At 43.7% G+C, this 70,849-nt stretch overlaps 2 protein-coding genes and 3 long non-coding RNA genes across 14 annotated transcripts in view; 4 read left to right on the forward strand and 1 right to left on the reverse strand.

Moving 5' to 3' along the window:
* Positions 1-2,906: 2,906 nt before the first annotated feature.
* Positions 2,907-19,421, forward strand: LOC102899192. Of its 5 annotated transcripts, XR_006592844.1 has the most exons (7): positions 3,209-3,348; positions 5,540-5,709; positions 7,762-7,820; positions 9,284-9,377; positions 11,090-11,226; positions 15,536-17,982; positions 18,110-19,421. It is a non-coding gene; the product is annotated as an uncharacterized LOC102899192 (long non-coding RNA). The 5 variants fall into 5 exon arrangements; XR_006592849.1 differs by lacking the exons at positions 15,536-17,982; positions 18,110-19,421 and adding an exon at positions 2,931-3,070 and having other exon boundaries at positions 3,243-3,348; positions 11,090-11,994; XR_006592846.1 differs by lacking the exons at positions 15,536-17,982; positions 18,110-19,421 and adding an exon at positions 2,956-3,094 and having other exon boundaries at positions 3,243-3,348; positions 11,090-11,994.
* HSPH1 (heat shock protein family H (Hsp110) member 1) lies at positions 9,598-33,672 on the reverse strand. Of its 5 annotated transcripts, none has more exons than XM_023250512.2 (18): positions 33,176-33,672; positions 30,608-30,665; positions 28,618-28,758; positions 27,796-27,918; positions 25,976-26,075; positions 24,720-24,853; positions 24,041-24,285; positions 22,989-23,217; positions 21,434-21,540; positions 21,052-21,185; positions 19,035-19,243; positions 17,278-17,409; positions 14,597-14,734; positions 13,597-13,722; positions 12,039-12,146; positions 11,840-11,959; positions 11,460-11,621; positions 9,598-10,499 (listed from the first exon to the last, which is right to left on the reverse strand). In XM_023250512.2, exons 1-18 carry the CDS (start codon positions 33,280-33,282, stop codon positions 10,293-10,295), a joined length of 2,580 nt encoding a protein of 859 aa, XP_023106280.1. In that variant the 5' UTR covers positions 33,283-33,672; the 3' UTR covers positions 9,598-10,292. The 5 variants fall into 5 exon arrangements, with proteins under 5 accessions (XP_023106280.1, XP_023106279.1, XP_044906132.1 ...); XM_023250511.1 differs by lacking the exon at positions 33,176-33,672 and adding an exon at positions 32,188-32,237; XM_045050197.1 differs by lacking the exon at positions 33,176-33,672 and adding an exon at positions 32,119-32,136.
* A 2,275-nt stretch (positions 33,673-35,947) lies between these two features.
* Positions 35,948-38,677, forward strand: LOC109497283. Its single transcript, XR_002740582.2, has 2 exons — positions 35,948-37,568; positions 37,760-38,677. It is a non-coding gene; the product is annotated as an uncharacterized LOC109497283 (long non-coding RNA).
* A 23,870-nt stretch (positions 38,678-62,547) lies between these two features.
* B3GLCT (beta 3-glucosyltransferase) overlaps positions 62,548-70,849 on the forward strand; it is a 120,073-nt gene continuing 111,771 nt past the window's right edge. Inside the window, exon 1 of one of the 2 annotated variants that reach the window (XM_045050708.1) lies at positions 62,548-62,608. In XM_045050708.1, coding sequence (XP_044906643.1) covers positions 62,563-62,608 — 46 coding nt within the window. In that variant the 5' untranslated portion in view covers positions 62,548-62,562. Of the gene's footprint in view, positions 62,609-63,522; positions 63,728-70,849 lie in introns of those variants that run through there. The other variant, XM_045050671.1, reaches the window with a different exon arrangement.
* LOC123383373 lies at positions 63,745-69,497 on the forward strand. The gene is made up of 3 exons (XR_006593063.1): positions 63,745-66,471; positions 66,989-67,066; positions 69,023-69,497. It is a non-coding gene; the product is annotated as an uncharacterized LOC123383373 (long non-coding RNA).

The following is a 70,849-nucleotide window of genomic DNA, read 5'->3' on the forward strand; positions in this document are numbered from 1 at the left end:
CCACCTGTTTCCTACTTGGGACCTTCCTGAATCTCAACGGCAGCCGAGCATTGACTCTTTTCCCTTTCCCGTGCTATCCAGAGTTTTAGCCAAGAGTGGATTTCAAACCCCATTCCTCACAGAAACTGTAAAGTTGTATGACAAAGACCTCTTCGGGATAACAGGGTTGGAAGTGGAAATCCACACGTGGCCAGTCCTGGCTTTGCTTTGTTTCATAGTGTCAGGGGGAGGGCACGTGTGGGGCGGGGGCTGCCACTGGCCCCCGGAAACGAGCCTACAAAGGGGTCTGTCGGGCCACTGAGAACAACCCCAAGCTGAAGCCCACACAGATCATGTTCCTGACAGGGCTCCTCATTTCTTACATAAGCTAATAAATCTTCACTTGCTTTTCAAAGGAGAGGTCAGGGGTGCCTGGGTGGCTCAGTCAGTTAAATGGCCGACTTTGGCTCAGGTCATGATCTCAAGGTCCGTGAGTTTGAGCCCCGCATCCAGCTCTGTGCTGACAGCTCAGAGCCTGGAGCCTGCATCGGATTCTGTGTCTCCCTTGCTCTCTGCCCCTCCCCGGCTCATGCTCTGTCTCTCTCGCTCTCTCTCTCTAAGAATAAATAAACATTAAAAAGAGAGGTCAGGGGGCACCTGGGTGGCTCAGTCGGTTAAGCGTCCGACTTCAGCCAGGTCACGATCTCGCGGTCCGGGAGTTCGAGCCCCACGTCGGGCTCTGGGCTGATGGCTCAGAGCCTGGAGCCTGTTTCTGATTCTGTGTCTCCCTCTCTCTCTGCCCCTCCCCCGTTCATGCTCTGTCTCTCTCTGTCCCAAAAATAAATAAACATTAAAAGAAAAATTAAAAAAAAAAAAAAAAAAAAAGAGAGGTCAGGATGTCATAGCCAGTTTGGGCAACCAAGGAGAGGAGTCTGAGGCTCTTCTCCTCATGTCCCTCAGCTCTCCTCACGCCCCCCTCAGGTCCCCTCGTGCCCCCCTCAGGTCCCCCCACACCCCCCTCAGCTCTCCTCACATCGCCCTCAGCTCTCCTCACGTCCCCCTCCGCTCTCCTCACGCCCCCCTCAGGTCCCCTCACGCCCCCTTCAGCTCTCTTTCCTCCCCATCAGCTTTCGTCACGCCCCCCTCAGCTCTCCTCACGCCCCCCTCTGCTCTCCTCACGCCCCCCTCAGGTCCCCCCACATCCCCCTCAGCTCTCCTCACGTCCCTCAGCTCTCCTCACGCCCCCCTCAGGTCCCCCCACACCCCCCTCAGCTCTCCTCACGCCCCCCTCAGCTCTCCTCATGTCCCCCTCAGCTCTCCTCACATCCCTCAGCTCTCCTCAGGCCCCCCTCAGCTCTCCTCAGGTCCCTCAGCTCTCCTCACGCACCCCTCAGCTCTCCTCACATCGCCCTCAGCTCTCCTCACGTCCCCCTCAGCTCTCCTCATGCCCCCCTCAGGTCCCCTCACGCCCCCTTCAGCTCTCTTTCGTCCCCATCAGCTTTCGTCACGCCCCCTCAGCTCTCCTCACGTCCCCCTCAGCTCTCCTCACGCACCCCTCAGCTCTCCTCACGCCCCCCCTCTGCTCTCCTCACATCGCCCTCAGCTCTCCTCATGTCCCCCTCAGCTCTCCTCACACCCCCCTCAGGTCCCCCCACACCCCCTTCGGGTCTCCTCAGGTCCCTCAGCTCTCCTTTCGTCCCCCTCAGCTCTCCTCACGCCCCCCTCAGCTCTCCTCACCTTCCCCTCAGCTCTCCTCACACACCCCTCAGGTCCCCCCACACCCCTCTCAGCTCTCCTCACGCCCCCCTCAGCTCTCCTCACGCCCCCCTCAGCTCTCCTCACGCCCCCCTCAGGTCCCCCCACACCCCCCTCAGCTCTCCTCACGTCCCCCTCAGCTCTCCTCACGCCCCCCTCAGCTCTCCTCATGTCCCCCTCAGCTCTCCTCACACCCCCCTCAGGTCCCCCCACACCCCCCTCAGCTCTCCTCACGTCCCCCTCAGCTCTCCTTTCGTCCCCCTCAGCTCTCCTCACGCCCCCCTCAGCTCTCCTCACCTCCCCCTCAGCTCTCCTCACACACCCCTCAGGTCCCCCCACACCCCTCTCAGCTCTCCTCACGCCCCCCTCAGCTCTCCTCACGCCCCCCTCAGCTCTCCTCACGCCCCCCTCAGGTCCCCCCACACCCCCCTCAGCTCTCCTCACGTCCCCCTCAGCTCTCCTCACGCCCCCCTCAGCTCTCCTCATGTCCCCCTCAGCTCTCCTCACACCCCCCTCAGGTCCCCCCACACCCCCCTCAGCTCTCCTCACGCCCCCCTCAGCTCCCCCCAAACCCCCCTCAGGTCCCCCCACATCCCCCTCAGCTCTCCTCATGTCCCTCAGCTCTCCTCACGCCCCCCTCAGGTCCCCCCACACCCCCCTCAGCTCTCACGCCCCCCTCGGCTCTCCTCAGGCCCCCCTCAGCTCTCCTCACGCCCCCCTCAGCTCTCCTCACGTCCCCCTCAGCTCTCCTCACACCCCCCTCAGGTCCCCCCACACCCCCCTCAGCTCTCCTCACGCCCCCCTCAGCTCCCCCCAAACCCTCCTCAGGTCCCCCCACATCCCCCTCAGGTCCCCCCACATCCCCCTCAGCTCTCCTCATGTCCCTCAGCTCTCCTCACGTCCCCCTCGAGCCCGGCCTCGTCCTGTGGGCTCCATTTTGAGGCATGGCACCCTTTTTCACTCTGACACCGAAGTCAGAGACCTGGGAGGCGGCCTGTCCCCGTCCCTGCCGTTCGTCGGGAGCGCACGGCACACGAGGGCCCAGAGGCGCTGAAGTGGCCCCGTGAGCGCGCAGAGATCTCAGGACAGGTGCTCCTTCCGGGGCAAAGTGCAAGGGCCAAGTCCGCAGAAGGGGATCCGTGAATCGCTCAGGTCGTTTGTGACGATTCCCAGCACGGCCTGCTTCCCTGTCGGCACCCCGGGCCGGCCTCTCTGTGTGGCAACCGGGGGACCGTCGCTGCCAGGTGGACCCCACAGGCCCCGGCCCGCCAGGCGCTGAAGAAGCCCCCTGGCCGCGGTCCTCCCTGCCGCGTCAGGGTGACGCATCCGCTCGGAGGTGCGGGGAGAGCCCAGGGAGGAGGTAGGAGCCGGCAGCCCCCGCGGGGCCGGGGGTGCCACACATCCTTCCATTCCTTCCGGAGCAGCAGCCCCTGTTTTAGGCAAAACATTTATGTATAGCGTTGCTATAGAATGTCCAGAACCCTCAAACAACACTTAACATCGTTTAGAAAGGGTCGGGCTGCTTATGACAACCAGATGAAGTGATGAGGCGCGTCATCCTCCATCGGACGCTGGATCCAAACAACAGCCGCAAAGGACGTTTGGGGGACCGAGGTACCTGGTCGGGCTGTTGTGCGGAGGAGGGGTTCCTTGGGCGCGACAGTGGACTTGAGGGGTGGGAGGACGAGGTCCCCGTTCGGAGAAGGTATGGGCGGGAGAGGTGACTGTCGCTGTGACTGGTCAAGGGTTCACGGCACTGTTCTGCCAATTTTTCTAAATAAAAAGGGAGGGGCGTTAAAAAAAAAAGCTACTCTGGCATTTGTCGTCATTTAGTGGGAAAGGGATAGTATTAAGGCAACTCTCTCGGAGGTTTTCAGTGCCAGTAAACAGGACGATTCACTAATTTTGACAATCACCCCTTCTTTGGCCCTGGGCAAATAGTGTCCTTGGCCTATGGATTATAAAGTCATGGTCCCTCAGAGCCTTTTTTTTTGGCGCCATCTGGCTTCTAGAACATTCCCAAACCTGGAAGTGGTTAGCAAAGAGGTAGCCCTGGGCACCCAGTGATGATAAATAGACTGAATTTCCACTCACCCCACAGTGGCTGGTTGGTTCACCGAGCAGGAAGACAGGCATGCGTTGACTGCCCATGTCTATTTCAAAAGCCACGCTTTTCAGAGAAAACATGAAAGGGAAGAAATTAAAAAATATCGTGTGTGTGTGTGTGTGTGCACGCGTGTGTGCAGTGATAGCAGGTAGGAGTAAACAGTATATGCTGATGTTGGAAAAGAAACCTAGCAAAGAGGAAGCCCCTCCCTACTCTTGGTGCGGCCAGCCTTCACCGCATACCTGCTCTGTGCCAAGATCCCCAAACACGTCGTGTAGACCAACTCCTTTCGTCCTCAAGGACGACCACTTTGTAGAGGGAGAAACGGAGCTTACGGAGGAAATTGGCTGGGGGAGGTCAATGTCAAAGCCATGCTGATTGTAAAATGTGGAGCCGGAATGGAACCCCCAGTATGTTTGACTTAAAAGCTATGGAAGCACTTAATTTGTCACCCAGTGCTATCCCCAACTGAGCTGGAGCCAGTATGGGGGATGTAGGGGGTTGTTTCCTGATTCTCTCCACTTTATTTGTTTTGTTTTTAATAATAAAAGACGAAAGCATTAAAAAGGGAGCACATTTGTTGGAAATCTCTGGGCTGCAGTATGTGTGCAGAGGATGTTGGGGTGAGGGGTGGTGGTGATGCAGGGGAGGAGCCCCTACGAGGACCAGAGTAAATAACTGCTACCATTCATTCAGTGGGCTGCACGGGGGCTCATTCTCCATATGCCTCAAGCCTTAAGTGAGGAAAACAGAAACCATTAAAACGATACACACAGACCTACGGAAAGGTGCCGGTAACCGTATCACATCAATCCCCAAGTCCCCCTAGGGGGAAGCGACAGGAGAGGCGGAGTGAGGAAGTTGGGTAGCTTAAGGGAGAATTGAACATCCATAGCCAAGGAGAAAAGGCTAAGTATAGAAAAATGTAAATGGATGGGCATATATCAGTTTATAGAATATAGCGTCACTGCTCGGAAAACGGAACTTCAGATACCTTGGCTGAAATATCAGCTATCACATACATCCTGTGTATAGTCAATAGCTCAATGGTTCTTGAGTTTGCAGGTTACACTCGCCTGGGAAGCCTTGCAAATCCTGATGCCCAGGCCCCATCCCAATCAGAATCTCTGTGGGTGTTTTCGTTTTTTGGTTTTTGTTTTTTTGTTTTTTTGTTTTTTTTTTAAACTTCTGGCATCTTTTAACTTGTAGCCTGCGTTGCAAATCACTGTTTCTGGGTCAGCGTTTAATGGAGAGGCAAGCTCGTTTTTCGGTTTTTGTTAAATTGTCTTGTTGTTTTAATGAACACTTGTAATTGTCTAACAGAACCAGTCCTCATCTTGATTCTTTTTATACACTGATACCTTGCTTAATCTTTCTCTCTCTTCTCTTCCTTTCTCTCTCTGCCTCTTTGTTTCTGTCTCGGTCGCAACCGGGGTTGCAAATACTGGATTAAGAGACTGTATTTGGTGGTGAAAAGCTTTGGTGTGTCAAAGAAGCATGGGCTTAGAAAGCTCTCTACAGCCTGGTGAGAAAATAACACATCTTAATACGGTTGCATTCAATGGATGATTGCAGAGAACAGATTCGGAGGCCTCTCACGGAGCGTTTGCAATGATGATAAAAGTGTATTTTCACCGCGCTGACCAACTTTTACCCCTGGGTGAGTACATGCTAACTTTTATCCCTCTGCTGCCATAGGGAGAACACTGCCTTTGGAGTCAGTCAGATCTAAGTTCTGATGAACCTCTCAACTTGGTCGGACTGTCCTTCACCCCATTTCCCCACTGGTAAAATGGGAAACATACCCTCAGAGGAGTGTGAAGCCCGAGTAGGAGCACCTAGCAGAGGGCTGAGGCACTCGGAGGCAGGTAAGTGCCAATATCCCCCCTTCTCTTTGTGTGCGATTTGGAAGCTCGTCGCTTTCCCTAGAGAGGCTCTCAAGGGGCAGGGGTCCTCTCTGGTTGTCACAACAGGAGCACCTAGTGGCACCTAGTGGGTAGAGATGAGGGATGCTGTTGAACACTGTATGAGGCGCCAGGCGGTCCCCATAACACAGTGCCACCTGCCTTAAGTAGATTAAGAATCGTTAAGGGACCCATGCTGTACTACAGTTCTGAGAAAATGAAACCGCCAGAGACTGCAAGAGCTAATTATTCTGAAGCTTTCAAATATGTCACACATGCTCATATTATTTACAAAACACATGCAAATACAGACTCAAAAATAACCAATTTCGACTGGTTGTCTTTTAGGAAGTACCCAATGCTAGCGAAGCTAGGCCATGGAGAGAAAACCATAGCACATTTGCCACCGCTAGCTGGAATGGCACGGGGGAAACTTTCTCCTCACCCTGCCCACTGGAGGGGCGTAACCACGCCCACAGTACATAGTACTTTGGGAAAGTGAATCTCTCTCTCCAAATATCATTAGAAGACTCCATCTCCCCAGAAAAGCATGACAGGGTTGTTTTGTGTGGATTACACAGAGAGAGTGACGTATTCCTGCACAGCAAATACCATAGTCTGGATAGAAGTCTGGATGGAAGTGGTAATGTGAATATATATATATACATATACACATATATATATATATACAAATGCCGCTGATAAAAGCGAGTCATTGGCAACAACCAAAGTTTATTTTTTGGACTTTCTGAAAGTAACTCTTGAAAGGCTTTTGAAACGAGGCATATTACATTTTTTTGATGGGGAATCAAGGACAATAAAAAGTAAACATTGGGGATTTGACCCAAGAAAGCTAATCATTGCTCAGACTTCACCAATGTTCATGATGAACTAGATTCCAGGGGTCTACAAGGGTAGACATTTTTTCCAAGTTTTTATTTAAATCCCAGTTGGTTAACACATAGTGTGATATTAGTTTTAGGTGTACAATATAGCGATTCATCACTTATATACAATACCCAGTATATCATTACTAGTGCCCTCCTTAACCCATTACCCATTTAACCCATCCCAGACCCACCTCCCTGCCAGTAACTCTCTAGTCTATTCTCTATAGGTAAAGAGTCTGTTTCCTAGTTTGCTTCTCTTTTTCACATGTTCGTCTGTTTTGTTTCTTAAATCCCACGTGAGTGTAATCATGTTTGTCTTTTATTTTGCTTAGCATAATACTCTATAGCTCCATACACATCATTGCAAATGGCAAGATTTCATTCTTTTTGATGGCTTATATTTCACTGTATGTATGTATGGGGGGTGTAATGTGAAATTTATTACATATATACATATACATGTGAGATATGGATCTCCCATCTTTATCCATCACTTGCTGGACATTTGGGCTCTCCATAATTTGGATACTGTTGATAATGTGCTGCTATAAACAGTGAGGTTCATGTATCTCTTTGAATCAGTATTTTTATGTCCTTTGGATAAATATTTATAGTGCAATTGCTGGATCATGGGGTAGTTCTATTTTTAAGTTTTTGAGGATCCTCTATACGGTTTTCCAGAGTGGCTGCACCAGTTTGCATTCCCACCAGCAATGCAAAAGGGTTCCTCTTTCTCCACATCCTCACCGACATCTGTTACCTGTGTTAATTTTAGATACTCTGATGGGTGTGAGGTGGTATCTCATTGTGGTTTTGATTTAGGTTTCCCTGATGATGAGTGATGTTGAACATCTTTTCATGTGTCTGTTGGCCATCTGTAGGTCTTCTTTGGGAAAATGCCTATTCATGTCTCCTGACCATTTTTTAACTGATTACTTTTTGGGGGGGCGGGGGTGTTGAGTTTGGTAAGTCCTTTAGGTGTTTTGGACACTGACCCTTTATCAGATACGTCATTAGCAAATATATTCTCCCATTCTGTAGCTTGCCTTTTGTTTCCTTTGTTTGGAGCTTTTTATCTTGATAAAGTCCCAATAGTTTATTTTTGCCTTTGTTTCTCTTGCCTCAGGAGACATATATAGTAAGAAGTTGCCACAGCCAATGTCAGGTTACTGCCCATGTTCTCCGGTGAGTAGATATTTTTAGGAATAATTGTCAGAAAGTGACCATTTAAGTTAAAATTAAATATAAAATTCCATGTTTTGTTAAATAGAGCATTTATCCAAACTACTCCATGCCTTGAGGATTCTAAGGGATTGCTAGATAAATCACAATTGTGTGATATTATGATATATATTAGAATATTAACATGTATCATGAAGTAGTCAACGTTGACAATGTTGTTTTCCAACATCCAAAAATGCAATCTTCAGGTCTGCAAACTATAGCTAGTTGAGCCATTTAAAAAAACCCAAAAAACAAAAAACGACTTCATCTTTACAGACAAGTGATACTACAGAAAACTTCCCATCTTTAATACTGATTTAGGACAGGCTGATAGTTCCTCTGTCCTCAGGTACTATTTGGGGATGGAAGAAAAAAGTTTTCCCATTCTTGTTATTTTAAAATCTTTCATCTTTTACGAGCTTCCCAATTGTACACAGAACACTAACCTACCTTCACCTGTCAATGGGGAACTGTACAATGAGCATGTATTAGTGTGCATTAAGAGAACAGAAGGGGGGCGCCTGGGTGGCTCAGTCGGTTGAGCATCCGACTTCAGCTCAGGTCACGATCTCACGGTTCGTGAGTTCGAGCCCCGCATCAGGCTCTGGGCTGATGGCTCGGAGCCTGGAGCCTGCTTCCGATTCTGTGTCTCCCTCTCTCTCTGCCCCTCCCCCATTCATGCTCTGTCTCTGTCTCAAAAATAAATAAACATTAAAAAAAAATTAAAAAAAAAGAACAGAAGAAAAACCACGAGGTCAACTCTACATGGAAAAACAAAGTTAAAAGAAATTGCAAAGTGGGAAAATGTTTGAATGTTGGCAAATGGTTAAGATCCTCAATAGTAACATGGAAAATCAATAAACACTACAAATAAGAACGAATAAAACCTTTACGAAACACACGTAGGCAAACAAATTCATAATGTCGGAAGTACAAGCCACACGTAACAAAAGACAAGTTACTTAGTGCAGAATGACTGTTGAGTGTGGGATTTAAGATTGGAGTAGCTGGAGTGCCGGGGCTGTTTTAAGGACTAAACTCTGAAAAGCCTGACACACAGTAGCTAAATAGATTATTGTAATAGACTGGCAGCACATAAAAGATGAATTCCGCCCCTTGGTGAGGGAAAATTGGTCCTCATTAAAAGAGCATAAAACTGCTGCCCTTAGTGGGTATAGCGTGGTTGTCATCTATCCTAAATGAGCATGTCTTCCCCACCCCACCCCCGACACTTCTTGTCCTTAGAAAATATGCAGATAGAGACAGGATTCACCGCGGGATTAATTATAGATTAAAAGACCCAGACAAACCGCTCTCCACCGGCACTGGGACCGGTTAAAGTAGTTTTATGTATGTCTTCACATTGGAACTCTGTAGAGCAGTAAAGTTACAACACCTAACTGTATTTCTCTCCTTGGTCACAGTTTTAGAAAACATCCTACACAACAGTGGAACACGCATACCCGTCCCCACACACACCCGTCATCAGGAGGAAAAGGCTCGAAAGATACGCAACAGGTTAATGTTTTCTTTTGGGTGTTGGGAGTTACATTCAACTTTATATTAAAGACCATGTTTAATATAATAAACATATGCTACTTTTCTATCGGGAGAAAGCATATGTAAGGGGTATCAGAAAAGGGAAAATTGGGATTTTTCATACGAAAGAACTTCATTTCTGCTACAGTTTACATGCTTTCCCTCTCCCTCAGTCCCATTTAAGTTAGTGACAAAACCGTTTAGAAATGACACCATGAGATGAACTTTATTTTAAAGCTCATAAAAGCTTCACAATATCAGTGACAAACAGAATCCACATTTCTTCCAATTTACGCCTTCACATGACAATGTGCTGTATAACAAGAGATAGAGTTGAAAGTTTTTGTTCTGCATGCTGCTAACACATTTCACTAGCTTTTGCTTTACTCATTGGATTTTTTTAATATCAAAGCAAAAAGTCATATTCTATTGGACAGAATTAATATTAGAAAGCCCTTATGAAATCAGACTTAGTCTTGTTTATAAACATCCACACCCACACACGTGCTGAAATGGAGAGCAAAATGCAAGAAAACTACCTTGGCAGGAACAAATGCTTCAAGATTTTAATCACAGCCCTCTTGAACAAGCAGTACAGTTTATTTTCTCCAAAAGACAAAAGTCAAATTCATCCTCAGTGATGCAAATGGGAATACTGCACAGAAGCTTAGTATGAATTCACAATTCCACAGGAATCTGAGAGTTACCAAGGCAATTTTCCCTTTTAGGATCATAAAGACTACAGACTGAAGCTTTTTTCTCTTTCCATATAATACACAAAATTTCTAAACATCCTTAAAAAAGAAAATATAAATAGTCTCAGTATGTTATGTAGAGTCACATACTGTGGCAGAAACATCTACTGACTGAAGGACGAAGCCGACGTAGTGTGCTCTAGTCCAAGTCCATGTTAACGGGCCTCTTCTCGTGAGGGTAACACTCCCCGTTCTGACGTGGAGGCTCGGCACCCAGATTTTCTGTGCCTTCTAAATCTTCTTCCTTTTTATCAGTATTTGGGCCATTTGGAGTTCTTTCCAGTTTGGGTGACTCGATCTTTGGTTTGGGTTGTGTTACGACGGGTTCACAGGTGTTATTCAACTCCTAAGCAAGGAAAACAAAACTGGTCATCAGGGTAACTCAGATCCATCCAATCATTTTCAATTACTTTCATAACACACGTGAACGGGTACATTTCTACCAACTCCAATTATATACAGCTCAAGGAATTCATTTTCTCGTTACACTTGCCCAAAACTATAGCTTGAGGCCTGATCAAGAGAGAAGAGAATATTCTTGTAGGATGTGTCAGGAACTTGCAAAGTACTCCTAGATTATATTATCTCACTTAATCCTCACAACAGTATTAGAAAGTAGGAATTATGATCCCCGTCTATGTAGGAGAGAGAAGATGGTTCAGAAAGGCTGGATAATTTAACCTCACGATCAGATCAGGAAAACCAGTGAGTGAAGAGCTGGGATTCAAGTTTACAGCCCCCTGACTTCAAAGGCTCACGATTCTTTAACCTTCACTGTGTTTAAACATTCTTGCAGATGAAAAGCATTCTTTGGTTTTCTTCTCAGCTTTCTTTAAAGCCTCACACACTTGGCAAGTCCTTCCTTGATACAATACCAATCTGGGTCCTTCTCCAGTGCCCGGAATCCTAACACTCTACCTTCATTTGTGCCCGCAGCACCTGACACCATCTGATACACTTCCTTCCGCACTTGTAAGCTGCGAAGCCTTCCTCGAACCAGCAGGTGGACTGTGACAGGGGCGGGGACTGCCTCTGTACGCTCAGTTTAACCTGTGACCAATGGCTGCCCCATGGTAGGCGCTCAACAAATGTATTTATTGAAGTAAATGAATAATGAAGAAAAGGGAATTTTACAGAAACATAAGGTCTTCTGTATTTTGAAGTATCAACAGTGAACTAGTAAGAAATCTGGTTTCAGTCAGAATGAGGTAAAGACTGATCAAAGAAAGAATTGTCTCAAGTTCACAGGATTACAACTGGAGTCCCGAAGAACACACAGGAGTAAACATTAGACGTTAATGCTTACCTTTATTTTTGCTTTAATTTCCTGAGCACGTACAACTGGATCCTGGTCAAGACTCTTTTTAGCCTGAGCATTCATGAGGTTGTTCATCCACTCCATCACTTCATTAACAGACTTCTCAACCTTTTTCATCTCAGACTCATCAATATGATTGTATTTCTCATCCTGAATGGAAAAAAAGCACAGTTATCCTGTGAAACGAAGTATTTAACAATAACATCTCACCTGACCCAATTTTCCATGAAGTTCAAACCTACCTCTGGTCTCAAACACAAAAACAAATGTCTCACTTAGGAAGATGTGTTCACAACGAAGGCTCCTCAACTTAGTATTAGTTTATTAAAATCTAGGTTAACTTCCTTGCGATGTATAAAAAGACTTACATTATTTCTGAAGTCCGCGGCTATCTTGGCATAGTGCTGCAGTCTCTGTCCCAGTTCTTCAAACATTTTTGGTCGTTCCTCAGCTTCTTGAAACCGAACTTTAACTGGAGTGCCAATTTTCTAAAACAAAATGTAATAAATTAGCATTTGTCTAACTGCATCTCAGAAGTCTGTAGTCTAGGGGGAGAGAAGGGCTTACCATTAATTCTTCCAACTTGTCAACATATGCTTGTTTAGCTTGGTCCTCTCCCTCTTCATAGAGCCAGTTTTCGGTCTCCGTGAGCAATCTCAAAAAATTTTGGTGATCCTGTATAGGAAACAGAAGAGAATCCGTATCAGTTGCAACTTTACTGCAAAAATCTTCACAGCAAAACAGTCATCCTCAGAAGTGTTAAACGCTAAGTAACCAATCTTACTTCTAGGAAGGCATTCTGATTAGCTGGATTCTCTTTACTGAAAAGTTATCAAGGAGCAATAAACACTACCCGTGCCATACATTTTGCATGAGGGATGAACTGTAATTCTTTGGCTTCTCTTTTACACAGGGACATCTGAGAATTTTTGGTAAGCTGCTTACTGACTTAATGATGTATCTCAGAAGTCCAGTGTTGGACAATCTATACACTGAAATGTGGTTATGGAAGAGCAGTTCTCTTCCCGTTCTCCAAAGCAACTGGGCCTTGACTAAGTAACTTTCTATTCACTCCCACAACTACCGAATACTGAAAGGGAGATGTCAGACAAGTTGACAACAATTCAATCACTGAACCTAAATCATTTCCGAACCAATTCATGTAATTATTTCTACTCTAGCCTGAGGAGGTCTACCCTATTTTGGGTCATCTCTCCTTCAGAATCCAAACCATCTAAGAAATTCAGGAAGTGTCGGGGCAGAGCCAAAAACCAAAAGTTTATTACAAGGTAGCTCAAGGATCTTAGAACAAAACAGACTCCTCCAAGTTTAAATTCTTGTAACTTTAGGATTAATCCCTAAACCATCCCAAATTTCTATCTAGCCAATTTTTTTCCAAGTCCCATCTTTCATAGTTGGGCTTCTGGGATTTACTCAGAGCCACACTGACTTTGGGAGCTTAGAAAAGGGCTAAGGGGAATAATGTGCTCAATAAACTTTGGAACAACTGCATGAACAAGTCTTATGGGATAAAACAATGACCACAGAGCAGGCAAGGGAACCAGTCATTAAAAAAAAAAAAAAAAGGTCTGAGGTCTTTAAAAGCAAGGTTTTTTCCTCTTATTCATCCCTCTAGCCCCCATACCTTTAGTGTCACAGACTCTGAATAAATGTCTGATAGGTTCTTTCTTGTGGATGATAACAACTAAAGGGTCACTGGGATAAGTTAGAATGTAAAATTGCACATCACTAACGGGCCTCTTTCCGAGACTTTGTTTATACAATTTCTATTTCAAGTTTTCCGTTTTCAAAAAGCTCGTTACATAATCTAGTAGAGATTTAAATGTCAGACTTGAGATGAAACACTTTATGAGATTATCTGAGTAAAACCAGAACGTGGGGCACCTGGGTGGCTCGGTTAGTTAAGCATCCAAGTCTTGATTTCAGCTCAGGTCATGATCTCACGGTTTGGGAGACTGAGCCCAGCATCAGGCTCTGTGCGGACAGCACGGAGCCTGCTTGGGATTCTCTCTCTCCCTCTGCTCCTCCCCATCTTGTGAGCGTGCATGTGCGCTTTCTCTCAAAATAAACTCAGAAAAAGAAAACAACAATGCTCTACACATACCTGCTCACATATAAATTTTTCATATGGTCCACACAACTTGTCCCTGAACTCATACACATATTCCTCCACCGCATTTTTAGCATCGTTTCTTTCCTTTTCCAATTTATCTTGCATTATCATCTTACCCTGTCAGAAAACAGAAAAGGTCAATTCTAGTCTTCTGTTATCTGTAACTAAATTTTAACTAGACTCTGGTGTTAAAATCAACAATTATATACCCCCGCCCCCAAAAGTGTTAACAGTTCTAGCATACACCTCATGAATCTTCCAATAAATCTTACAAAGTTCTTCATTTACTATATACACATAGTAGGTTGTGATTTAAAAAAAAAAAAAATTAGGTAATAAATTACATAGCTTCCGCATCTCAGGTTTAATACCAAGGGGGGAAAAACCCAATCCGCTGTAATTTATTATTTTTTTTAGGTAGTTATACGATCGTCTCCTATTAGGATTAATATCGGCAAGCGTATAATGGTCACACCATTCTGCCACCATATTTGAAATTAAGGACTATAAATTTATTTACCCACTTATGAAATATAAGTGAGGTATAATTATTAAATTTCTAAGCACAATGTTGCCATCTCAGCAAAATAAAACGGAATCTCAATTATGTTCACATATTCTAGACTACAAAGAAGCACAATGTACTTTAACAGAAATATGTAGTGTGGCCTGAAATACCAATTGTATTGTGCTCTGTGCTAGGACATACTGGCATCCGATTTCTTCCAAGAACTTGGGCAATCAATTATATACCTGGCAGAATGATCTACGGTACAGCTTTCTTTCAAAAGGATGCAAAACTATAAATAAAGCTTGTTAAAAACATTAAATTGGAAAACCATTAGTTATGGACTCATCCTATTCCTAAAACTGTATAGAACTTGGGAGTATGGGAAAGAAGTGTACGTATTTATCTATTAGAAATATTGGGTAACAGGGCCAAACAACTAAGTACACAGCAGAATGAAAAATATTTACCTGAAGCACTTACCTCTGTCTCAATATACATGTTAAGAAGGTCTTTCCCTAACTGCCAGACCAAGTTGGCTTCAATAGGCAGCTCAACATTCACCACCTTTATTTTGGGTTTTTTAGCTTCTGGAGGCTGGTCAACTTTCTTTTCATTTACCTTAGGGAAGGGGTAAAAAAGAAGTGGAAAAATTCTCACATAATCCTTGAAACAATGACAACAGTATCTCCCTATCATACTTACTGATGACTTAGGCAAAAATAAAGTCCCTAAACTTTAGAAGAATGTCGAAGACCGTCTAATTCCCACCACACATTTTACACTGGGCTGCAGTTACAAGTTAAACATGTCATACTTTCCTTCAAGAATTCAGGATATTTTTCTCTTTGCATGGTAAATTTAATCTCTCCTGCTAAAGCTTTTCTTCATAGTTCTCTAATTTTTAACCCCCTTCAACAATATTTCAGACTCCAAAAGTCAAAAATATTATTAAATTGCCACATCTTTAAATAATAGTCTAGAACCTTAATAGTAACAAGATAGATTATGACCAATGCTAAGCATGTTAGGACCAATCTACTCCTGTAATATATACTTAAATCCCTGTATCCCACTATTATACCTGTTGCAATTATAACTAGCACTATACTGATGAGTGCCTTTTAAAGTTTCCTGCTGAATGCGGGGATTATATACATACACACACACCCATACATATATGTAAGTATATGTGTAAGTATCCTTATTCCTATTATCTGTCTTTGAGTGATCCCACTTTTCACAAGCAACTCTGTAAGGTAAAAAGAGACAAAGAGCCTTAATATAGAAAGTGAAATGATGCAGCAAACACTAACAATTTACTGCAGTTTTTAAAAATATGTAAATACAGGGCTAAAGAAGTAAGTATCTCTCCTATTGCCTTTAATTTTCCAGGACTTTTCTGTGTTTCCATTTCTACAGGCTCCTACTAGCTGAGATGGTAAAGAACACAATTTAGGAAACTCAGCTGTAGAACAGATTAGAAAAACCAAGGGGTATAAAACATATACCCTGACTGGCTGGGATGGCCAAATAGGAAAGAATAGCCCATCGATACGGCAAACACCACCGGTGGATAATTCTGGGGAGTTAAAAAAAAAAAAAAAAAAAAAAAGATTGAAGCTCTAGGCACGTCATAGAAGAAACTGGGACTTGAAAAAGGTTCAGCGGCTTGCCTAAAATGATGAAGACAGAGACGGGACTAGAACTCCTGTTTCCCAGACTTATTTCAGTATTCCTGAGTCACAGGTCTCAGTGCGGCCAGCTGCCTCACCCACAATGATCTTGCCAATCAGCCCGCAGTCCCCATGCCTTCTTCACTCTAGTGCACAGACTCCCCAACAGACTATGCATGCTCCGGGGGCACGAACCACAAGGAAAATGAGTTAGATGACATCTACACCTAGCAAAACACAGGAGTACGACAGATATTTGGGAAACGAATGGATGACAGCACATGTGTGGCAGTGAAGTCAGCATAAGACTCTCTGACGGTCCAACATTAAACCGACTACTGACTAAACCAATACATCACAAAATGGCACTTGACAAGGCACGGATGAAGAATCTCCAAAGTAGTATGTGACAGTGTTCCAGAGGGTCTGCTGCTATCAGTCCCACCTACAACTAAGAATATGAGATGGTGCCCCATGTTATGTTCCAGACAGGTACTGAGACCATCAGCACAAGTCAGTTCATGCTCAACGCTACGTGAAGGGGAAGGATGGGGACGGCAGGGAGCTGTTGTGGCAAAGAAAGCAAAGCTGCTTCACCACCACCTCCACCACCACGCAACTCTGGAAGAGAAGAAAAAGGCGGCTTTCAGAGAGTCAGGAACTAAAGCTCATAGTAGGACCCCCCCCCACCCCGCCAGGACCAATGAGGGCATGAGATTAAAAACTGAAAGCTTTTACCAAGTGTATAATGTATTTTTGCCAATGAACAATTCTAGAATTCATCGGAGGGTAAGAGAGAACCAAATCACTAATGAAAGATTAATAATTTACATGCAACTTGCACAAAAAGTGGAAGTTCTGCAAAGCACAGAATGATCTGGAGTTACAATGGAAACTTGGCGGTATCTATTGGACCATGAATTTTAAAGGTTTGCTTATTAGAAGCTGTCATTTATTCAAGGGACACCACACAAATCATTTAGCTTCCAATACATACTGTGGAAGCATGGCAAAGCAAAATTACTTTGAGGTACGATCTGGTTGTTACCAGATCATAATTAATTTGACAGGTCACTTGAGAGGAGAAAAAAGTTTACTAGACTCCTATAGCCCGTGTATTTATCATCAGACTAATGCAAGTAAGAACTCATCACACAGCACTGGGATGTAGCTCTTTCTGCTCCTCACATTAGCAGATACGTCTGGCACCAGAGAAGACAAGAAATGCCATGCATTCATCTCTTGTTGCTTGGAGCAGCAGTTCATCAAGAGAAGCTGTCATGTTTAAAGCAGGATATTCAGTTTCCTGAGTTGAGCTTGAGTACCTCTAACTCATTTTAATTGAAAAACACATAAAAAATTAACAGAAGAAAAATCCTACCCAGAATAAGATAACTTGGTGCTTGCTCTTGAAACTGCAGATTTAATATCATTAATGATCACATGTTGCAACATTGTCTAAAGGAATGAACTAGAAGAGTCACTCACTTTGTCAGCATCTGGGATTTTGTTTTCTTCTGAGGTAAGTTCAGGTGAAGGGGGAGACTGTGAGGTTTGTTGACCATCAGTTTGTACCTGGGGCTGTGTTCCAGCTTCACTGTTGTCTTGCTGGATATTTTTCTGAAATGAAAGCCCAGGCACAAAGGATGTAGAAAGCAGGTGTACTTGTATAAATTTAATAGGTTATAGGGCACCAAAGACAGTACACTCAATTTCTGAAGTCTTAATAAGTGGGGGAAAAAAGAGACTGGATAAAAGCAAAATAAACACATGAAAACTCCTTACAAATCTTAAACCTGTAAGAAATTCTTTCAACGATAGCAGTTAATATAGTTAAATAACCAAGTAGTAGGCATTTTGATTGATGTGATGAGTCAAGAACTCTCCTTTAAGAAACTTTCACCTAGCTTTGTACAGCTCTTAAGCTCTCAAAAGCACAAAAAGTAGGTTGACTCCAGGCCTCTCTCCCAAAAACAAGATTCCAAAACTTAAATTTCACCAGCAGCTGTGAGCATCTCAACACAGCTCCATTTCAATGAAATGAACAGTTGCATAAAATAGCCAACTATCAGTCATTCAGCGATGCATCATTTCAGCTTACAGATACCCAAGACCGCATCCGTCCCCACCTTCTTTTTGGGATCCAGCCATTTCCACCTCAGAAGATCTCAGGATAAAGAATATACGCTACATGTTAGTAGAACTCAATCCCCAATAATCAGTGCTTGCTATACTCTTTTCCCATCTTCGGGAAAAGCCCAAAACATTCTAATTTAACTACTTTCTATCCACCCTGAAGCCTCTTAAAATTTTCTTTCAGAACTTCAAGATTCTAAGGCAGACACTGAAGTATTCAAAAACAAGGCACTCATGATGTAAATATACCCAAAAGGCACTAAGAGATTGATACAACAGGTATTAGAATAATGGTATCTGTCACCAAATGGCAAAGTATATGGCACTGGTCATTTAACTCATTATTTTGAAATTTTTCTAAATGAGAAAATGAAGGCTCAGATGTAAATGTTCTTTAAACGTTCTAGAAATGGTAACAGTGTTAATAGAGTTGTGTGGCCACAGGATACCATACTTTCTCACATGTTAACTAAAACATTACACCACCTGCCTCTTCACATAAGCTATTTGTGATTATTATCCAAAAGTAAACTCTAACAGTTAATCTATCTTGAAGTTTCTTAAAATTCTTCTGCACTCATGCTAACAAAAGTCTAAATTAAGAACGTGAACAATAACAACTTTCTATTCTCTATGTAGATACTTCTCTTCCCTCCTCCCACAATACAGCAAGCCATGTAAACAAAAGTGCAAACCATGTAAATAAAAGCAAGTCCTGAAATACCAAAGTCAACTTCACAATTTTTAAAAATAATCTTTAATATTTGGTATATATTCCACCACATTAATTTTTTTAAGTCTTTTTTCTTAATCATCAGTCAACACCGCCTTCTCAATATGTGGTCGATGCCTTTAAAAAAATAATTCAGAGAAACTTTATGACTCTAGTTATATTGTAATGTGCCAGTTCAAATTAAGCTATATAGAATTTAATCATAAGTCATCAAATTCTGGGCTGTATATTGTCATCACCTAGCAATTGCTATTATCACCCTTACCCAAAATTCTAATCAAAATTAAGAAACATGTATTTTAACCTTTCCCTACCCTTCTCCTATAGAATTAAATCTACTATATATTCAAACACAAAGGGTGATCCAGAAACTTACCTCGGTGTCTGAGTTTTCTGCTGGTCTTTGATTTGGACACTCCATGTCTGTTTCAACAGAAGATACTTCATTCTCCTCAGTTGGGACTTTCTCCACCATAGATGCTGTAGAGATGGTGAAAATGCCATGGGTATTGACTCGCACTTTCACTTTCACTCTAGATTTTTCTCCATCTTTCTGCGCAGAAACATTCTGAACTACGAAGCGGCCTGGAACAAAAAGAAATTGGCAATTTTAGAAGTGCATCTAAATCTCCATAAAGAAGTCAAAGGCCTGAAAATACAGCTTGAAAGTATGCTAGTCCTAAATCTCCCCAATTTTCTCTACCAACTGAATTAAGAATCTTTTTCACTACAAACATAAACTCAGTTATATGGTAAACTTCAATGCTTTGAGATTAGTCTTAATATGCCATAAAACCTTCAAAAGCAAGGGCACTCTTGTGATTGGGTGTATTTAACATAGATATTGCACTGCTGACAAGCAGTCCCTGCCTCCTCCTACCCTGTTTCTCCAGATTGGTGCTAAGGGACAAACTAGACTGGAAAATCTGTTACCAAGTGTAAGGTAGATGGCTCTCAAGCGATATCAAGCACCAGATGCATTTTAATCCCACAGGGTCTTTAGGGAATACGTTTTTCTGACTGAATAATCAAAACATTTCCCTAGGTCTTAAATACGAGAGGTTTTGATAACCCCTGTTTATCAAAGTCTGAAATTACTATGCAAAATACAGTAGTTCCAGAGCCATTACTCAGGGGGGGTTAAGAGTGTGGACTCTGGCCTGGGCTTGAACCCAGGCTATGTGTCCTAATTCAAGTTATTTAACCTATGTTTCCATGGACAGAGTTGGCAAGTGTTTACAGTGAGCATGTAAAACTACAGAACCAAGTGCTAAGTGTTAGCTATCATCTCCACCAATAGCTTTGTTCCAGAGATCACTAAACCAAAATTAAGTATTTTGAACCTCATATGTGCAAAGCACTATATGGGATTTAACAGCCCTATATTTAAGGTGCTGTCTACACAAACACAGAAAGTTACATATTTAATTACCAGGTCAGTGAAAGATGTTGGAATTGACATTCAATAATTATCAGATCACTAGAGGTCAGGAAATAATTTAAAGAAACAGCATTTACTATGGGGCATCCAAGACAAGTCACAGGAGAAAGAGAAATTCAAGACCGTTCTTTAAGTATGTCTAAGCTTTTTGGTTTTGGTGGTAACATGTTAACTTGATGACATACTAAAAAACCTGGGTTATACCCTTTGCATGATGGGGAATTAATGCATAGAACCCAACCTATCTATTAAAAGTTCAGTCTCTATTCAACAATTTCTTAGCAATAAATTCGTAAAAACTGTTTAAAAACAAAACCAAACAATCTGTGCCAGTACACTTTTAGTCTTAAATAACAAGAAAGAAGACACAAGTGGTCAGGTCAGACTCCTTCAAACAACTTCATTACAAAAAGGTACGGGGCAAGGGTGAGTCCGGAACACATCTAGCAATGCTGGCGAATTTCGCCCTCAGCCTGGGAAAGAGACATGGCCACGCAGGAAGATGTATCTGTAGCTCTCCAACGGACTTCCAATAACTAGGAGTCAAAACAGACAGATAGTGCCAAACCTCTCCAAGAAAAGTGTACCAAAAAAGATGTACTTTTTTCACTGGGCTCTGAGGCAGGTTTTAAGTTGGAAGTAACGTGCCATCCAGAAGAAAGGTTAACAGTAAAAGTAGGTGCTGATGCTTTAAATAGAGACTGCATCAGAAGAGAAAAAACACTGAAGAGTCCCTAAACACAAATATGTGGAAGTAACAGTGGCACCAGCAAGTCATTTCATCTCTACTGGCCAATTTCTTCATCCATAGAAGGAAAAGACTCCTCCATCACCATTATTCTAAACCAACGATGTCTTTACATGGAATTCTACTCCACTCGACATCAAGAAAAATTTTTACATTTGTACACTAAGTCTTTAAAAGCATAAACACACAAAATTAATGGCTCACCTATTTTTGCTTCTGGATATGGAACTCCTTGAGGGTCAGAATAGAAAGCTTCTAGCTCAAAAGGTCCCCTTCTCAAGAAAGTGAGAACTTTGGAGAAAGGAGCAGCATGGTTTCGACTAAATACTTCATGCACACTAGAGGAAAGGAAAAAGCATTCAGTATTGCAAACATGTAAACTTACTGTGCTACACAAACTGAATAAACACTCTGAGATCTCTACCAATTCTAGCCCACCATTTATTAACACCAAAATGAGAGAAATATTTTGATCAGGTTGGTTGTTCAAAGATCCCAATAATCAGACTCTCAACTGTAAAAGTCATTTGTTAATTTTCCTTGATATTAAAATACAGTATTTGAATAGTTATCTTCTGCTACCTACCCTTCAGTATCTTCTGAATCATGGTTCCACACCAGAGATATTGGAAAGGGAACTGCATCCGTGATGGAAAATTCTCTAACTTTGAATGCTGGGGAAAGAATTGCACACTTAAAAGGAAAAAAGAAAAAGGATTATCAGGAGGCTATGAATAAATAATTGCACTCACCCTTTAATTAAAATCAGATATCAAGTTTAAATTCAAAATCAAAATTGCTTACGGTACACACTGTCTTAAGTGCAAAGGATTTATCATCTAAATACTATGCCAATCACTAAATATAAAGACAGATAATACAATGAATCTTAGGATGGCAACAGTTAACTAACAGCAAGTTTCATAGGAGCTTGGGAAAAAACATGGACCTTTCCAGAAATGTCCTGACAGCAACTTCAATTACAAGCTGTACCACTTTTGAACCTGTGTATATATCCACAAACAGCTCTGTCCACATCATCTTTCGAATGTCTAAGAAACTGAAAAAAGATAAAACCCCAAATATTCATATTTTCAAGGAATTTTATGAAGGAGGTGATGGTAAATTCACATTTGGGGTAGATGACACCCAACAGACAGGTGGATTTAGAGTAGTTACATAAAAATGACTAAACATGTAACTACGCTAAAAGTCAGTTTCTGATTAGCATAGGACCCTTCAAAAGAGAGACCAAAAGTGAGCTCTTCCTCTAAAGAAATGATACACTTCTGATGTTCTGGGGAGTTGGGAGACTTCTTAGGGAAGGGGGCATACTCCATTATCAAGGAAAAAAGCAAAAACAAAAACCCCATGATGAATCATGATGATACAACAGATAATTAACAATAATGAGTACCTATATGTTCTTCTTTAAGTATTAAGTATAGTCCTTCTAAATATCTTTGTGTATAGAATCTCTTGCTTTGCTTTATATCAAAAATAACTGTACGAACTAGAATAAAATTTAAGGATTGTTAACTTGAAACTTAGTCAAAACTACTTACATCAGACTGCGATATCCTAACTACAGATGCTGCTTTTCTTATCAACAACTTCTAGTTTTGGTGCTTTTGCTCTGCCAAACACACTTGAGCCTCTGAGCCACTTTCTTACTTGATAAGCAAGTTAAAATCAATTAGGGGGAAGGGGGTCAGCTATTTTCTAAAATCACTTGTTAACTAATACTCCTAGCCCAGGAAATTTCCCCCAAATCAATTCCTTATTGCACCCCATTGTTATTCTAATCCCCCTGTGTGCTTTGTAACAACTGTCAACACCACACAACTGATTCATGCTTTACAGTTGTGTTTCCCGTGTCTCCTCAGAATCATGCCTATTCCTAATCCACAGTTCAAGAAACATCAGCTGCAAATTTCTTTTAATCAGAAATTTCCTAGATGTTCCAGATCTGAAAATCCTGGTCTCCCCACAGCCTTAACAGATGTTTTTGGAAGCGTGCTCCCTTGTGATATCTATTAGACACAAGGCTCTGCTTACTGTATGACCCCACCACAATGAAACAAAGCAGAAATGGCTTAAGGAACGAGCAGCAAGAGAAAGGAGGGCTGAGAACGTAATACCTGCAGTGCACATCCTCTAGCTACTGCTTCATCCGCATTGAGTGTCGTGCTAATATCTTTTCCAAAGAATCGGGCAATTTTTTCTTTCACGGCTGGAATTCGTGTAGTGCCTCCAACGATCTCAACCGCACTCACATCTTCAACTCTGAGCTGAGTCTGTTCCAGAAGGGAATGAAGGGGAGCTTCTATCTTTTGCAGGAGGTCAGCACAGAGTTCTTCAAATTGTGCCCTTGGCAAATAAGAGGAACACTATAAATTTTTAGAAAAAGCATCTGAAAGTCAATACTTTGTTCTATTTTTTTTGAAAATAATAATATTAACCCAATGAATTTGTTTTTCCTCAGACAACCTCCATTCCGTATGGGCCAAATTTAACTGTACTGTAATTTGTTAACTTTAAAAAAAAAAAAAAAAAAAAAAAAAAAATATATATATATATATATACACACACAGAAGAGGTACAGAAAAGAAATGGGAGAAAAATTAGTTCTACCAGCATTAATGGAAAAAAAAATCACTATTCAGACTGCCGTTTTACTCCTAAATGGTTTTTGTGAAACCATTATTCAATTACTAGCCCAGAAACACCGAGAGTTGATAAACACTAAAAAGATTTCATCATGAGGACACTTAGCAAAGATCTTTTTAAAAAACCTCTTTGTAGGGGCACCTGGGTGGCTCAGCTGGTTAAGTGTCCAACTTCGGCTCAGGTCATGATCTCGCAGTTCATGAGTTGAAGTCCCACGTCAGGCTCTCTGATGTCAGCACAGAACCTGCTTCAGATCCTCTGTCCTCACCCCCCACCCCCACTCTCTCTCTCTCTCAAAAATAAACAAACATTAAAAAAAAACCAACAAAACCTATTCTTTAAAAAAATAAAAAACCTTTTCGCACAAGTGACCCTAATTCTAATGGTGTGAACAGTCCTAGTATATAGCATATAATCTTGAAAATGTGGACCAAGATTCTCAACACCACAGCTAGACTGACACCTGGGCTATAGTTTCAGCAAGAAGTTTCTTCTGTTTAATCTAGCAGAATTCAAGACGCACCTGTTCATCTTTCCGGAAACATCTTTGTCATTCATAAAGCACTCGATATTCAGTGGTAGGTCTGTGCTGTTAGAGCTCATTAGCTTTTTCAATTTTTCACATTCTTGATACAGACGGAGCAGTGCTCGAATCTTGGATTTTGCATCCAACTTGTACTTAGTTTTAAATTCTGCACAAAAATGTTCCACCAACTTTTCATCAAAGTTTTTCCCTCCTAAGAAAGGATCAAAAGCTGTTCCTAGTACCTAATTTAGTTAAAACAACAAATAATCTGGTTATTTTCAATCATATTTTTAATCAGAATCTTAAATATTACTACACAAACAACTAAAGACTAATAAGATCAAAACTTTTATTTAAATTTTAGTAACATGAAATCTAAGAAAAATGTTACCACCAAATCCAAATGAAATGCTGAATCTCTAATTTACTTTTAATGATTACATAGAAGATAATCTTAAAATGCTTCTCCTTCCTAAGCAAGAACACTTAAGGGTCTCCTAAAATAATCACGTCATCTTTATGGGGAGCAGTGTTAGGAATAAGTCCTTGTTACTACAGTACCCCAAATTCTGCTTCCTAAGAAGCACAAAGTCAAGAAGGCTCAGTAGCTTAAAGTAATGACAACTACAACACATTTAATATGTTTTGGTCATTTAGTTCAAATTTATGACTTTACCTTCAATTTTCCCTTGTTAAAGGCACAGGCAGACACTTGAAAAGCTGAGTGTCCCATATCAACAAAAACCACTATCCGAGGTTTCTCATCCAGGCTTGGGAGATCCTGCTTATAAATTCCGTAATTCAAAGCAACTACAAAAAAATAACTGTTTCAATTCCTTGTTTCACATTTTCTTAGGAATTTCATCATTACCAAAAGAATTATACATGCAGGAAACTTGGTGAACACGTTTCTTTCACACCTGACTTCATACTAATTTTCATGGCATAAGTTTTTCCCTTTCTGATTTTAGAACAATGCTCTATTACTTTTCAATGAAGAGATGTGACAAAGAAAATGTACAAGGTGCAAATACAATGAAATGTAACCACAAACATTAGCAGGCTAATTACACCATACTTACATTTTAACCACAACCTGCCAGGAGAATGCTTATCCAAAAAAATTAAGAATTTAATATACAACTATAGCAATGGCAGTTCCTACCAATTTCTTTTTAGAGCCAAGGCAAATAACTCATCTATCTTAAGGAGACTGGGTCAGCTTTTTCTGAACTTTGAAGCCACCATATTTCTAAACATGTATAGCCTAAGGATACACCTTTATTGATACTTGAATTAAGAGTTTTAAAGAATACACATATTAGAAATATTCTGGAATAAAGTCTTACTTGCTTTGTCTGAATACACTAAATTGTAACTTGACTTTTTGTTCACCTGTAATCATAAAAAACTAGTAAAGGCTCTAGGAGGAAGGAACCGTGACTGGTCCGCTCACCACCCTATCTGTACCTAACACAATGTCTGGCAAATGGTACAGCTTAAATCAATATTTGATAGAAAATGAGTGATCAATGACTAAGGGGGAAAAATTTTTTTAACCTCATTAATACTCATAGCCATGGTAGCTGTGAAACCCAAAATCCTAAGGTTTGGGGAAAATTTAACTATAAAAACCATATGAGGAAATAAAAAACTAAATCCAACACACATAATACAAAGGACTGAAATATATACCTAGAAGTACTTCCTAATGACAACAGATTCATAAACTGACACAGTGACCATTTCTCATTAAACATAAGCATCTGAAAAAAAAAACAGAATTCCTGCTTTCAAATCTAACCCATGTCTTTTAATAGGCTATGTTTCTATGGGTACATGAAAAAAATGTTTGGCTAGGATATCTGACTTGTCTTAACTCAGTTTTGATAGTATATTCACTTCTACACAAAGGTAGCTTTTTTTTCTTACCAGCTGTCATGTCATTCATAAGTCGTAGGCAGTTTAGGCCAACTATTTGTGCAGCATCTAATACAGATCGCCTCTCAGCATCTGTGAAGAAAGAGGGGACCTACCAACAAGAAAACAAAGAACCTTAAGTTGTCTAGAACACACACAAATTCCTCATGACCACTTATAACACATTAACAACAGTCCAGATAAATATGTGCCTATCAAAGTTATAAAACAGAAACAGACATTTACACTTAGTTTCTAGCAAGTTCCGTAACTTTCAGAAGAGTATCTGTTTAAAAAAAAAATGCCCCGAAACTGTATTATCAAAGTAATCTTTACTATAACCAAATTGTAACCCCAAATAAAAATTAATCAGGAGTCTTCACTAAGACATAGTGACAACTGCCTCTACCTAATGAAAGAAAGCTTTAAATCTAAGTGTATGAAATACCATTTCCAAGCTAGTCTGAAATTTCTTATTTGGAAACCACAATGCTAAGTCAACATTTAATGTTAAACGTAACTAAACTACAGACAATACTACAGGTACCTAAAGGTAACGCACAGCTAATTCTCGTATACACCACCGCCCTGCAGTTTGCTATTCACTGTATTCAAGCATTAATAGATGATGGGGTACCTCCTAATTCTGTAGACTTGTTAAGATTACAAAAACATTTTTTGGCAAAGCCTGTTGATATTCCTAAAAAGAAGAGCAAAAACAGCTCAAGGGATGGGATGAAATTTCTTATGGTGCTGACCTGTGCTTTAGCTAGGTTAATTCTTTTGATCACTTTCTAGGACAGCACTTTAACTAGGACACTCTTCAGGAGAATCTAACAATACATTCATAGAATCACTTAACTAGAAAGTACCTAAGAGAAAACTTAGTACAGTGGCTTTCATTTTTTTCCCCAAAGTATTTGTAGCTGCTTCAGAAAGAGAGGCAAGAGCAAAAGTGGGTCTCTGCTCACTTTTCAAATCGGGAACACTGCTTTCAGCAGTTTTTCCATATTAGCTTACTTAGGAAAAAAAAAAAAAAGGAAAAATTACTGACTTGTAACTTAATTCTTAATTTTACCAGAGATTAATATTATTTCTCCATGCAACAGCCCAATACTTCTTTTTAGTAGAACATATTCTGTCTTGCAAGGGCAAGACAGGGCTCTCTGCCTCATCCTTTCACATCCTAGGACACACTGTCACCAAAGCTTCTGACTGGTCTGGGCAGGCCACCCTGCTCATGTTGTAATGCAAAGACCACGCATGATGTAGTCCGTTACAGACAGTCTTAGTGCGGAGCATAACCAGAGCAGATCAAAAGGTGACCCTACACATTTGGGAAAGCAGAATTTACAGCTGCTTTTTGGCGTCCAAATAAAAGACTGACTTCTGTCCTTTTCAAATACCCCTTGATAACTTATCAACTGTCCACTGATAGTGGATTTTCCAGTGCTAAAAATCTTTTAAGTTTTGTCACTACTGGTAGGTTACATCATAAAACTTCTAGTGAACTGGTTCACAATGGACAGAATTCTGAAAATCCCCGTTAAGCGTACAGGTTGTCTAACAGTGTTGTTAACGGACAGCATTAGAACATCTTCCAATTCAACTGACCAGTCTTTTCAAAGAGTCCCGCAAGAGATGGATTTGCACCTCCAGTCAGGAACTCCTGCAACTTCTTGCTAAAAATACCACTCAAACATACTCTGAAATGCTCCTGAACACTCTGTTAATACAGTCCAGCAGGATTTTGATCTCTAGTAATAACACTTAAAGGGTAGGAAGAAAGGCAAATTAAAAGAAAACACACTGCCTTGTTGAATTCTACTTACTGAAATAACACAATCTGTTACTGGTTTCTTGAGGTTGTTTTCGGCAGTTTCCTTTAACTTCGTCAACAGCATGGCTGTTATCTGCTCCACACTAAACAGATGTTCTTCGTCCATGTACATTACCTGTATGAGGGAAAGAAACATGTTAAACATTGTAGTACTTAACGTTTACATGCTAATACTAACTTCCATATATTATTACATATCCTCTTCTAGAAAATCTTTATTGTTGCAGCTGTCATTAAAGAAGAAAGGAATAGGACACCAAAAACCAAACCAACCAAACCCAAAATGCAACAAAGAACTTTTCTCTAGAGATGAAGAGAAAAAAAATCTAGGGTAAATTTTCCCCCTACCCAAAGTACTAGTGAAAACATTATACAAAGTAGTAAATTTCCATTCTAACTGAAGAGATGAATCACTGTGACAAATATCATTTTGTGTAGGTCATGACACAGGAATGCCTCCGCTAGTTTAAGAACAGATCTCTGGTTGCATTACACGAGTGCTCTTCAAACAATTCCAACTGGGCTGTAATGGAACAGACTTTTGTAACACAACGGAGAACTTTTTAAGCACCACTAAGTAAACCTAAATTTTAACAATTATAAAGAAGTCATAAGATATTAATTAAGTTATAGCAATATATGCCACTTAAATACTTTTCGGCCATTAAAACATATACCTACAGTTTAAAAGAACTTGACAAAAAAAAGATCATCTAAGAAATTTGAGGTAAACATTTATTAAGAACTAGGCGTTTTTTTCTATAGGTGAATTTCATTTCCTATTAAGCACATTAAAGTCAGTCAGTTAGATTACCTTTATTCCAACTCCACCATTTTTCATTGGAACCAAATCGTAACTTAAGTTTCCCTTCTCCTTTTGAATGAAGGGGTCATTGAATGCTCGGCCATGAAACCTTTTGAAGTTAGACACTGTGTTGTTTGCATGAGTGATTTGCTGAAAAAGAAATGAGAAGTTAGTTTTTTTGTTCTAATTGCAACATCAGTAATTATAATTTTATAAAAAGTCAATTGTACGACTCAAACCACAATAGAAGTAACTTTCTCTGCAAACCTGGGAAATGCCAAAAGGTAGGAAATGAGAAGGAACAGGAGGCAATGCTGTCACTACAGACTTTTAAAAAGATTTCAAACCCTGCAAGATAAAATCAAAGATTGGGAAACTACCTCTAAAGCCCTGAACAAATCAAGAACTGCATCCCTTTATTTCATTCCTTTCTCCCCACTAAACTTATTACATTTTATATCCACCGAATACACGAATAAGGAGATCTAAAAGCACTACAAGTGAAATTACATTTTTAAAAAAAGTTAACGTTAATTGTTATAGTCTAATAAATTGTTAATTGGTCAGGATAAACATTTTGTGCCATAAAATACGTGGGCTGCTATAATCATGGGATGTTAATTATCGGTACCAAAAAGCAGAAGCAGCAAGGATCATTCAAAATTTCTAAGTGACTTTTAACTGCATATTTTTGATGATTAGACTCCGGATTAAAAAGTCCCACTTCATAGTATATTTCACTCAAAGCACTCAACAGTGAAAACTGTATTTAAAATACAGAAACAATTAAAATAAAAGATTAAAAACAGACTTCTAAAGTAATGAAAATACCAGAACAGTTTCCTATTTACTGTTTTCTCTGGTCTACTTCTTTTAAAGGGAGGAATACAGCCAGGCAGTAGTTTTTCAAACATGGAATTTAAGCATGTTTATGTACTAAAATTCCCTGTGATTCTGAAATGGAGTTGAAGTGTATCTAGTAATCTACAGGCTACATCTGAGCCTCCACTGAGTCTCCTCACAGAGCCACAAAAAAACTGCAACAGCATTTTAAGGTCTGGCATATCAATATTCTAAATAGCCATATTGAGGGAGACAGTTCCTCCACTGATGTGTCCCTTTTCTTTTAAGTACACCATTTTGAGTGTGCATAGCTATTTTTCTCTCTTTTGCCTTGTATCTCTTCCAACTTGCCTTATTATAGCATTCCAGGGTTTAGAGTTTTGCTTCTTTTTCAGCAGTACTATTTTCTGTGTTTAAAAGAATTTTTTCAATCTCTTTCTTACAGCCTCTCCAAACAGATTTCAAATTTCGTGTTCTTTTCCTTTATTTTTTTCCTCCCCAACCCTAAGGGTTCCTGGTTATAATGTGAGCCCTAAATGGAAGGGGCATACATAAATGTTCTAGTCACATTAATAACAAGTGAAGTTAATTTCAGCGACTTAGTCTAACAGATCCAAAATACTGTCATTCAACATGTACTCATGTTGAATATTAAGGAGATACTTTACTTCCTTGTAAGACTTCAAAAGCTCATGTGTATGTCCTTACTTCCCATTTCAATGCAGAGGAGGCAAATTCAAGTGTATCTAACAGCTACCCTGAAGACGGCACACATCTAGACAGACAGTTCTCCCAGTCTTACCTTACTAAATAACCTGAAAATGCTTTTAAAATATAGAACTTCTAGAAGAAATCTTCCTTAACTCTTAAATGAGTATCACAATTCCACATGAAAGAACTTCAGGTGTCTCATTTATAATTTTTAAAAATTAGATAAATTAGAAGGTAGCAAAATCACTAAAAATTAAGGTTGGCAGATTAGAAAGTTAAGACAGATCTTACTCACTGAAAGAGGAAGGGAACAAAGAAAAAATAACCATCTAAGGGCTCTTAAAGAATACGTACATTACATTTCTAAAACTCAAACATAAACAGCCTACGATATTTCATAACCTCTCCCTTAAAAACGTGACCAGAATGGTCTTAAAGAACATACCTGATTTTTGGCTGCAACTCCAATGGTTCTGTTTTTTGATCCAAATGATATGACTGATCTGGAAAATATACAAACCACAGGTCTCAAAATGTTGAAAAGCATAGACGAGAAAATAATACACCAGTTTCCTACCCACGGTCGGGGGTGCTGGTGGGCAGCACAAGTAGGGCACAATGTTGTAGTCTAAAGCTTTAGTCAGATACTTACTTAGTAGAAGCCCACTTAATTGTTACTCTGAGAATCTAATCTAATGGGCAGTTAGCCAAAAAAGTCTGCTCATGGCTCAGGGGGCATTTTCCATTACTTCAAATACCCGTGTAATTCTCCAGGTCCCCAATTATTAGGAAATGGACATTAACTCTGAAAATACTTTGAATAAAGGGAATTATTAATTTGGCCCTAGCCACATGATCAGCAAAATACATGGAGTGAATTCCACTCTCAGTTGGCAACTCTGTACAAATCTAAGTATCACTGTCATACCGATTACTGTCCTGATATACCTCCACCCCTTCAGGATCAACAGATTTATATGAATCCAAACAAGTTGGCCTAAGTTAGGTTTCTGCAGTTTAAAAGCACAAAAGGGTCCTACGGGGAACTCTACTTAAGGAGGCCAAGTAAGTATGATGCAGAGCAAGTACCACAGCAAACAGAGTATAATTGTTGAGGGAAAAGCATGAATAATTAGTTCCATTAATTAAGTCAGCTTTGAAGAGATGAAAAATGACCTCTGTGAGGCAGCCTTCTCAGCAATGGAAATGGAATGGTAGCACAGAGCACAGATAAACTCAAGTCTTGTCAGGAGGAACGCAAATCCGATTTTAAATCAAGGCGCAGGTAGGTGAACAAAGTGGGAATATGCTGAGGGCACTAAACACGGGGCTGCATCAAGTTTAAGGTTGCTCTGATACCCTAGACCCAAATTATCTGTGCAGGTGCTCTAAATAGCATCCTAAAAGCCGGAGAAGTGTTCAAGCAAAGGCTAGAACCTTCTGAAAACAAAGTAACATTCTAGGACTAGAGTAACCATTCATTTGCAGAACGACTTTACTCATTTTCCACTTGGAAATTAATAGTGGCCAATGCAAGTGAGTCAAATATCTATTGTATCAACAAGATCACAGGGAACTCCAATGCTGCCCTCTGTTTACCTTTTCTAGGGACATACCTGCTGTCTTCAGTTTCACAGTGGTCACCACAGCCACGTATACAATATTTTCCTAGTCTCATCTGAACAGCTTTTCTTTTTTATTGGATCAAAGAGAACAAAGATGTGAATTGTACCTAAGCAGGAAAGCCTGACATACTGTCTTTCTTAGTGTACTCCAATTATACAGACCTTTACATATCTAAAGAACAGACTGTAGGTTTGCAAAGAGGTAGAATCGTGGAATAAGTCTTTCCAATGGTACTATCAATGTCAAACATTTGCTAATTTTCTGAGTTTCCATTCACCTTCACAAATGGCCATCTGCACTCAAACAGCGATACAAACACGGTCATCCTACCTGTGAGCTCAAGGTATCATTCTAGGCTTTTTATCTCGGGTTTCAGACGTTGAAAAAATCACTACCTACATTAACTTTCCTGAGAAGGAATCAGTTGTTTCCATCAATGTACATGCAGGCGTGTTTGCATGATGATCTTCAGAAAATAAGCCCCTTGAAAAAGTTGCTTTAATAAAATGTTGCCCTTGCCCACCCCATGCTGCTGTGGAATAGAACATTCTAATTCTGACCACATCCATCCCCGAATTCTAGCACAAAAGTGTGCAATTTTCATCTTATCTCCTTTAAACTGTGCAAAATTAATAAACCAGAACATGATTTAGGATTCGTCCTGAATGGCTCTCCTAAAACGAGCAAAAGGCCGTTTACATCTTCACAAACGATCCCAGGCACGAAGTCTACCAGCGTTAGCAACGGAAAGTGCGCAAGAAAAGGCATCTATCAAAGGAGTGATTCTGCGGTCGCTAACAACAATCCGCCCGCTCACTGGACAAGCAGCAGCATACAGGCTCTGGAAGCTTCTAGTTCATTTCGGAGACTCAATGCGGAAGAAAAAGCTCAGCAGCCCCGCATCTGCGGTGCGCAGAGGCAGGCTCGGAAGGAGGGGTACAAGCTGGGGGCGGCTCAGTCAGCTCAGAAGCCGCGTGGGGAAACGGGGGCGGCCGCGGAAGCAGCGAACTGAGGCTTGCCAAGAAAAGGGAACGAAATCGCGGGCTTGGCCTTAGCTCTCCCATCAGTAGGAAGCCCGCCCCAGAAGGGACGACCCTGGGACTCTCCACTCTGAGACTATTCTTGGCCTCGGGATCGCCAAAACGACCCCCCCCCCATCCAGTCCCGACGGCAAGCCCCCACCCCTGTCGGGCAAGCGTCCCGCCGGGCCGGGCCGCCGGTTCCCAACCTTCCCCAGGGGCGCACCGCTACCCACACCGCCCTCCGTTCGGCCCGGCGCGCCGCAGCCCGCCCGCGAGCCCCGGGTCCCCACGGTCCCCAGCCCCGGCCCCTGCTCTCTCTCCGCACTCCAGAACCTCCCCCGGCGCCCCCGCAGGCTCCCACTTACGGGGTGCAGCGGTCGCTGAACTCGTTGGCGATGGTCTCGATGCCCCCAGCCCGGGCCACCGCAATGTAACAGCTCTGCGAGCCCACGTCCAGCCCCACCACCGACATGGCCGGGTCGCGGTCCGCCTCCGCCTCGGCTCTGGGTCTGGGTCTGCGTCCTCCTGCCGCCCTCCCGCTGCTTCGGCAGCTGCTTCCTGCCCCGGCCGCGCGCGGCTCCCGCGGGGTCCGACCGCTCCTCTGTCACTCGGACGGAAACGCGAACGGCCCGCCTGCCGGCGCCTCCGGCTTCCCGGGGACAGTGGCAGCACTCGGAGGGCTAAGCACGGGAGAAAGCGGCGCTCGGTCTCCGCGGGGCGCTCCTCAAGCTCGGGAGGACTGTCTCGATCTGCACCCGCTGCTCACCGGCGCGGCGCTCAACTACCGACCCAAAAGGGGAGGTCCCAATTCCTCAGCCTTATGTATCGCACTGATCAGAACTTTCCAGAATCTGCGGCATTTACTCACCGGCGCCTCCACCGGCCCCTCCACGTGCCACTTCCGCTTCCTTCTTCTCGAGCCTTCTCGAAAGATTCTACCCAATGGGTGGCTGGTCCCTCTGGGGTCGGCCGCGGTTGCCATAGTGGCAGAAGAGCCGCTCCGGCGCTATTGGCTCACGCCGGCCAGACTGACCCACCTACGTCCCCGCCCGCCCTAGCCACAGCTCTTTGCTCTCCGAATAAAACGGACAATGAAGACTGACCCCCAAAATCGTAATCTTCACGGTTTACTAGTGGGTGATGGTGTGCGACCCCGAGGGGCTGAGAGCGGGGAAACAAACCCCACTTCTGCGGAGACCCTAGACCCCTACACCCTGAGGAGGCCGACCAGCTGTCAACAGAGCATGTCGGGAACCGTAGTCCGGCCGGGAGCCGGCGTGCGCCTTGTATGCTGGGATATGTAGTTCCGGCCGCAGTGCGTGCCGGGACCCGGCTTTGTTTTAGGGAGTTCGCGGGAGAGGCCCGGTTCCCCGTACTGTGTTTGCGCGCCTTGTCCAGCAGCGGCATCTTGTTTGCTGTTTGGTGTGTATTCGCTTCTATTGTTGTACAGATCACTCCACAGTGAATCATGAATTAGAAGAAGGAATTTCCGTTGATGCGGCTAATAATAGGCACAGGGTGTGTGTTAAAAGTTCTTGTATTCATCAGCCGGCAGGATATTCTTTTTGTGGAATAAACTATAAGAGGTTGTTGTTGTTGTTACTGTTTTCTTTGTAAAGGAAGCCCTTTTAAATGTGGCGTAATTTGGAAGGCTGTCTGTAGTATCCCTTGCTGCTTATTTTTGAAGTCTGACTTGAGCAGACCTCGTTTTACCCTGCCACTCCTGGCCATAAATTATTAAGTTTTGCTTCTTGTTTGATCTTGTTTCTTTCCCTGAACAGTGGTGTTGCTGTCAGCTTGTTTTCGGTAAAGAGACAAGGACGAAAAGGAAAAAAAAAAAAAAAAAAAAAGGTGGAATTACGTCTTTTACACACTTCTGTGTCTTTCAAGTTGTCCTGATAACTCCTTGCTCACTCTCCCCCCGGGCACGTAGAAATATAAGCACAGTTCACATGTGTGTAAGTGGATAAGGTAGTAGTAGTGAGCTGGGGATACAAAAATATGTCTCCTGAAGAGTATGGCAATTCTTAGAAGGTTATAATAGAAGCCTGGGAGGCCGGCTTTTGTTACATACAAAGTAAATTGCATGTGCGTTTCTGTGGTTGGCCCCGCATTTAGACGAACTACTTAACTTTTTAATTGCTTCAGTAGCTATCTAAAGGTGATTGTATTCTTACCTTTGAAAATTGTTTAGCTGTACTGATTTTTTGTTTTGCCTTCCAAAAACTTCTCTCACCCCCACTTTGTTTGCGTAACAAAACCTTGTATTAAAATCACCGGAATGGTAGCACCTTTGAACAGAAAGAAGGGAACAGTTCTTGCCTTTGGAGCTAGACAGTTTCAAGTCAGATTCAAATCCTGGGCTATCCTAAGATACTTTATAGCACAGCTTGTAAGAGTACCAGCCTTCCAGAGTTAGACTTTATGGGCTTTGATTCTGGCTCTAGATACTTATGAATTTGCCAGCTGTGAGGCCTTGAGATAATTACTAAACCTTCTTGAGTTCCACCTCGTAGGTTGTATGTAATAACTGAGGATGTATGTAAACCACCAAACTTTATGTCCTTATTATGTGATATCTGGGTAATCTTCAAATTGTTATTGGGGCTTTGGTTTCATTTGTAAAAATGGAGATAACTATCTTTGTTGGGAGTTTGGAAGGATTACATATAAATACAACACCTACATGGTAGTAGGCATTCAACAAATTATAGTGGTAGTAATATTATTCAAGAAAAGCCAGCACCACAACTGCTATCTCAGCTCACGCTTCCATGAATGCTGAGTTGTACATGTTCATAGCCCCCTTTTATTTAATCAGTTCACCTTAACTAATTATTGGGACAGGTGAGTAGGGGCCGTATGAACTATCACATTATTATCTAATTAGATAATACGCTTATTATTTAATTAGAATCCTTGTTTATATTTATCCTATTTTACTATTTTATTTTGATTTATTACATTTTTATTTTTTTAATTTTTTTACATTTATTTATTTTTGAGAGACACAGAGAGACAGAGCATGAGCAGGGGAGGGGCAGAGAGAGAGGGAGACACAGAATCGAAGCAGGCTTCAGGCTCCGAGCTGTCAGCACAGAGCCTGACGCGGGGCTCGAACCCACAAACCGTGAGATCACGACCTGAGCCAAAGTCGGATGTTTAACCGACTGAGCCACCCAGGCGCCCCGATATATTACATTTTTAATACACATAACTTCTCACACTATTTCTGTCATAGTGTCAGAAATTTTAGGCTCAAATAAAGAACAGACAAAAATTATCCCAACACATCATTGCTAATTATGGAGCCAAAGGGAAACAAGGAATTAAGGTGACTTTATCCTAAATCTGCTAGCAGGTATCCTTGCAGTTACTAGGGTTTTTCCCCCCATATTTGATGAGCAAGAGAGTCATCAACATTGGAAACAGAAATAGCTTCCCAAGAATAATAAAACAAAAATGCAAAGACGAAAGAAAAGCCCAAACAAAAATGCCATTCCGAGAGATCATGTGCTGTAAATATAAACAAACGTTGTGATGGGCTTCCTTAAAAGGAAGGAAGAGATGGGCAAAACAATGGTCATGTAGGTAGAATAATGGACACGAAAGTGCCCATGATCTTCAACTTTTGGTGTGAGTCACTATTGTGGCTGCCTCTGTGTTCAGCCTGTGCCAGGTGCGGGGGGTTACAGAAGCAAAGAAAATTTGTTCCAAATCAGGAGGAGTTTTGCATAGCTTCTCTGTAGTCCCTGTGTATCTGAATGCTTAAACACCTCAAATCTTGTCCATTTGAGTCTTTTCCAATATTTGCTTTCTAAAAGATTTTTTCTTCTCATATATTAACTTGAAAATTGTTCTTTGACAATTAGTTCTGATAAAACCTATTCTGTCTTAATTTTAAGTGATACTAGAAAGAATGATTACCTAAAAGTAGGAATGCATGGAAAAATCCTGAAGGAAATAAAGACTGGTGGGTTTTTTTTTTCCCTCCCAACTTACAAAGAATCACCATATAACAAATGTGGTTAGCAAAAACTCAAATTATAGGATAAAGTTCATATCTGCCCCTCCAAGCTTAGTGTGAACCACTTTCTCCTTGGAGGGCCAATGACCTCCTTTCGCTACCTCAAAGCTTTTGTGCACCCCGCCACCCCCAAGCTCTTCCTTGGGCTCTTGGCTAGGCCAGCTCTTTGTCAGTCTCCAAAACTGTGTTTGAATCTCATGTACAGAGAAAGTTTCTGAGTGCCCCCCAGTTAGGACATCACTCTTCCCCAAGAAACACCCAAGTGATTGTTTAGTTATTAAGGAGAAGCTGATGGCAGACCTTGCAGCCAAGGGTAGTCACTGTTTGGTTTAAGCCAATCAGCACATTCCATTCTTCTTGGCCACAGTCATTGGTTTAGGGATGGGCACGTGACCTACATAGTCCACTCAGGTGATTCTCAGTGTTATTGCTTAGAACACTGGGATGTGAGTGTTCCATGGGTGCCCCATTCCATCTCCCTTGCCTTCCCATAGGCACCCTTAAGTGAGGTTATGAGACCGACAATTGTTATGATGGACCTTACTGCCATGCTGGAAAGGAAGTTGGAATAGACACTTGGATAGATATTGGAGCCTGGGCATTAAGTCAATCCTGAGATCCATCCTATTTCTGGAGTTAGGTGAAACCATATTTTTCCTCACTGTTTAGGCCAGCTTGACTTGGGAGTTTCTGTTATTTGCTGCTAAAAACATCCTAATTTCCTCGGCAAGGTAGGTCTTCCTTGTCTATACGATCGAAAACATCTTCTAGTTATTCTCTATTGCTATCCATTTATTTCCTTAACAATATGTACCACACTCTGAAATTAAATTGTTTGTTTACTTAGTTATTTATTTGCTTATTTCCTCTCTTCAAATTGTGTGGCTCAGGAAAGCAGTGACCTTGTTTTTCTTCTTCACAGTGCCATAATGGATACTCAATAAATATTTGGTGAATTATCAGGAGACAGAAATACATCACAAACTTACTGGGAAAAAAGAGACATGTGTCAGCTTTCCTCTAACACCAGGTTTCTCAACCTTGGCGCCGTTGACCTTTTAGGCCAGATGATTCTTTGTTGTGTATGGGCTGTCCTAGAGTGTTCCGCAGTACCACAGGTCTTTACCCACTAGCCACCAGCAGTAGGAAATTAAATGTCCCTGATTGAGAACCATTGCTATCATATCTATAAGATTTTCACTTAAGCTTACCTGGCACCAAGATGCATAGCTGTTTTTGAGAGAAAATAGACTAACGTTTGATTCTGAACCCGGAGGCTAAGTCAGACTATGAATAAGTCAGACAGTTCCATCCAGTAGGCGAGGAGGGATCGTGTGTCTCCCATTTTGCTACAGGACATGCCTTGCTGCTGTGAACCGGGGCCCTGCCCATTCTGAGTGGTTGATTTTGCCTGTGATTGAGAAGTCTTTTTGTGATTATAAATTATTTCAGACAAATGTATGTGACTCCCCACTCTTCTTTGCCTTAGTTTCCTTACGTATGACCTAATAATTAGAATTCCTGCACTGTTACTGAACATTATTAAGCAATTCTTATATCTATGGTTACCTTAGCCATTCTACTGTGGTAGAAATAAGAGGTTTCATATTTGGATAACTGGGATCATTGCTGCCCTGCATAATATTCTAATTTTTCATCCTGAAATCTAAATTTGTAAGCCAGAAACAGATCCTCTTTTTTTTTTCCTTTTCTTTGTTTCTTCAGCGCATGTGAGAAAAAGGAAAGGAAGAAGAATTGGTACCCTATGTCTTCTCTTTTCTGAACTGTAATGGGGTAAATTCAAAGGCCTCGTAAATAAAGATGAGTCATTTCCCTGCCACTATTTGGATTTGCCCTGTTGGAAGAAGTGCCTTCATTTTAGTGGGAAATAATCACCGAAGTGTTGGTGTTTTCCTGTGGTCGTTTATGTTTTTTCTGGTTTTTTTTTTTAATTAATTAATTAATTTATTTTTTTTATGCATCACGTAGATTCTGAGACCAGGATGTGTCTGAGTTCCAGAAAGGTTAGCATCTTTACAGATGCTGTTGTTAGATGGCACCTTAGGTTTATGGAACCCATGTATATTCAGTTTCCCGAATGAATTAATAATCCACTCAGGAGGGTGGGTTGTTTTCACTGGGCAAGTCAGACCGTTATTTCATTTGTGCCCAGTGAAATGAAATCCCTCTTTCTAGAGACTTCAGGAGAACCGGCTGCCTGATTACAAAGTCAGATCTTGGCAGAGATGGATATAATGACAAAAGGTCAGTTGTCTTGCGGTGGACAACTGGAATAATTGGAAAAGAGAGAGACATGAGAACTGAGAGTCATGCAAATTAAAGTTGCTTCTTAAAATTCACCAACAAAAAGAAGAAATAGCAAAAAGGCAGCAAAAAATGCTGCCAGTTCTGAACGATGAGGCACTCCAAAGTAATAGCACATGCCTTCCAACTGCTTTCTATATCAACAAACATAAGGTTTAAGGTATGAGTAAAGCATTGGAGAAGATGTATCCCTCCAACCTCCCAGAGACAGAAAAACACAATTACTGGTAGGAACCTGAAACCGGCTATTTAGATTGTGAAATATTAAGTCTGTTTTTCCTGAGGAAGTTTGTGTGTCGTTTTCTTCTCATTAAAAAAAAAAAGCAGGGGCGCCTGGGTGGTGCAGTCGGTTAAGCGTCCGACTTCAGCCAGGTCACGATCTCGCGGTCCGTGAGTTCGAGCCCCACGTCGGGCTCTGGGCTGATGGCTCAGAGCCTGGAGCCTGTTTCCGATTCTGTGTCTCCCTCTCTCTCTGCCCCTCCCCCGTTCATGCTCTGTCTCTCTCTGTCCCAAAAATAAATAAACGTTAAAAAAAAAAATAAATAAAATAAATAAAAAAAAAAAGCACACTCCACGAGTCTGTTACTGCGCTTTATTTTGCCCTTGCAAAGTCTCCCTTCTGAGGAGTTCACCCTTTCTTAACTGTTTTTAATTTTTTGACAGGTCAGTTTCTTCTCTTTGGTCTCTAAGGGAAGGAACAGGGTTAGCCCAGAACAAAAGGTTGGGAGTGTCTATAGTGCCTGACCCTGCCTTTTCATACCTGCCTCCAGCCTCCTCATTTACTATTGGTTGTGTCTCATACGTGGCCGAATGCAAGTCCCTGACCTGCCTCTGCTAAGGGTCTTAACATATGCATGCTCTTTTCCTATTTGATTTCTCTTTGGCCTTCCAAAGGCTGAGAGACCTACCAGCAGAAGGCAGCCTCAGTCCTGCGAGGCAGTCAGAAAAGGGCCTCTTTCTCCCAGAACAAACCAGTACAGAACTTTATTTCGTCCGGCCCCACGCTGGCCGCGTTTGATCTTCCAATGGTCAGGACACCTCCTAAGGAAGAGGAAGGACCAACTATGCTTGTTACCCCTGGGGGACAGAGATGAAAGCAAAGGACATTTTTGTTCCTTGGGAGTACAGGAAGCCCCACCCTTACTACTGTGATCTATGACCTATCCTTGGGGATCACATTTGTCCTTGAACAGAACTCTTCCCTGAGGGAGAGTTTATAAGTAAGAGAGTGTGAGGATGCTTGGCAGGGATGGTGGGAGAAAGACTGTAATATTAAGCACGGGGCTGTTTCCAAAACGGATAGCAAGGACCTTGTTGACTTTTTCAATAGTAGTGGGTCTCTAGGAAATTAATCACAATAAAATAAAACCAAAATGGCCAAAAACTTTGTGCTTTAAATATGTCCTTCCAGTTTACATAATTAAAATGCCTCTAAGCCTTCAGCTTGAAATGCTTTTTCTGCTAACTGGTCAACTTTGCACCTCGCTGATTACAGAGTAGCCCTTGGCTTCACCTACCAGTGGATGAGCACCTTCAGTGTGCAAGGCCTTCGCTTTGTACGGAGGCCGTGATGGTGATCAGCCCACGTCCTTAGCAAACTGAAGGGGTTGCAGCTCTTGGAACTGAGCGTGGTAGGGTTCAGGGCCCCAGCAGCGGGGCTGTGGATTTGCCTTTACAGTGAGAGTCACAAGACAATCCAGCAGCGTCCGTGTCTGGAGTCAGATGGACCTGGGTGTCAATCTTTGCATCTGCAACATCTCTTGGGCAAACTGCTATATACCTCACCTCTCCGAAAACGTTACCTGTGAAATGTGGGTGAGAGATCCTACCGCTTCGTGTATCGTGGGGGCCAGTTAATTCAATAATGTAACATAAGCAAAGTGCCTGCCACAGAAAGGGAACATAACGGACAGCAGCTATGGCTGTTACTTCTTTGATTATTTAATCTCCTGGTCACCCGTGATGCTTCCAATTAGCTTCATTTCCCTCGTAACCCTTCCCCAGTAAGAGAACCTGAAACTCTTTACTTGTCCTCACCGGTCACAGAGCACTCCTCATACCGCATGGCTGCTCAGACGAGTACCCGTCCACAGATTACAAAATGTTAGATCTGTGTTCGTATCTTTGCAGATAATTCAAAACCAGAGAATCAGATTTTAGCAGGGAGGCTAAAAATGCCTCCTCTCCGCTGTCAGAGATTCTTAAGAACATTCTGAATATCACCGATTTTAACTTTGTCACTGTCTTGGAAAGATTAACTTTCTTTACGTTTACTTTTGTTACATTGTGCTTAGAGCCCTTTACCCACGGTTATTTTATCATGCATTTTGTTTCTGCTTAGTGGATCGCTATAGTGATATTGTACGCCTTCTAAAGGAGGAGTCTAATACCAGCCACTAATTGGACTTCTGTCAGCCACCTGTGTTTGCCCCGCACTGGAAGTTTCCCCCAGCCTATTCACTCACCCATTCAACCACCAACTATTTGTGGAATTCTTCCCATGGAAAGTCATTATGTAAAAGTGTTACCGTTGATTTGAAAGATCACGATCAACAGAAAAAAATTTGCCCGCCTGCTGCGGCGAGGTTTTACATGGAAGGCTACAGGGAGGCCAGGGCTTGGGGACCAGACAGAGCTTTATTCAAATCTTAGCTCTCTCAGTGTAACCCTGTGACTTCAGGAAGTAGCTGAAGCTCTCGGAGCCTCAGCTTTCCTCTTCACAATGTGAATCTACCATCATTCACTCAATATGCATGTGCACTGGGTGCCGGGTATGTCTCCAGGCCATTTATCATGCTCGCTTGTTACCTTCTTACCCCAGTGCCATAGGGCTTCTGGCCAGCGGGTCCTCAACAAAAGCCATTTTGTCTTCTCCTGTCCTTCTAATTCATATATTCGTTTAATAAACCTTGGGCCAAGCCCTGTGCTAGGAAGCACTTTTTAAAGAAAAAAAAAAAGATAAAGACCACGCTTCAATTATCCCATGCAATCACTGTAACGACAGCACTGTGCATAGAAGCAGAAGCAGACTTGGGCCAAGGGCATGCAAGGGGGCGATACGGTAGATACACCTGAGCCGAGGTGAGGCGGCTGGGGGAAGGGTACTCTGTTTCTCTCCCAGAGTATGCAAATACACAGAAGGTGAATGACACCTGTAGGGACAAGCAGGTTAGTATTTCTGAACTGCAGGGGTCGCAGTGAGGAACGAGCGACAATTATGTAAAAAACATAAGCACAACAGAGTGGTACGTACCAAAGATGTGTTTCCAGATGGTGCGTGGGTACTAAAAGGTCAGGAAGGGTTCCAGGGACCTCGTTGATGTTTGTAATAGCAATGGCTATCCAGGAAATTGATCGTGATAAAATAAAATCCATATGGCCGGACCTTTGTGTGTTTAAATATGCCTTTACAAACTGCATGATGAAAATGGCTATCAGCTTGCTCTTTTTTCAATTCCACACTTTCCTCATTCAGAGTGATTTGGATGAGGCCAATTCACAAGGCCGGGGCTTTTTAGAACATGCTAGAACCTGGGCTGGTTCACACAATTGGTTGGTGAAACCTGTAATAATACCAAAGTGGCACTTTGGGTCCCGACTGCTTCTGGAGGAGGGTGACCCTCTGCTCCCCTGACTGGGGTCATTCACTACGCATCTGATCCAACCCCAGTGGCTACCCCAAATAGGACCAGTGAGGGGCTTCGACTGGCTCACTTCAGACACAGCACCACAACAGCGAGGTGAGTGGGTGGATCACGAAAAGGAATTCTCTGGCAAAGCACCTGTGGGCTAAGAGCAAACCCCAATACATCTGAGACGAGGGGCGTCAAAGTGTGAATAAATTGTAGAAATGAAAATGCCCGTGTAGAAAGTAGGAATCCTAGAAATGTGAATTTATTCTCTTTGCCACCCAGGGGAGCCAGAGGCTCATGAAAATCTTACATGAAGCTGCCTAAGTTAAGAGCCACGGCATAGAAAAGGAGTATTTTAGTTTGAGCTTTTGCGGGCAACGCGAATCCAACCAGCCAACAAGCTGAAACTAAAAACGGGAAGTTGGTGATGCATGTAACTTGGAAGTCTCAGGGTGCCTATCTCACCCCATCTCCGCTTCAGGCTCGGCCATATCCAGGGCCTCCAGTGAGCTTATCAGGACTTGCTCTGTCTTTGTACATCCGTCTCTCGGCTGAGCTCTGCTATGTGTTCCTTTTCTTTTTTTTTTTTCTTTTTATTTTTTTTAATTTTTTTTTCAACGTTTTTATTTATTTTTGGGACAGAGAGAGACAGAGCATGAACGGGGGGGGGGGGGCAGAGAGAGAGGGAGACACAGAATCAGAAGCAGGCTCCAGGCTCCAAGCCATCAGCCCAGAGCCTGACGTGGGGCTCGAACTCCGGGACCACGAGATCGTGACCTGGCTGAAGTCGGACGCTTAACCGACTGTGCCACCCAGGCGCCCCTTTTCTTTTCTTTTTTTTTTTTTTTAATTTTTTTTTCAACGTTTTTATTTATTTTTGGGACAGAGAGAGACAGAGCATGAACGGGAGAGGGGCAGAGAGAGAGGGAGACACAGAATCGGAAACAGGCTCCAGGCTCCGAGCCATCAGCCCAGAGCCCGACGCGGGGCTCGAACTCACGGACCGCGAGATTGCGACCTGGCTGAAGTCGGATGCTTAACCGACTGCGCCACCCAGGCGCCCCTATGTGTTCCTTTTCTTCTGTGATGGGGATGAAGTCAGGCCCTGAAACTCCGGGTTGACAAGGTACTTACAGCTCAGGAGAGGGGAGCCAGTGGGGGGGGGGGCACACGTGTTTTCCAGAGAAGCTTCCAGGGCCCCTCTGGGACGGGTACCTTCTATTTCATCCTCGTTTTACAAATGCAAGTACAACTCTGTTGGATTCAGTGATTTCCCAAAGGACAGCTGGTAACTGGTGGAGCCAGGTGTTAACTAGGGAAGTCCTCACTTGGTACAAAGGGGTGGGAAAGTGCAGGGGGAGGAGGCGCGGGGTGTGGGGCCAGCACCGGCTGGCAGGCTTGGGTGATAGAGGTAGTGGGTGTGGGTGCAGGCAACACAAGGAAATAGACCAAAGGGCTCCTGAGTAATTCCTTCCCGTCTCTTCAAGCGCCGCCTAAGGCACAAAATCCCTACCAGGCGAGTCCCAGAGAATGGAACCATGTTCATCCTGTTAGAGGCACAGGTTAATAATGCTGGTGCCGAGCAATTTGTGGGGATGGGATGGGGCAAAGCTTCTGGAGTGTAGGCGGGGCTGTACTCCCATCTGATCTCACACAGAGCAGATCCTAACCTCCCCTGGGGAAGGGGCACAGAGGGTCCCTGTTAATTGAGACCAAGTGGCTAAATCTTGCCAGAAAGTTTCCCTGGAGTCCAGTAGGGGTGAGAACAGCCCAGAGAAGTGTATCTCAGAGCCAGTGAGGGCAGGGGAGGGGGCTGACTGGAAGAACTGGGGATTAACTGTGTTTTAGAGAAAGCATAAACTATGAAGTGAGGTCTCTGGCAAACAAGGATTTGTGGCACGAAGTCCGTGTTCCAGGGCCTCCCTGAATTGAGGGCAATGTTCAGGAGTGTACTAGGTAATGGGGACATGAGGTAACACCCAGAGCACATATGATCTGGAGACAGATGAAAGCTGAAACTAGAGGAAGCCAGGCCTTGCCCTTGAAAATTTAATCAGTCTGTGACTTGACTGTAGTTACTGTAGGATCACAGCCCAAGCCCTACAGTAATTGGTTTTATGCTATTTGGATTTCTTAGCTTCCTTTTCATTTTATCTAATAATTTTAAAATACCGTATTATGGGGGCGCCTGGGTGGCTCGGTTGGTTGAGTGTCTGACTTCCGCTCAGGTCATGGTTTCACAGTTTCTGAGTTCGAGGTCCGTATCAGGCTCACTGATATCGGCAAGGAGCCTGCTTCAGATCCTCTGTCCCCCTCTCTCTCTGCCCCTCTCTGCTTGCGCTCTCTCTCTGAAAAATAGATAAACCTTAAAAAAATCACTGTATTCTGTTTTAGTTGTGTTTAAAGGAAAAGGAAAGAAAAAGAAAAAAGGACACACACCCACACGTAAGAGAGATTTTTTGTGGCTGTGTTAGGGTTGATGACATTTGGATGGCACCTAGTATCCCCAGGTCCTGTCCTGTCCTTGAGTTTCTACAGAGAACAAAGTCAGGCAGAGACGATACCGTTATTGTTAGATTTTTGCTTCAAACCCTGTTGTAGAAATCTATCGGTGGTGAAGGAGATCCTTTTACGTGGCTAGTGGCAAACTTCATGGTCATCCTGGGCTTTCCCCCACGGATCCCCACACATTCACTGCTCGATATTCATCCATTCAACATTGATTCTTTAAGTATCTACTACGTGCCAGGCACTGTTCTAGGCACTTGGTCTTTAGCAGTAAATAACACACAAAAAGCCTTGCCCTCATGGATCTTACTTTCTAACAGAGGGAGACAGAAAAAAAAAGAAAAGACAAAATGATGGCTTATGGTAAGCAGTGAGGAAAACTTAAACAGAATAAGGAGGGAACAGGTGGTTCAGGGGACTGTGTGTGTGTGTGTGTGTGTGTGTGTGTGTGTGTGTGTGCATGCACATTTCTCCTTAAAACGGGGTGATAAAAGCACAGACCTGAAGGAAGTGAGGGGATGACATACAAATATCTGGGGAAAGGGATTCTAAGCAGAGGGAAAAACATATGCAAAGGCCCTGGGATAGAAGCATGGTTAGCATGTGTATCAAGTAGCAAGAAGACCAGTGTGTCCTAAACGGAGTAGCAAAGGCAAAAGTGGTAGGAGAGGGGGTCAGAGAGGTCACTGGGATCATCTATGATGACATAAGACCTTATCGCTCACAATGAGATCTGTTATTTGCCTCTGAGTGAAATGCAAAAAGCTTTGGAGGGTTTTGAGTAGAGGAGAAACATGATATTCATGATTCCCAAAGGATCACTCTAGGTGCTGCAACATTCTAGAGCAACGTTGTCTGATAGAGATACAATATGAGTCGCAAAAATGAGTCATAAATGATTTTTAAAAATGTTCTCGCTGCCACATTAAAAAGTAAAAAGAAACAAGTGAAAATAATTTTAGTATATTTAACTTAACCTAATGTCTAAATTATTAATAGTATAACGTATAATCAATATAAAATTATTATTAAGATAGTATGTACGTCTTTTAAAAAATATTAAATCTTTGAGATCTGGTATATATTTTACTCTTACAGCACCTCTTAATTCAGCAGAGTCACATTTCAAGGGCTTAGTAGCCATTGAATACATGGCTTGTGGTTACCATTATGTGTAACACAGGTCTACACTATAGAGGGCAAGGGTGGAAACATGGCCTCCAGTTTGGATGTCCTTATGGTGCAGATGGGAGATAATGGTGAGGTGGCTGATACTAAGGACAAAAGTGCACCAAGGATGAGCAATCCTGAGAAATAATAACTTGTCCTCAAGGCATAGGCTAGAACTTGTGGAATAGCTCACTCCCACCCCCTGTAGAGAGAATGAAGAACCGCATTGGGGCACAACCCCAGGCCAGACATATGACAAGACTTTGAAAGAGAAGAATCCAGAAGTAGACTTTATTCTCTGGCTTAGCATTGTAATACTTTCCACATCACACTCTGTCATCCAGCAAATCTCCACCATGTCTTGATCCCCAAATTATTATGTAGACCTTGAACATCCTTTTTAGCACTCTTCTATATGATGTGCCCTGGGATGGGGAGCAGGGGAGGCCATATTTTCCCCTCGAGGCCAGAAGTTCCTCATTTGAGTTCTTGGCTTATTAATCCCAACGTATTCAATGATCAGGCTGAGTCGACCATATTTCTATTGTTCTCCAGAGAGAAGGTTAGGGGAGAATCCGGAGTTCATGGGTCTTAGGCACTTTTGTCTTCATAAGCCCCTTTCCCCATAATAAAATAAAAAGTATAGTTTACTAAAGCATTGGTAAAAAGATGACTATATTAATATTATATGTGAAAACATTTTCTTTAACATGAAAGTTCTTTTTTTCTTCTGATTTTAAAAGAATATGCTGAAAGATTTGTGACCCCAGACCCTATGCCTGCTGTGCCTAATGGAGAACTTTACTCTGGCCCCTTCCTGAAATTATCCTATCTTTTCTGAAAATCCCCCCAAATGTGGGTATTTGAGCCCCTCAGGCCTTTATGAGGTGGCTCCCACTTTCCTCTAAACTGGATCAAGGTGAGATGTTGTTCTATCCAGGGTCATACTCTATAATAGGTTGAGAGTCATCCATAATTTATTTCCATGGCCAACTAAGTTTGTCTGGCAGGTTTATATAGTGAGCTCGGATAGGAACCCAGCCCAGATAATACAATGCTAGTATATAAAATAACTCAACATTTGCATCAACGTATGAAACTTTAACTCTTTTATTTCTCCCCATGAAGAAATTAAAGTTGAAGAGACAGACAGAAGATGTACTTTTTTTCATTCCCCTCTATTCTGTGCAATCCGGCCAGAGCAGTCACAGAGGGTTGGTGGATTCTGGATTCTTACTCAATTGCTCAGCCTAGGCCATCTTCAACATATTCTGTGGTAGTCGTTGGGTGGTTCCACTGTGGTTTGGTTCTCCTCCCTCCAAGCACATCATGGGATAGTGCTTTCCCTTTACATTTGGGCATGGCCATGTGATCTACTTTGGTCAACAGAATGGGAGTAGAAGTGTTATGTGTTACCTCTTGGTGAAAGTCTTTAAGACAAAGTGTGCAAATTATTATGTTCTCTTTCCCTGCCATGGGTCCACCATGTTGCAGATGAAGGGGTGGAGGCCAGTGTCTGTGGGTGTGGACACCGTAGAACACCACAGATCAGAGGCCCCTGACATAGACAAATATTGTAAGCAAAAATAAGCCTTTTTTTTTTTTTTAGAGTATTTGACAATAAACCGTAACTGGGGCTGGAATGAGTCCATAGTTGTATTTCTCCATTTCTAGATCTCCTTTGCGTCTCACTTCTCTAAAGTTCCCTGGGGTCAATATAAAACATAGGAATGTAACAACACACATTAATTGTAATAAAGTTTAATCATATTCAGTGGCCCACTTGTGGTGACCTTTCCTCGGAAGGATGACACATCCCCTCCCTCATATGTGGCTGTGCAACTTACTTTGCCCAATGAAATGTGAGCATAAGTGACGTATAGTTTGCCATATTTTTTCCTCTTCTGCTACGGCAACTGCCAATGTCCCAGGCAAAAGCTGTTCTATCACCTTGGGTCCCAGGGTCAAAATGACATAGAGCAGAGGTACAGCTGACCTTTGATAGGCATGTAGAGTGAGGGAAAAATAAATCTTTATTATGTAAGCCTCTGAGAGTTTGGGGTCATTTGTTACTGCAGCATAATATGGCATAACTCAACAGAAACTTAACTTCAAACCCATGAAATTTAGAAAACACCAGCAAATCATAGAACTGAATATTATCATTATTGGAGAAGAGGAATTTTCAGACCTTCTCATCATACTAGGCCTCCTTCCCCATAGCGGATGGTAACCCACATTTATTCTTATACTCAACTCTATTTTTTTTTTTATTTTTTGTTAGAGAGAGAAAGAGAGCATGAGAGAGGGGGAGAGGAGGGCAGAGAGAGAGGGAAATAGAATCCCAAGCAGCTTCTGCACTGCCAGGGCAGAGCCCAATGTGGGGCTTGACCTCACGACCATGAGATCATGACCTGAGCCGAAATCCAAGAGTCAGATGCTTAACTGACTGAGCCACCCAGGCATCCCCCAACTCTACTTTATTAGAACTTCAAAAGAATGAGGACGTGTTGATCTGGTTGACTGGAATTCAAGGCATCCTCCAGCCTATGCTTTGCAAGTGAGTTGTGTTACTGGTCTTAAGGTCAGGATGGACAAAAGGAACTTCCTCTTTGACATTTTGCCTCCACAGAACTTTGCTCCCAAGGGAGTATATCAATCCTTCCCATTTGATTGCCTGGGCCACATGCATCCAGCTTCATGATAGCCCCACAAGGGGATTCTTATTTAAGCAGTACTTTGGCTACTATTTCTCCAGTGTGGGACAGTTAGGAATAAATCCCCAGAGGAAAGGAGGAGTGCGTGGTTTATTATCCCAAACACCAACTCAAACACCAAACAACTCCCTTAACTTTAAACCTACTCTCAATCTCTTATCTGTAGGGTGTCCCAAATAAAAGCAGTATTGCCAACAGCTTATTGCCATATTATTGTTTCCAAATAGCCCTTAGCAGAAATTTAATGTTGTCTTGAGGGGGATGTACACAGAAACAAAATAAAGAGTAAGTGCTCAGTCAAGACACTGTATAGACCTATTTCAAATGCGTTTTGTTTTTTTAAAGGGCTATTTTGGAACAGAGATGGTTATTGGAAGGATGCTGGGAAATGAAACCATAGAACATCATGTGGAGTCAACACGCACTCACTGAGCCACCTTCCTATCAGGCAGGAGTTTGCTGGCTTTCCTCATAGCACTCATTTAATTATTAACACATTAGTATGTTGCCTACATAGCTCAGCCATCAGCATGTAATTTAAGCAAGTAGAATGAACGTTGTAGAGGACCACAACATAATAGTATTCTTTAAAGATTCTATTTTTTTTAGCAAGTATTTCACAGTCAGATAATTCTCATAAGAAAAAGCACTGAGCCTTGAATGCCCAAAATGAATAGAATTTTCAGAAATGGGAATTGTGGCTATTTAAAGTATATTCCTATTTGACTTTTTTCTTTGCCTCAAGTGTTGCATGAATAATGGGCTTTTGGCTTGTTTGGGGAGACTTTCATATTTGCAGATTAATGACCCAGTCCTAGCTGCGACGGCAGTGTCCAAATACTTCATTTCGAAAACAAACCCAGATCTGGAATTTTTAACAGCTCCAGATCTGGGATCGGATTGTCATTTATTGGGGCTCTAAAGCATAAATCCAGGACTGACAGCAAGAAAATCTAACTGAGCACAAGATCAGGGCAGTTTAAATGAAGGAAAGCGATTCACCTGACTTTAAACTGCCGTTGTTGGGATAACTCAGTCAACAAAGCAATTTCTTCAATCTGTCGTCAGTGAGAAATTATGGGAACTTGAAACTATTTATAAAAAATGATTTCTAATGTTATTAGGCTAATTCAACAGCTGTATATAAGCACCTAGTTTATGTGCAGATACAAAGGCTAATTCAACGGGGTATTGACACAGAATTACAATAGAATGCAATAAATGCTATCAACGTGATAGAGTTATGTACAAAGGAGGGGGACCCTGTGCTGGGGGTGGGGGTAGGGACAAGAAAAAAGAGTCAAATGTGATTTGATGGTTTTTTATCTCATACTTTAAATTTTTCTGTTTTTATGTGCTTTTAGATATACATAATTGGTATAGTGACACCCTTGTAATTTATAGATACAGGTCGATACAGGGCATAATCAATTGTTTAGAGAGCAGTGCTAAAGGAGAACAGAAACAGAAACCATTTGATCTGAGGTGTGGCGGGACAACTTCACCAAAGAAGCAATATTCGATCTGAATCATACAGGAAAAGCCTGTGATTTTGCCAGGCAGGAACGTGGGGGGGGGGGGGGAACCATCTTAGTCAGAAGGAAAATATTGCGGTGTTTTCTCCTATGTGTGAAAGAACGCGTCATTTTTATGAACGCAGTGTGGTCCTAGAGAGTCCTGCATCTAAGGTGGGACACGTGAGGGAAGACAGCTATAGAGCTGATGGTAGAAAGGTCGAGGCTAGAGTGTGAAGGACTGAGGATGCCAAGTTCATGAACCTGTTTTACCCCACAGGAAGGAGAGGTAGGGAGGGAAGAGAAGGATACTCCCACCATTCTACTGCCCCATTCTATCAATCTGTGGGATTCTCTTCTTGGCTCTGATGCTAACAGTGGGTCTCCCTCTGTTGGTGGGAGAAGGAATAAGAATCGAAACCCTCTCCGGCCTCACCTGACACCTAAAACGCAAGACAAGGTCTCAGACTTTCAACACCTGGACGGTAATGATTTCTCCAGAATTTTATAACCAAGTTGATATCGTTGGTTAGCACAACATCGATCTTAGACGTGTGGTCAGGTTAAGTATGATCTTTGAACTCACTCTTTTTTCTCCTCTTAACGCGACTCTATTCCCATGACTAGATATCTGTCTGAAAATCTCAAGTAACCAAATCATGAAATTAAATGCAATAACATGCCATGCTTGACATTGTTCGCCACGTTTTGTATTAGTCATGGGTCATAACCGCAAGCTACAGAAGTCACTCTGGCTGACTTAAGAAGAAAGGGGACAGAGAGGTTATTGGCTAGGTCAAATAATCTGAAGCGTTGGTGGATGAACATGAGGGAGGGGCAGGAGACCAGGCTTGGAGGCCAGGAAGCCAAGAATAAGCCCCCCCCCCCCCCCGGCCCCGGTCGTGCTGGAGATTGACCCATCAAATGTGCTGCCAGCCCCAGATGCTGCTGCTCACACTGTTGGTGGCACCAACACCGGCGGGACCTGTCGCCGATGCCACGGTTCACTGCAGAGTGTACCCTGCAGCCTGGGGTGTCTGATGGGCGGAGTCTAGGTGTGGCCCCTGCTTCCTAGCAGCAATGAAGGCTGGGGGACTGATCAGGCTCTGCCTACAGTAAGACGAGGAATTTCCCAAATGTAGCAAAGCGACTCGGTTTTCCTTGGTTCCCGGCACAGAGCTCCTAAAACCCTTGGGATTTCCTGAGTGATAAGAATGACAGCAGTTTCTTTTGTTGAGGTGTTTCTTAGGGATCCCCTAGACGGCTTCAGGACAGAAGTCTGGTTGCCAGAAAGATCAAGCCTTGATTAGAAGCCCCAATCCTCACTGCCTCTCCCCCCTACCTCTCAGCCCAACCTCTGGGGAGAAAAGAGATTGAGGCTAGAGGCTGGAGATCGAGTTAATCACCAACTGGCCAGTGATTTAATCAATCATGCCCGCGAGATGAAACCCCCGTTAAGCCCCCGAATGATGGTATTTGGAGCGCTTCCGAGTGAGTGAATACATCCATGTGCTGGGGGGGGGGCAGGGCGCCCCAGCTCCACGAGGACAGAAGCTCCGTGCTTGGCATCCTTTTGTACCTCACCTCTTCATCTGGTTGTTCATTTGTATCCTTTACAAGAGACCGGTAAACCTAAGTGAAGTGCCTTTCTGGGTTCTGTGAGTTCTATCAAATTATTGAAAGGGAGGAGGAGACTGTAGGAACCCCAGATTTGTGGCCTATCCGCCAGAAATAGGGTGACCCTGTACTTGCAACTGGCATCTGAAGTGGGGGCAGTCTGTGGGAGGCTTTTAACCTACAGGTGGATGGCGGGTGGTGTCAGAATGGAATGGGACCGTTGGACACCCAGCTGTTGTCAGAGAGCTGGAAGGTGGTGTCGCAAAAGACACCCACCGTTTGCTCTCAAGATGGGAAAAAACAGCCCGCAGGGTGGTGTCCCTAACTCGGGGTCCTACCGTTTGCCACTCTCTCTCTTTTCTTATTGGCTCCTGCGATTGTTCTTTGCTTCCAATTCTTTTGTGGATCCTTTAAAATCTGTGTTTCAGCCACTCCCCCTTCTCCGAGTTCCCGTCCACCTGTCTATCTGCTTACAGAACATTTCTGTTTAGACGGCCCACCCTCGCCTCAAATACAACTTGCCAGAGAACTGAAATCTTTGATATCGACGCATTCTTTTCCCTCGTTTATCTCACCATGGTACTTAGCTTCGAGGTTTCCAAACTTCGGAATCATGTTTCATTCCTTCTGGCTAATCCTGAATCTTTCTGACTTATCCTTCACGATAACTCTCGCGTTCACGTTCCATTCGAATTCTGCAGTCCCGGTTCTAGTTCAGCTCTTTATTGACTTCTGCATGGACTGTTGCCATGGCCTTCAACCTACCTCACTGCCATCTGTCTGTACTCTCTCCGGTGTATCCTAGAATCTGCCACCAGAGACTTCTTCATGGGCTACCTCCGTGAGCGTCAGCCTCTCTACAACGCCATGGTTTCCTCTTGACTACTGGAGAAAGGACACTTTTGCAAGCCTGCCATTCAAGGCCTCAACCATCTTGCTTCAACTTCGTCACTCTGTTCTAGCATTATACAGTCTATGATTTTACCTCAAACATTTAAATGAACTAAGAAATGTTATCATGCAGGGAGCACGGAAAGGAGACTGTGTTGACTTCAATCTTTCAGAGGTCCTTTAAATTTGATGGCTGCAATGTGTCTCCTCGTAATCCCTTCTCTTCCATTACTACTGTACCTCTTGAGTTTCTTCCCGCTCTCAGCTCACCCCCGAGGGCCTCGGTGAGTCCGGACAGCTCCCCTGAGCAGACATCGCACGCACCTCAAGATCTGGCATTTCCTTCTTTCCTCTCTTCCATTTTATATCCCTCTAAAAGTAGATGCCGGTAGATGTTACAAAGCGGGAAAACACAAAAACAGAGGACCTGCCTACCTCTGAAAGCCCTGACAATTTAATTTCAGCAAGATATTCCAACATCTGCTTGACTTAAAGCTGCTGAAATGCTATTTCTGAAAGTTGTATTTTCATTTGCCCCACAGCTATTTTATCATTCTAGAAGTTGGGCAATTACAAAGGAAGTACATCTTTAGCAAAAAGAGAGACAAAGATTTGATTCTATTTTGGTTCTAGCTTTTTTGATTAAAATAAATATTGTCTGTATCTTTAAGCCTAACGTTTTCCTTGTTGATGGATGAGAAGTCCTCGGGGCCCTGTGACCTCCCTCCTTGGGCCCTTGGCAGCTTTATCGTCTCTTCCCAGGGACTTGAGCCCTCACTGGGGCCAGTGCCCCCCTCCTGGGCTTGCTACAGCTTCCTGTCCGCTCACCCCTGGAACCCATCTTTGTATGTTACCAATACATCTTCGGACATTATCCACCGTTGCCACCGCATTAGTCTATTGGCCCTCTTGCAAATACGTCTCTGATTTCACTGAACTTTATGTCTTTTTCTCCCCTACCCCTTTTCCAGTTCTATCAGTTTGGATCCTTCCCTTATTTCATGACCTCTATTCAAATCCTACCTTCTCCCTGCAATTGTCCTTGATCACCCGAGCCAGAGCTTTCTTTTTTCCCCGAGAGCACTCAAAACTGTTCGATTCATCTGGACTCCTCCTCCAGCTGCCTTGTTCAGCGATTATTTTCGTGGTTACTCGATAAAAACTCAAGAACGGTACACAGGTCAGCTACGGAGACATACGTGTAGTCTTCATCTTTCCTTTCGAGAGTAAATTGTGAGTTTCTGAAGGGCAGAGGCTAAATTCTGAAAACTGACCCTTGCTCATGCCCCCTAGCATCTCCTCAGAGCAGACACTGGGGTGGTGGAGGATGGGGGGCACACAGGGTGTTGATGCTGGACAGTAATCAACAGCATCCAGCTCTACTCTGTTCCGGCCATGAGGACAGCACCTGCCCCACCCTGCAGGGAAACCTGAGCCGAGACGTCTGTTCGCTGTTGCTGGAAGCCTTTGACTTGGGGTGTGTGTGTGGGGGGGGGGGGTGGCTTTCCGGCAGGTGCCTGTACTGCAACAATGACCCTGGAGGAGAACTTGAGTTGAGATGGCAGGCAGCCTGAGATCACTGACAATGGAGCACAGCTGGCCTGGAGGGTCACCTGGGCCAGCAGCGGACTTGGAAGGACTTTTGTAATTGTAAGCCAGTGAGGTTTTCGGGTTGTTTGGTACCACGATGTAACTTGGCCCATCTAGCTGATGCTTATTTTAAGTCCCTGATGATTAGAGGCTTAATTAGGTAACTGAAAGCCAAAATGGGATCCTTGGAAATTTGGGACTTCAAATGCAATAAATCTAAAACCAAATAGCGAGCAATTCAGGGTAAGAGAGAGGGTTTTAGAGTCACCCCCTGGTTTGAGTACTGGCGCCCCGTTTACAAGTTGTATGTCCTGACCTGGCAGTTTGCAACCTTTTTGGTCTCAGGACCCCTGTGTAGTCTTAAAAATTATTAATAACCCTGAAGAACTTTTGTTTACGTGGGTCATATCTATAAGTACTATTTTAGATATAAGAGCAAGGAAGTGAAACATATTAATAGGTAAAAAATAACAACACTTAACCCGTCATCTGTTCGTACACATTTTTTTGTGTGATAAATAACTATATTTTCCAAAAGAAAAAAAATAAAAAGAATGTCATTATTTCACATTTTTGTACATTCTTTGATGTCTGAAGATGAGTGGATTATTTTCATATTTCTTCTTTATTTTATCTGGTGGGACACATCGTTTGGGATGAAGTAAGTGAAGAAAAGCAAGCTTCACAGATACATAGTTGAAAAACGAAGAGATTTTAAGTGATTTATTTATTTTAAAATTTATCTATTTATTTTGAGAAAGAGAGAGAGAGAACAAGCAGGGGAGGGGCAGTGAGAGGGAGAGAGAGAGAATCCCAAGCATCCTCCATGCTGTCAGTGCAGAGCCCGGCAGGAATCAAACTCACCAAACGTGAGTTCCTGACTTGAGCTGAAATCAAGAATTGAGTGCTTAACTGACCGAGCCACCCGGGTGCCCCAATAATCTTTCCATTTAATTGCATTCTTCTTAAAATGCTTATTTATTTACTGATTTATTTTTTGAGAGGCAGAGAGAGCATGTGTGCACACGAGGGAGGGGCAGAGAATGAGAGAGAGAGAGAGAGAGAGAGAGAGAGAGAGAGAGAGAGAGAATCCGAAGCATCTCCATGGCCCGGAGCCTGATGTGGGGCTCGAACTCATGAACCATGAAATCATGACCTGAGCTGAAGTCACACGCTTAACCGACTGGGCCACCCAGGTGCCCCAGACATTCAAACACCAAAACTCGAGATAATTGGGAGTTTCTCAAACATTAGTTGCAGCATGGAATCTGAAGCCATATCAGTGAATTTTGTACTGTGTTACGTTAAAACTCATTGGTCTTTTACTTTGAATAGCACTTTCTAAAACCCATTCATGATTTTGTAACATCATACACAAGTCATTCGGAAAATACTGTCTCACAGAAGTAGGCGCGTCTTCCCAACGTTGACATGCGTCAGTATAGGATATCAGAAAGAAAATTACATTTCTTAATACCACCTTTGATCTCATGGAAAAGTCTTTAAGGATCGGGAGGCTAGTAGGCTCACGGTGGCAGACACGAGTTTTCCAAAATTCAAGTCTCATGTCAAAGCCTGAATTTTATCGTTGCCAACGAATGCCATCCGTTATTTTTTCCTGGAAGTGACAGGCTCACTTTGTTTCTTTTTGAGAAAATGTGTGCCCGGTCCCCGAGGTTGAAGAGCCATGGTTTGTCAGTCTATCAACTAACAATGGTGTTGTGCAGGGGGAAAAAAAACAAGCATTCGGTTCAGTGATCACACGAATGCTTTTTCTTGAGAGGATGTCAGAGTTTGATATATAGGAGAAGTCCTTTGACGCCACACCTCAGTTTCGCCACACAAAATATCAAAAAGGCATGTACTCAGGGCGTCACTTAATAAGATTAGTAATTCGTACTGTTCCGTTAAGCGGTAACTTGGCTTTTGTGTTGCCGTTACCACTGCCTTGATTAGCGCTGAGCCAATACAATAGCACTTTGACCCGTGCTGCCTTTCACCATTGGTGGAAGTTCAACACAGATTAAAAAGCAAATAACATGTTAGTGTTGTCACAGAAAGTTTTGAGAGCTGCGTGAACTAATCGTCTTGAGAATTGAACAAAATGTTATTTAACGAGAAGTAATGCCTGTGAAGCCCTTGGCTGAGTACCTGGCGTATACGTGTTTATTAAATATTAGCTATGACTGTGAGGCCGTTGATTCTGTGACGGTGTAGCTCTCAGTAATAATGGCAGTAATGATGAACCTCCATTTGTTTCTCTTACCAATTCGCTCCTCTGGCCGATCTCTGTTTTAGTTCATTGCTCCGTCCGTCTCCTTCTGTGGTCTCTTCGCTCCAGCCAATAGCTGTTCACCCCCGAGAACTGGATGGTTGATCTGCCCTCTGTCACGTCTTCACAGTGATCCCTTCTCTTCCTGCTGCTGCCACCCTGGTTAAAGGGCACAACTTTGTGGAAAGAAACTGCCACCAAAGGCAGTTCTGGCTGTTGGGGTTTGACCTGCCTGAGATTCACTTTACCGCTCTGCAAAGCGAGGAGAATGGCCCTTTTATGTATATTTTTTGTGAGGGTTAAATGAAGTCACATAGTTGAAAGTAATTATATTAGTTTCGGGTGTGCTGTTTAGTTGTTTTTTTTTTTTTTAACCATTCTTTCTGCTTTTCCTTCCTCTCTCCAATTCATCCAAAATGTTACCGTTGAATTAATTTTTTCACAGCATAGCCCTTTCATGAAATCAGGACCCAACACACATGAACAGGGAACATTACGTTCCGGGTTTTCTGACAGCGGTTGCAGACTTAGGGCACAAGACAGGCCTTAGGAGCTACGGTGTCACGGTGGAGGGTTTTGTCATTACCACTGAAACACCTTTCCCATCTCTCCACTGCCCTTCCTGCGACACTCAACGGAAGGTCAATCTCCTTAGCGTGGCATTTAACGTCCTCCTCAAGGCAGCCCGAACTGGCTTCTCCTTCATATTCTCTATGTGCCGGCCAAACCGACCTCCTCAGTCTTTGAACTCGTAGCTCCCAGCTTCCATGTTACTGCCCGCCCTGTTCTCTCTGTTGCAACGCCCATCTCACCTTCTCTCGCTGCAGACAGCCCCTTTGACCCTTAACCCGCAGTTCAACTCCCCGTGTGCGAGACCTTCTTCCGCCCGCAGGTGGATGTGCTAACCTTCTCCCTGCATTTCTGTCATACTTTGTTCAGATGCTTCTGAGAGTGCTTTCCATATTCTACACAAGCTCATGGCTACTCATGCGCATCTCGGTCCTCTCCACCAGACTGTGATCTCCCCAGGAAACGCGTTTCTCTTCCCAACCTCAGCAGGTCCTGTGGGGGCCTCCTACCTGCCTTTACTCTCTGACATGTTTATTGATGGATAAGTGAAGAAGAATTGTGTTCGTTTTGTTGAGTTTATTAACCAGGATCCTACACCTGGAAGCAGCTGTTGTAAAAGAAATGACTATTTATTGGCAACAGCACCCAAAACACCAACACATTTCATGTAAGCTGCTGTGCATTTATGACCCACACCTCCTGTTCTTAATAAAAGTCTTAATAAAAGCACCACATAGCTATTATTTTATTTATTTATTTATTTATTTATTTATTTATTTATTTATGTTTTCTTCATTTTCTTTCATTAATTTCTGGTAATTTCTAACAAATAGGGTTGTATCTCCTTGGTTACATTTATTACTAGGTATTTTATTCTTTTTGATGCAATTGTAAACGGGATTGTTTCTCTTTCTGATGCTTAATTATTAGTATATAGAAACCCAACAGATTTTTGTATACTTATTTTATATCCTGCAACTTTACTGAATTTTTTTTATTAGTTCTAAGCTTTCTGATGGAGTCTTCAGCGTTTTCTACATTTAATATCCGGTCATCTGGAAATAGTCTGGATCCCACTGTTGGTGGGAATGTAAGCTGGCACAGCCACTATGGAAAACAGTATAAGGGTTCCTCAAAAAAGTAAAAATACAACTACCATAGGATTCAGCAACTCTACTTCTGGGTATTTATCCAAAGGAAACGAAAACCAATTGGAAAAGGTATCTGCACCCCAATATTCATTGCATTATTTACAATAGCCAAGCTATGGAAAAGACCTGTGTCCACTGATAGATGAATGGGTAATGAAAAAAGAATAAAGAATATTATTCAGCCACACAAAGGAATAACATCTTGCCATTTGCAACAACATGGATGGACTTTGAGTAAATAAGTCAGACAAAGACAAATGCTGTACGATCTCTTTTATATGCAGAGACTAAAAAATATATGTATATATAAAAAAAATAAACAAGCTCATAGATGCAGAGAATAGATCGGTTTCCAGAGGTAATGGGTGCGGGATAGGAGACATGGGTAACTTATTATTATTATAGTTTAAATAAATTGGCTATTAAGAATGGATCCTAGAGGGGCGCCTGGGTGGCTCAGTCGGTTAAGTGTCCGACTTTGGCTCAGGTCATGATCTTGTGGTTCACGGGTTTGAGCCCCAAGATGGGCTCTGTGCAGACAGCTCAGAACCTGGAGCCTGCTTTGTGGATTCTGTCTCCCTCTCTCTCTCCCCCTCCCCCACTCGTACTCTGTCTCTCTCTCTCTTTCAACGTTTATTTATTTTTGGGACAGAGAGAGACAGAGCATGAACGGGGGAGGGGCAGAGAGAGAGGGAGACACAGAATCGGAAACAGGCTCCAGGCTCTGAGCCATCAGCCCAGAGCCTGACGCGGGGCTCGAACTCCCGGACCGTGAGATCGTGACCTGGCTGAAGTCGGACGCTTAACCGACTGCGCCACCCAGGCGCCCCTCTCTCTCTCTTTCAAGGAAAAAAAAAAAGAATGGATCACAGAGGAGATAAAATATACTTAAATTGCTTCAAAAAAACTCAAACGCAGACACTTCCCGTTGCTCATGTTGATACAGCTATCAGGAGCAATCCCTAATCTTACTGAAAACTGGAGGATATGTGATTCCAGAAAGAAGAACAAAAGCAGATGATCTACTTCTGTTCAGAAGTTTCTAGGAGGTAGCTTTTTTTTTTTTTTTCCTTCAGAGAAGTGTTTGTACCACACAGTATCTTCAAAAGAACAGAAAATCCAATGGTAATAGCCTTGGATCGCTGGGCTTGTCTTGGGGGCCTGCTGAGACCGTAACTTTTATTTCCTGGATCTTGGTTCAGGGCTGTTGGTTTGTTAAGAATCCTGCGGATAAGCCTCTTGGGCTAAAAGTCTTGTTTGGAAGTCTGGCTTGATAGGTTTCACCTATGACTTTTGAATAGCTTTGGAAGCAAAGTGAGACCGGCTCCTCTAGGGCTTTGGAGAGGCCCCCTTATTTGTGTTATCAGGGTGTTCCTCTTGAGCACCTGCTGCAGGGGGAGGTTGTGGCCACTGGATCCACTCTGAACCACGAAGTTTCTTGCTGTGTGTCTCTTCTTCCTGTCTCACACTTCTCCCACACGGAATAAAGATTCTCTTGCTTCCCTAAAGCTTAAAGCATCAGGTGAAGTGACGTGTTGCTCTCCTGTTACCAGGTGTGCACGGATTCCGGGGACGACTGGCATGACTGGCCAGGTGGTTACATCATGGGTCTGATTTACAATGACCTTATGTCCTAGAGATCCAGTTTTGGACATTCTAGTCCACTGTCAGACCCTAGGCTTGATTTTAGGTTTTTGGAAAGAATCCCTAAGGCCACTTCTCTGTGTGCGAAGGAAATGGCTCTCCTGAAGGTGAGAGGGCCCTAGAGCGGAGAGCTGGAATCTGTCCCTTGGTCTTTGCTGCTATGGGAACTTGCAAGCCATGGGAGAGAGGTAGCAGATGGGGAGACGGCTGGGCACAAAGCCTGGGCCACCCTATGGCCGCTTCACAGCCCACCAAACTTCTTTAGACCGATCTGCTTTGTGCGTGTTGTGTCTCTCTCTACCTGGGAGGCCTTTCCTCCTTTTCTCAGCCCAGGATCCTAGGTCTCCTTTAAGACCCTGCACAAGTCACTTTGGCCTTACTGATGGATTCCCATGGCCACCATTTTGTTTTCCCCTCTGTATGTTCCAAAGTGTTTCCATCCATCTGTACTGTAGCACTTATCACAGGGCAAAAAAAAATTACTCAGGAACATTTTTATCTCCCTAACTGGACTGTGAGTTTGTGCTCAATGCCATGTTTTATGCTTTGCATCCAAAGCCTTAGCAATGGACACGTGGGCTAGAAACCATTCACTATCAGTTAAATGAATGGATTCTGGCATCTGGGTCTATAGTTAGTATAAGCTCAGAAACCATCTGTTTGGAGCTTGCTTATTAGATTATTTGGCTATCTATGGTTTTATGCATAGGTCTTTATATTCTTCTGTGGCATTTAGAAAATTCTTTTAAAAACTACCAGACTGTTTTAATTATGTTGTAACAGGCCCTCCTCCCCAGAAAGAGGGGACTCCTTGCTTCATTCCCGCACAGGGGAGGGGCATACTTTCAGGGGTATGGGGATGGCATCTGGAATTAAGATGCGTGACCCCCAGGAAGACAGAGATAAGGCATGCTCTTTTTTCATATCACAATCTTAGAGTTTATGAGATTTACGCGTTTGCATGGAGAGTGGTCCCCTTACGGTTGGTGTTTCAAATAGCAGAAGAGGCACTGAGGCAAGGGGTGCCTAACCACGTATCTGTTAGTGTCCTCATGAGCACATTTTGTTTCAGTTAACTTTCAACTTGTTTTTGGGAGAGGGAACTCCCAGGAAGTCCATTTATCATATGACCAGAGTAAGTGAAAGGTAATCCTTTTTAAAATGTGAGTTATGGAGCTTTGTAACGTGCCATTTATCTATGTCTACTGTGGAACGGAAGAACGCTGGGGCAGATTTGTTACTTAAACAGAGTGTGCTCCCTGTTGTCTTTGGGGCTCCATTTCCCACACCTTGTTCCCGCACACAAAATACTCTCACGTGGTGCATTTTGACGAGAACGTTGATTGAGCACTTAAGAGTTGCCTGTTACGAAACGTGGAGTAGGTATTTGAACACATACCTGGTAAGTAAGCTGCTTAATTATTAGGCTTCTGTTCTTTTTAAACACATCTTGTTTTGATACTCAAAATCAAATACATGTGGCAGGATGTTTTCTCGGAAGAACGCTGAACAGCTTTGGACGCTGGAAACCTTCTAGAACTTTTAACCAGGCAGGCAGGCAGGCAGGTTTTAGAAGATAAAAGGGATTGAGGCAGTCAACCATGAATTTGAAAAGGAGCTTCACTAAAAAAAAAAAAAAAAAAAAAAAATGAAAGGAAGGATTATTTCATGTCCCTTTTTGTAAAAATAGTTATTGACATGTAGCCACAAACCCTGGCTGAATAAGATCGCGCCATTTGCATTCACGCAAAATGGACGACACACAAGGTATTCAGTTTCCAGTTTCAAGAAGTCCGTACGAACCAGAGAGAAAACCCACAGTCTCTAGACGTCCTTGTTAAAGCACTGGCAGCAGGTGTTGCACGTTGGGCAAACAACAATATTATCCTAACGCATTCAAGGCTAAGCCCCTGGATGGTCTCCACTTTTATAAGGCTCAACACAACAAGCATTTATCCAGCACCTGCTTCGCTATCATCCTAACACCTTACTTGTATTCCCACCACCTGGCACCGGTCTAACGTTTAGCGAGTGGGCGAACGTGGCCCGTCCGTGTGGAAGGTGCCGGTGTGCTTAGCACCGTTGCAAGCAGAGTAGGCATTCAAAAAATACGATGAGGTATGAATGAAAACACCCACACAGGCTTCAGGAGGTCATGGTCTAATCTCAGGTGGGTGATGGGCACTTGGTCCTGTATGCTTTCTAGGAGAGAGAAAGGAGTCAAGGCTTGGGGGAGGCACAAAGCAGTGAAGAACCATTAGAGGGGATTCAGAGTTCTCGGTTATTGCTTTCCTCCTCTGCCCACCACACAGCACAAGGGGGCCAGACCTGGCCAGGGCTTCCACGTCTCCTGGCTGGGAGTCCCATGGGGACAAGAGGGTCTCTCCACATGAGGCTTACACGCATCACTCCACTTCTCTGTATATCAATTTTTATCATACGTTTTGAAAAAAAACTACACCCTCCCTCTTCCATTACGGTGAACCGCTTAAAATTACATTTACACGAAATTACATTTACACAAACTTCTGTTGAAAGCCAAATTCCAGGCCTAAGCTCTTGGCCAAAGCCCATTAAAGGGGGATATTAAGTAAATTAGTTGAGCTGATTAAAAACACCTTCATCAAAGTAAAACACTGGTGCCAACAATATTAAGAGTTGAATTATTGATTTTTTTTTTTAATGGCCGATGGTACGTTAGCAGGGAGGAAAAAGTCCTTCTCCTTTCCTTCCTATCCCCCCCCCCCCCACTTCTCCCGTCCCCCACTTTGGGAGCGAGAAGGGTAACTACTGACCTACTCCTGGAGATCCCGGAAAGGGAGGTGACGGAGAAGTGGGGGGGGGGGCAGGAAGGCAGAAGATGGGGTCCAGGTAAGGGAGAAGAGGGAGAAAAGGAGTGGAGACTAACGGCCGGAGGGAGCAGAGGCTAGGGTCGCTGCGGAGGTGCAGCCACCTCTACCCGCACCGCGTCGCGGGACCCCGGGCACAGCCGCGGGCCAGGCAGGCGCTGGAACGGGCACGGGGACGCTCCCCAAGCCGGCCGCCAGAGGGCGCGACGGGAGCCGGCGCGGCGGAGCCCGAGGAGGGAGGAGGGGAGCCGGCGGAGAAGGGTCAGCCGCGGCGGCAGGGGCGGCAGCGGTAGCGGCGCAGCTCCGCTCCCCGCGCGTCTCCCGTCCCCGCGCTCCAGCAGGGCGCACGGTCCCCGCCGCCGGGATGCTGCCGCCCGCCGGCCGCGGCCGCCGCCGCCTCGCACTCCCGGCGCTGCTCTCGCTCCTCACCTGCTCCCTGGGTAAGTAGCGGGCGGCCCGGGCGCGCACGGGAGAGGCGTGGGCTTCCCGGGCGCAGCCGCCCGCGCCCCGCGTCCGCGCGCGGGAGGAGGCGGCGGGCGGCCCAGCCCTGCCCCGCGGGCGCCCGCGTCCCGCCGTCCCGTCCCCGCCGCGCCGGCGGCAGCGCCCCCTCGCGGCGTCCGGGTGGGGGGGGGGACCCGGCTCTCTGGGACCCCGGGGCGCGCCGCGCCCGGCCCCTTTCGGCTCGCTGGGTCCCGCCGCCGCCCCGGCCCCGCTCGCGTCTGCCCGCCTCCTTCCGCCGGGAGCTGGCGGCCGGCCGAGCCGGGAGGGCGAGGCGCTCACCCCCACAGGAAGCGCTGAGTAAATGTGCAACTGCGAGAAACTTTGAGAGGAGGGAAGCGGCGGCCGCGGTCCCGCCCCCCTGCCTTCCGCCCGCGTTCCGCCGGCCCCGCGCGCCCCGCTCGCCCCGCGCGGGCGCCGCCGGCTGGAGGCGAGCGGGTGGCCCGGCGTCCGGGCCGCTCGCTCGTCGCGCACCCCGGCGCCCCGCGGGCGGGGGCGAGGGACGGTGTCCCCACCACGTCCGCGGGGTCTTCCGGCCGTGCCCTGGTCTCCCGGGCTGAGACGCCAACTTGGCACCAGCCCCTTCTACGGAGTCCTGGGCCAGCAAGGGAGGATCGGGGTGCCCGGCTGGGCCCTCAGTGTGTGCGGTCGTGGCGTGGGGGAGGCGGTGGGGACGCTCCCCAATCTTGGGTCGCTATGGGGGAAAATCAGAGAACACTTCTGGAGACCATGCTTGTCGGGTCTGCTGCTGCCGTTTATGCCCCTTCCCTTTTTTCCTCCCGTTCTCCTCGCAAGGGTATTTTCTCCACCGTATCGTAAAAGGATGGGGCAGAAGTTAAAAAAAAAAAAAAATCACCGTAATGGACGTGTATGATGAGACTTGTTCAAGGTTGAAAGCTTGGGGGAAGAATTGCTCCCTTTTCAGTGTTCTCAGGGTTATTTGTCCTCTAACCCGGACTTTTGGGTTTCCAGTCGGTTAAAAGGCAGTAATGTCAGATTTTTAGAAATGGCAGAATGGTGCAACTTAGGAAAAGACGTAGCGTTATTGCACATTGCTTTTCGGTAGCCCACCGGAACCTTTACAGCACGTTTTTTTAATTTGGATTTAAACTCTTCGAATGGGGGCCTTATTTGCGTCCCCGCCCCGGCATTTCTATAGGCGCTCACTACGTGTGGGAAAATCTAGTGAGATTAATTGTTAATTAATTGTTCACATGCATGATTAAGTAAGCAACAATGCAATTAAAAGCATTCGGGCACCTTGGGCAGAGAAAGCTGTAATTGACGGTGGTGAGCAACTAAACTTGGAGATCTGCTTCAGTGGAAGAATGCATCGCTGGCCGGGGCAGCTCTGGGGGAAGGGGAGGTTGGAGGGGTGGGAGGTTGACTGGGTGACTCTTGGCTGCATCACTTGGCTTGCTGCCTGGGAGTTTTGCACCTAAGCAAATGGGGTGGGTGGTAGCCGAAATTGGCATTCTATTTATAGCACTGCACTTTATAATGCTGTACTGGGGATATAATATTTGTATATAATATATTCAATATATGGGCTGAAACACATTTAAATGTATTGCTACGCGTATCTATTTTGCACTGCACTTAAGGGAATAGCTGCACTGCCCAAACTTGATAGTACGTTAAAGGACAGTCAGAATGAACCAGAATGTCAACACATTTTTAGAGATGTCTATTAACATTGTGAAGTTGTCAGATAAGCACAATAAATAAGACGTAAAACCTATTAAAAGGTCCCTGGGAGACATTTGGCTCTGTGAACTGGCTTTCATGGATTTCAAGAATACAGGAAGCTGTGTTCTTCGAGGTCTGAAGTAAATCACGGGTTCAGTTTATTGAGCTCTGCTTTGGTGGCGTTGGGGGAGCACCAAGACGTAAAAAGATGCGGTGCCCGCTCTGTAAATCTCGGAATCCGGAATCTTGGAATCTTGCTAAAACGAGAGATTATGACAGGAGTTCTGACGCATGTGAACAATCCTGATGGGTGAAAAATACTCTAAATATCCCCTTAGAAGTTTGGCCTGGGTATATATAGTTTAGTTTTCCCACAAACTGTAGCATATTCATTTGAGTTTTCAGAGAAGAGTCAATATAGAAAATTTATTTTAAATCCATATGATTATACAGATCAAATTCACTGTAACTTCAATTCTAAAGTCCAGTGCCAGTTCTAGAATCAGATTTATTCACACCTCTGCGCCAGCCGCTGTGTGGCTTCTAGTGAGTTTGAGCTCCGTTTTCTCCTAGAAAACAGGAGGCATAGACTAGATAAAATACCAGAACTTTGCCATTTCTTACAGTTTTAACAGACTGATCTATTGTGGCAGAGGCTGCTCTCTGCTTACCCAGTAATCCCTAGTTCCTTCTTTTCCAGACTAAGAAAGCCTATTAGATAATCAGGAGTGTCACCTGACTGCATTTGGAGATAGGATCTTCAAGGAGTATAATTAAGGTTAAATGATGTCATAAGGGTGGGGCCCAAATCCGACAGGGCCTGTGTCCTTATCGTCCTTATCCTTCTTGGAAGAGGAAGGGACACCAGGGATGCATACAGAGGAAAGGCCATGTGAGGACACCGTAAGAAGACTGCTACCTACAAGCCAGGGAAAGGGGTCTCCGCAGAAACCAACCCCGTTGGCACCTTGATTTGGGACTTCTAGCTTCCAGAACTGTGAGGAGTAAATTTCTGCCGTTCGAACCACCCAGTCTGTGGTTTCTGTGATGGCAGCTCTAGCTGACTAATAATACAGGGAGTGAGGGAAAGGGTGGAGGAATGTGGTGTCGGGGGCGGCAGTGGCAGTGTGGCAAAAACACATTTCTCAGTGGCCCTTGCAAAGCAGGGTTAGCCACTGAGTTATCTACTGAGATTTTTGGGTGGGTCTCTTGGTAATGGCGGCTGACCCAGCTCGGATGCTGGCTTTTTTTAAATTGCATTTTTTTTTTTTTTTGCCTTTGTTTCATCTTCCTTCCCATTGTCTGTAAATCTGATGGCTGGAGCCGTGGTGGCCATCTTGTGACCATGAGGTGACCTTGAAGACAGAAGCGAGTAGTAAGGACAGTATAGCAGAAAGGATAACACCACCTGGGTGCTAGATGGATGTGGGACACCATGCCAGTCCTGAGTCACTTATTTCCGGACTTGTTGGGCATGATATTAAAAATAAACCCCTGTCTTCTTTAACCCTCAGTTGTTTGGGTTTTCGATTACACGCAGCCAGCCTAATCCTAATTGATAACATCTGTGAAGAAGCTCATTTGAACCAAAGGTAAAATAAGATACTTTTTCTTTTTTTTAAATGTTTATTTATTTTTGAGAGAGAGATAGAGACAGACAGACAGACAGAGACCGAGCATGAGCAGGGGAGGGGCAGAGAGGGAGACACAGAACAGGCTCCAGGCTCTGAGCTGTCAGCACAGAGCCCGACACGGGGCTCGAATTCACAGACCGCGAGATCATGACCTGAGCCGAAGTTGGACACTCAACCGACTGAGCCACCCAGGCGCCCCTAACTTTTATCTTTCTTATCCCTGTTTCTCCTCTTTATGATTCAGGATTGTGTTTCTTAGCATCTGCCAAAGTTAGGGATGATTTTTCATTCTGGTCCAGTTCTTGGTCAGATTCTTTTCACTGCAGTGAATTAGACGTTTTGGGACACCAAGAATCAGACCTGATCCCAGGTGTTTTTATTGTTATTTTTATTTTTATATATTTTTAAACCCTCTTATTTCTTATAACAGATATGACCGATACAGGTTTTACCCATCTGGATGGGTAGTCTGGGCCTCAAGTTGGTGCAGCCCCCTTGGTCACAGACTTGACCCAAGGGCATTTGCCTAGAGCCAGTAGTCAAGCTCTTTAACTGGGGGCATATAAGGAGTGGGGGGCGGGGGGAGGGGGGGGGGAAGAGCAACTGTTTCAGGTGGGATGGCCAGGGTGGGGAAGAGCTGTCCTGACCCTTCTGTCAACTTTTGTTAACTTGCTCTGAGGCAAGCATCGTAGGCCCAGTACTTGAGCAAGTCCTGGTAATTGACCTCATTTGGACGACGAAGGGCCAGGTGGTTTGTTTTTCTTTTCATTAGAAACATTATAAATCAGGCATAATTTCTAGGCACAAAGGGATTATTTATGGGGAATTTGCAAATGTTCTAGATTTTGCCCCTTTGTAACATATGGGTGATTCATCTTTGGTGTTGCCGGATTCTTGCTTAAGAACAGTGTACAGGAGCATTAATTCCATCTTTCCCAACACAAAGGAAAAATTCTAGGGAGTGTCAGGTTCATCAGATCTATTACTGATTGAGAGTCGCCCTTGATTCCGTATTTCAAAGCTCTCTTCACAAGGCCACTCCCAGAGAAACCGGATTCGGTGTAGACGCTGATTTGCACTACCAGAAAATGTCAACAGTAGTATTGAAAGAAAGACCTGTCCTCGAAATTTTTGTCCGTTTATTCAAAAACTGTCAAGTATCTCCATATGTCAGGCACTGAGGATATCGCAGGAAGGAGACAGATCTGGTCTGGCTTTCCCCCTGTGGAACTTGCAGTCTCGAGGGGAAGGAACATTATGCGGAGACAAATTGCACTGTGCTCAGTGTGGCAGAGGAGTTCGGGGTGCTGTGGGAACGCGTGTCTCAGGAGGGTCTTTAGCCTGGAGTTTGGAGTCCTGTTTCTCAACAGAGGGCGATCTTGCCCCTGGGAGAACACTTGTCAGGGGCTAGAGACTTCTGGGTGGTCACAGGGATGATTTGGCAGGAAGGGTTAGGGTCACTGGCCTCTGAGCTTGCGGTGCGGCTGAGCAATCCTAGTGCCCGGGACCACCTCCCCCTGCCCAGAATCAGCGATCGGTCTAGTGTCAACGGTGCCAGGTGCCAGGTTGGGGAACCTGGGAGTTGGGGCTCAAGAAGAGCTTCCTGGAGGAGGGGACATCAGAGCTCAGACTGGAAGGGGAAGCAGAAATCTGTTAAATGAAGGATGGGGGTACGCATGGCAGGGGAAAGAGCTTGGTGCCCAGAGAAACACAGTGCAGAAAGGACTGGGGCTGGAGAGATCGGGAGAGGGGCTGGGAAGATCAGTAGGGGGTCCCACAATGCAGGCTCTTGAGGGTAAGGACTTGGGACTTTGTCCTTAGAGCAGTGGGAGGTGGCTGAAGGGCTGTCCTAGGAGAGTGACATGATTTCACTTCGCAGTTTGAGAAACTCACTCTGGTTTTCCTATGGAACAGGAATTAAGAGGCGGCCAGTGGGGACGTGTGGGACCAGTGAGGAGGCTGTTGGAATCGACCACGGGAGGGATGATTAACACTCTCTAAGACACGGCGATTGATGGGTACAGTGGGCTGAGAGGAAGGCGGGGGTCACGCATGAATCAGGTTTCTGTCATGAGCTGTGGGCGGCTCCTGGTGCTGTTTACTGATACAGGCGCTAATGGAGAAGGACCAGATTTAAACAGGTTTTTTTCTTTTTATTGTAGCTAAATAACATGAAATTTCTCTTAACCATTTGTAAGTGTACAGTTCTGTGGCATTAAGTACCCAGACGTTTTTCTAAAATTTAATGTTAGAGGGAGGTGAGGATGACGAGTTTAGTTTGGACAAGTTGAGTTTGGGGTGCGTGTGAGATAGTCAGGTTCCATGTCAGGTGGGCAGTTAGATTTGTGGGTCTGGAGCTCATAGGAGAGCTTGGCTGTGGAGAGACATGGCAGCAGTTGGAATATATATATATATATATATATATATATATATATATATATATATAAAATATATGATACATATGATATATATGATATAATATACATATACTGTATATAATATGTACATATGTATATGTATATATACATATAACGTATATAATATGTACATATAATACATATAATATGTACATATATATGTAATATATACATATATAATATACATACACATATTTTTTATTTATTTATTTATTAAAAAAAATTTTTTTTTCAACGTTTATTTATTTATTTTTTGGGACAGAGAGAGACAGAGCATGAACGGGGGAGGGGCAGAGAGAGAGGGAGACACAGAATCGGAAACAGGCTCCAGGCTCTGAGCCATCAGCCCGGAGCCCGACGCTGGGCTCGAACTCATGGACCGCGAGATCGTGACCTGGCTGAAGTCGGACGCTTAACCGACTGCGCCACCCAGGCGCCCCAACACATATTTTTTTTTTTAAAGAGGGGAGTCTTAATTGGTAAAATAAATCCATGTAAGCTTTTACTCAAAATGTGTGGATATCCAAGATTTGGTAGAAGCTGGGGAAGAAAATAGTCTTTATCTGTGTGATGTAAAGCTGCAGGCTTATCCAAAGAAAGAAAAAGAAAATGGGTGAAAGCATCATCAAATGAGATTTGAATGTATCTCAATTACAGCGGTGCCTTTTTCTCCTAGGGATAGGACTTCTTTTCACTCCTAAAAGAATATTTTATGATCTGAAAAGGTGATATGTTTTAGTTTACATCACTGCTTGCCGTCAGAAGCCCAAGGCTCTTTACATGTCATGCTGAATTTATCTTCTCCAAATCCTTGAGGGCGGATATGCTGGAGCTTGTGCTTCGTTGATGAGGTGAAGGAAGGTATGTGGCCAAGGCCTGTTGGAAAAATTGCCCCTTTCCATTCCTTGGTGTCTGTCCACCTGTGCACCCCAGTGTGTCAGACTTCACACAGGAGAATCACCTCAGGGCCTTGAAGAGTTCCCTTTGTGAAGGGCTTTTCTGTTAAAATGCAGCTTATGGGGTCCTGGCTCCAGATTTTTCTGATATCAGAAGATCTGAGGTGAGGCCTCTGGATTTGCAGTTGTATCCAGGCCCCAGATAAGTTGTATGTGTTGGCAGGTGCAGGAACCCTGCCTGGCCCACCCCAGGACCAGGTACAAACTGGGGACTCTTACTGGGTGGCTTTCTTGCGTATCTGCAGAATGTAAAGTCGATGGCTGGTTGCTCTGTCTTTAAAATGAAATAAGGAGCCGCTTTGGAGAAAGTGCAGCGTGGAATCGAGGCCCGTATGCCCCGTCAGGTATTTCTTCTCCTTGGGAAAGGA

This window comes from Felis catus, chromosome A1 (assembly GCF_018350175.1).
Source record: "Felis catus isolate Fca126 chromosome A1, F.catus_Fca126_mat1.0, whole genome shotgun sequence".
Taxonomy (NCBI): Eukaryota; Metazoa; Chordata; class Mammalia; order Carnivora; family Felidae; genus Felis; species Felis catus.

Bases quoted from the DNA above. Each gene is read 5' to 3' on its own strand.
- HSPH1 (XM_023250512.2), bottom strand. From the start codon at position 33,282: ATGTCGGTGGTGGGGCTGGACGTGGGCTCGCAGAGCTGTTACATTGCG. The intron at 28,759-30,607 runs GTATGTTCTTTA...TTTCTTTTTCAG, and splicing joins GAGTTGCAGCCAAAAATCAG to CAAATCACTCATGCAAACAA. The intron at 11,622-11,839 runs GTAAGTCTTTTT...TTTTCCATTCAG, and splicing joins CCGCGGACTTCAGAAATAAT to GATGAGAAATACAATCATAT.